At 44.1% G+C, this 71,843-nt stretch overlaps 1 pseudogene; it reads right to left on the reverse strand.

Annotated features, from left to right (window-relative positions):
- Positions 1–29,671: 29,671 nt before the first annotated feature.
- Positions 29,672–30,849, reverse strand: LOC136570977 (uncharacterized; annotated as a pseudogene).
- Between the last annotated feature and the right edge of the window lie 40,994 nt (positions 30,850–71,843).

Genomic DNA, 71,843 nt, shown 5'->3' on the forward strand with positions numbered 1-71,843 from the left:
CTGCCGAAAGAAGCCGTGGACCAGCATTTAGCTTCCGAGATGTCCGTATCTGCGTCTTCTGCGTGTCTTGTCGCTCAACACTCAGCAAAATGCTTTTCCACCATATCTTGCAAAGAGAAACTCTGCCAGTAAATAAAACATCCAAAATCTTGTTCTAAAGCTTGCACGGAGGTCTGCAAAGAGTTTTGCAAGAAGGAACATATAGTTGTCCAAAACTCGTTCTTTTCGAATATAATAACAATGGAAAAGGCAAGAGAGTGGTAAAGTACTGTTTTCTCTAAGTCTGAATGCTGCCCACACTGTGCCTGCGTGATGCGGCTTGCATCTTCGCCTTTGGGAAGCTGCCGCTCGCCCAGTCTCCCGGAGGCGAAGAAGCGGCTTCTTCGCACACAGAGCATTGGGCCAGTCGCGGTGAGCACCTAAGAGCGGCTTCTGTCGAAAGAAGCCGTGGACCGGCATTTAGCTTCCGAGAGCTCTGTATCTGCGTCTTCTGCGTGTCTTGTCGCTCAACACTCAGCAAAAAGCTTTTCCACCATATCTTGCAAAGAGAAACACTGCCAGTAAATAAAAAATCCAAAATCTTGTTCTAAAGCTTGCACGGAGGTCTGCAAAGAGTTTTGCAAGAAGGAACATCTAGTTGCCCAAAACTCGTTCTTTTCGAATATAATAACAATGGAAAAGGCAAGAGAGTGGTAAAGTACTGTTTTCTCTAAGTCTGAATGCGGCCCACACTGTGCCTGCGTGATGCGGCTTGCATCTTCGCCTTTGGGAAGCTGCCGCTCGCCCAGTCTCCCGGAGGCGAAGAAGCGGCTTCTTCGCACACAGAGCATTTGGCCGGTCGCGGTGAGCACCTAAGAGCGGCTTCTGCCGAAAGAAGCCGTGGACCGGCATTTAGCTTCGGAGAGCTCCGTATCTGAGTCTTCTGCGGGTCTTGTCGCTCAACACTAAGCAAACTGCTTTTCCACCATATCTTGCAAAGAGAAACTCTGCCAGTCAATAAAACATCCAAAATCTTGTTCTAAAGCTTGCACGGAGGTCTGCAAAGAGTTTGGCAAGAAGGAACATATAGTTGTCCAAAAAACGTTCTTTTCGAATATAATAACAATGGAAAAGGCAGGAGAGTGGTAAAGTACTGTTTTGTCTAAGTCGGAATGCTGCCCACACTGTGCCTGCGTGGTGCGGATTGCATGTTCGCCTTTGGGAAGCTGCCGCTCGCCCAGTCTCCCGGAGGCGAAGAAGCGGCTTCTTCGCACGCAGAGCATTGGGCCGGTCGCGGTGAGCACCTAAGAGCGGCTTCTGCCGAAAGAAGGCGTGGACCGGCATTTAGCTTCGGAGGGCACTGTATCTGCGTCTTCTGCGTGTCTTGTCGCTCAACACTCAGCAAAAGGCTTTTCCACCATATCTTGCAAAGAGAAACACTGCCAGTAAATAAAACATCCAAAATCTTGTTCTAAAGCTTGCATGGAGGTCTGCAAAAAGTTATGCAAGAAGGAACATATAGTTGTCCAAAACTCGTTCTTTTCCAATATAATAACCATGGAAAAGGCAGGAGAGTGGTAAAGTACTGTTTTCTCTAAGTCTGAATGCTGCCCACACTGTGCCTGCGTGGTGCGGCTTGCATCTTCGCCTTTGGGAAGCTGCCGCTCGCCGAGTCTCCCAGAGGCGAAGAAGCGGCTTCTTTGCGCACACAGAGCATTGGGCCGCTCGCGGTGAGCACCTAAGAGCGGCTTCTGCCGAAAGAAGCCGTGGACCGGCATTTAGCTTCGAAGAGCTCCGTATCTGCGTCTTCTGCGTGTCTTGTCGCTCAACACTCAGCAAAATGCTTTTCCACCATATCTTGCAAAGAGAAACTCTGCCAGTAAATAAAACATCCAAAATCTTGTTCTAAAGCTTGCACGGAGGTCTGCAAAGAGTTTTGCAAGATTGAAAGCTAGTTGACCAAAACTCGTTTTTTTCGAATATAATAACAATGGAAAAGGCAGGAGAGTGGTAAAGTACTGTTTTCTCTAAGTCTGAATGCTGCCCACACTGTGCCTGCGTGGTGCGGCTTGCATCTTCGCCTTTGGGAAGCTGCCTCTCGCCCAGTCTCCCGGAGGTGAAGAAGCGGCTTCTTTGCACACAGAGCATTGGGCCGGTCGCGGTGAGCACCTAAGAGCGGCTTCTGCCGAAAGAAGCTGTGGACCGGCATTTAGCTTCCGAGAGCTCCGTATCTGCGTCTTCTGGGTGTCTTGGCGCTCAACAATCAGCAAAAGGCTTTTCCACCATATCTTGCAAAGAGAAACTCTGCCAGTAAATAAAACATCCAAAATCATGTTCTAAAGCTTGCACGGAGGTCTGCAAAGAGTTTTGCAAGATTGAAAGCTAGTTGACCAAAACTCGATCTTTTCGAATATAATAACAATGGAAAAGGCAGGAGAGTGGTAAAGTACTGTTTTCTCTAAGTCTGAATGCTGCCCACACTGTGCCTGCGTGGTGCGGCTTGCATCTTCGCCTTTGGGACGCGGCCGCTCGCCCAGTCTCCCGGAGGCGAAGAAGCGGCTTCTTCGCGCACAGAGCATTGGGCCGGTTGCGGTGAGCACCTAAGAGCGGCTTCTGCCGAAAGAAGCCGTGGACCGGCATTTAGCTTCCGAGAGCTCCGTATCTGCGTCTTCTGCGTGTCTTGTCGCTCAACACTCAACAAAAGGCTTTTCCACCATATCTTGCAAAGAGAAACACTGCCAGTAAATAAAACATCCAAAATCTTGTTCTAAAGCTTGCACGGAGGTCTGCAAAGAGTTTTGCAAGAAGGAACATCTAGTTGTCCAAAACTCGTTCTTTTCGAATATAATAGCAGTGGAAAAGGCAGGAGAGTGGTAAAGTACTGTTTTCTCTAAGTTTGAATGCTGCCCACACTGTGCCTGCGTGATGCGGCTTGCATCTTCGCCTTTGGGAAGCTGCCGCTCGCCGAGTCTCCCGGAGGCGAAGAAGCGGCTTCTTCGGACACAGAGCATTGGGCCGGTCGCGGTGAGCACCTAAGAGCGGCTTCTGCCGAAAGAAGCCGTGGACCGGCATTTAGCTTCGGAGAGCTCCATATCTGCGTCTTCTGCGTGTCTTGTCGCTCAACACTCAGCAAAAAGCTTTTCCTCATTATCTTGCAAAGAGAAACTCTGCCAGTAAATAAAACATCCAAAATCTTGTTCTAAAGCTTGCACGGAGGTCTGCAAAGAGTTTTTCAAGGAAGAAATCTAGTTGTCCAAAACTCGTTCTTTTCGAATATAATAACAATGGAAAAGGCAGGAGAGTGGTAAAGTACTGTTTTCTCTAAGTCTGAATGCTGCCCACACTGTGCCTGCGTGGTGCGGCTTGCATCTTCGCCTTTGGGACGCTGCCGCTCGCCGAGTCTCCCGGAGGCGAAGAAGCGGCTTCTTCGCACACAGAGCATTGGGCCGGTCGCGGTGAGCACCTAAGAGCGGCTTCTGCCGAAAGAAGCCGTGGACCGGCATTTAGCTTCCGAGAGCTCCGTATCTGCGTCTTCTGCGTGTCTTGTCACTCAACACCCAGCAAAAGGCTTTTCCACCATATCTTGCAAAGAGAAACACTGCCAGTAAATAAAACATCCAAAATCTTGTTCTAAAGCTTGCACGGAGGTCTGCAAGTAGTTTTGCAAGAAGGAACATATAGTTGTCCAAAACTCGTTCTTTTCGAATATAATAACAATGGAAAAGGCAGGAGAGTGGTAAAGTACTGTTTTCTCTAAGTCTGAATGCTGCCAACACTGTGCCTGCGTGATGCGGCTTGCATCTTCGCCTTTGGGAAGCTGCCGCTCGCCGAGTCTCCCGGAGGCGAAGAAGCGGCTTCTTCGCACACAGAGCATTGGGCCGGTCGCGGTGAGCACCTAAGAGCGGCTTCTGCCGAAAGAAGCCGTGTACCGGCATTTAGCTTCCAAGAGCTCTGTATCTGCGTCTTCTGCGTGTCTTGTCGCTCAACACTCAGCAAAATGCTTTTCCACCATATCTTGCAAAGAGAAACTCTGCCAGTAAATAAAACATCCAAAATCTTGTTCTAAAGCTTGCACGGAGGTCTGCAAAGAGTTTTGCAAGAATGAAAGCTAGTTGACCAAAACTCGTTCTTTTCGAATATAATAACAATGGAAAAGGCAGGAGAGTGGTAAAGTACTGTTTTCTCTAAGTCTGAATGCTGCCAACACTGTGCCTGCGTGATGCGGCTTGCATCTTCGCCTTTGGGAAGCTGCCGCTCGCCGAGTCTCCCGGAGGCGAAGAAGCGGCTTCTTCGCACACAGAGCATTGGGCCGGTCGCGGTGAGTACCTAAGAGCGGCTTCTGCCGAAAGAAGCCGTGGACCAGCACTTAGCTTCCGAGAGCTCCGTATCTGCGTCTTCTGCGTGTCTTGTCGCTCAACACTCAGCAAAATGCTTTTCCACCATATCTTGCAAAGAGGAACTCTGCCAGTAAATAAAACATCCAAAATCTTGTTCTAAAGCTTGCACGGAGGTCTGCAAAGAGTTTTGCAAGAAGGAACATATAGTTGTCCAAAACTCGTTCTTTTCGAATATAATAACAATGGAAAAGGCAAGAGAGTGGTAAAGTACTGTTTTCTCTAAGTCTGAATGCTGCCCACACTGTGCCTGCGTGATGCGGCTTGCATCTTCGCCTTTGGGAAGCTGCCGCTCGCCCAGTCACCCGGAGGCGAAGAAGCGGCTTCTTCGCACACAGAGCATTGGGCCAGTCGCGGTGAGCACCTAAGAGCGGCTTCTGTCGAAAGAAGCCGTGGACCGGCATTTAGCTTCCGAGAGCTCTGTATCTGCGTCTTCTGCGTGTCTTGTCGCTCAACACTCAGCAAAAAGCTTTTCCACCATATCTTGCAAAGAGAAACACTGCCAGTAAATAAAACATCCAAAATCTTGTTCTAAAGCTTGCACGGAGGTCTGCAAAGAGTTTTGCAAGAAGGAACATCTAGTTGCCCAAAACTCGTTCTTTTCGAATATAATAACAATGGAAAAGGCAAGAGAGTGGTAAAGTACTGTTTTCTCTAAGTCTGAATGCGGCCCACACTGTGCCTGCGTGATGCGGCTTGCATCTTCGCCTTTGGGAAGCTGCCGCTCGCCCAGTCTCCCGGAGGCGAAGAAGCGGCTTCTTCGCACACAGAGCATTGGGCCGGTCGCGGTGAGCACCTAAGAGCGGCTTCTGCCGAAAGAAGCCGTGGACCGGCATTTAGCTTCGGAGAGCTCCGTATCTGAGTCTTCTGCGGGTCTTGTCGCTCAACACTAAGCAAACTGCTTTTCCACCATATCTTGCAAAGAGAAACTCTGCCAGTCAATAAAACATCCAAAATCTTGTTCTAAAGCTTGCACGGAGGTCTGCAAAGAGTTTGGCAAGAAGGAACATATAGTTGTCCAAAAAACGTTCTTTTCGAATATAATAACAATGGAAAAGGCAGGAGAGTGGTAAAGTACTGTTTTGTCTAAGTCGGAATGCTGCCCACACTGTGCCTGCGTGGTGCGGATTGCATGTTCGCCTTTGGGAAGCTGCCGCTCGCCGAGTCTCCCGGAGGCGAAGAAGCGGCTTCTTCGCACGCAGAGCATTGGGCCGGTCGCGGTGAGCACCTAAGAGCGGCTTCTGCCGAAAGAAGCTGTGGACCGGCATTTAGCTTCGGAGGGCACTGTATCTGCGTCTTCTGCGTGTCTTGTCGCTCAACACTCAGCAAAAGGCTTTTCCACCATATCTTGCAAAGAGAAACACTGCCAGTAAATAAAACATCCAAAATCTTGTTCTAAAGCTTGCATGGAGGTCTGCAAAAAGTTATGCAAGAAGGAACATATAGTTGTCCAAAACTCGTTCTTTTCCAATATAATAACCATGGAAAAGGCAGGAGAGTGGTAAAGTACTGTTTTCTCTAAGTCTGAATGCTGCCCACACTGTGCCTGCGTGGTGCGGCTTGCATCTTCGCCTTTGGGAAGCTGCCGCTCGCCGAGTCTCCCAGAGGCGAAGAAGCGGCTTCTTTGCGCACACAGAGCATTGGGCCGCTCGCGGTGAGCACCTAAGAGCGGCTTCTGCCGAAAGAAGCCGTGGACCGGCATTTAGCTTCGGAGAGCTCCGTATCTGCGTCTTCTGCGTGTCTTGTCGCTCAACACTCAGCAAAATGCTTTTCCACCATATCTTGCAAAGAGAAACTCTGCCAGTAAATAAAACATCCAAAATCTTGTTCTAAAGCTTGCACGGAGGTCTGCAAAGAGTTTTGCAAGATTGAAAGCTAGTTGACCAAAACTCGTTTTTTTCGAATATAATAACAATGGAAAAGGCAGGAGAGTGGTAAAGTACTGTTTTCTCTAAGTCTGAATGCTGCCCACACTGTGCCTGCGTGGTGCGGCTTGCATCTTCGCCTTTGGGAAGCTGCCTCTCGCCCAGTCTCCCGGAGGTGAAGAAGCGGCTTCTTTGCACACAGAGCATTGGGCCGGTCGCGGTGAGCACCTAAGAGCGGCTTCTGCCGAAAGAAGCTGTGGACCGGCATTTAGCTTCCGAGAGCTCCGTATCTGCGTCTTCTGGGTGTCTTGGCGCTCAACAATCAGCAAAAGGCTTTTCCACCATATCTTGCAAAGAGAAACTCTGCCAGTAAATAAAACATCCAAAATCATGTTCTAAAGCTTGCACGGAGGTCTGCAAAGAGTTTTGCAAGATTGAAAGCTAGTTGACCAAAACTCGATCTTTTCGAATATAATAACAATGGAAAAGGCAGGAGAGTGGTAAAGTACTGTTTTCTCTAAGTCTGAATGCTGCCCACACTGTGCCTGCGTGGTGCGGCTTGCATCTTCGCCTTTGGGACGCGGCCGCTCGCCCAGTCTCCCGGAGGCGAAGAAGCGGCTTCTTCGCGCACAGAGCATTGGGCCGGTTGCGGTGAGCACCTAAGAGCGGCTTCTGCCGAAAGAAGCCGTGGACCGGCATTTAGCTTCCGAGAGCTCCGTATCTGCGTCTTCTGCGTGTCTTGTCGCTCAACACTCAACAAAAGGCTTTTCCACCATATCTTGCAAAGAGAAACACTGCCAGTAAATAAAACATCCAAAATCTTGTTCTAAAGCTTGCACGGAGGTCTGCAAAGAGTTTTGCAAGAAGGAACATCTAGTTGTCCAAAACTCGTTCTTTTCGAATATAATAGCAGTGGAAAAGGCAGGAGAGTGGTAAAGTACTGTTTTCTCTAAGTTTGAATGCTGCCCACACTGTGCCTGCGTGATGCGGCTTGCATCTTCGCCTTTGGGAAGCTGCCGCTCGCCGAGTCTCCTGGAGGCGAAGAAGCGGCTTCTTTGCACACAGAGCATTGGGCCGGTCGCGGTGAGCACCTAAGAGCGGCTTCTGCCGAAAGAAGCCGTGGACCGTCATTTAGCTTCCGAGAGCTCCGTATCTGAGTCTTCTGCGTGTCTTGTCGCTCAACACTCAGCAAAAAGCTTTTCCTCATTATCATGCATAAAGAAACACTGCCAGTAAATAAAACATCCAAAATCTTGTTCTAAAGCTTGCACGGAGGTCTGCAAAGAGTTTTTCAAGGAAGAAATCTAGTTGTCCAAAACTCGTTCTTTTCGAATATAATAACAATGGAAAAGGCAGGAGAGTGGTAAAGTACTGTTTTCTCTAAGTCTGAATGCTGCCCACACTATGCCTGCGTGGTGCGGCTTGCATCTTCGCCTTTGGGACGCTGCCGCTCGCCGAGTCTCCCGGAGGCGAAGAAGCGGCTTCTTCGCACACAGAGCATTGGGCCGGTCGCGGTGAGCACCTAAGAGCGGCTTCTGCCGAAAGAAGCCGTGGACCGGCATTTAGCTTCCGAGAGCTCCGTATATGCGTCTTCTGCGTGTCTTGTCACTCAACACCCAGCAAAAGGCTTTTCCACCATATCTTGCAAAGAGAAACACTGCCAGTAAATAAAACATCCAAAATCTTGTTCTAAAGCTTGCACGGAGGTCTGCAAGTAGTTTTTCAAGAAGGAACATATAGTTGTCCAAAACTCGTTCTTTTCGAATATAATAACAATGGAAAAGGCAGGAGAGTGGTAAAGTACTGTTTTCTCTAAGTCTGAATGCTGCCAACACTGTGCCTGCGTGATGCGGCTTGCATCTTCGCCTTTGGGAAGCTGCCGCTCGCCGAGTCTCCCGGGGGCGAAGAAGCGGCTTCTTCGCACACAGAGCATTGGGCCGGTCGCGGTGAGCACCTAAGAGCGGCTTCTGCCGAAAGAAGCCGTGTACCGGCATTTAGCTTCCAAGAGCTCTGTATCTGCGTCTTCTGCGTGTCTTGTCGCTCAACACTCAGCAAAATGCTTTTCCACCATATCTTGCAAAGAGATACTCTGCCAGTAAAGAAAACATCCAAAATCTTGTTCTAAAGCTTGCACGGAGGTCTGCAAAGAGTTTTGCAAGAATGAAAGCTAGTTGACCAAAACTCGTTCTTTTCGAATATAATAACAATGGAAAAGGCAGGAGAGTGGTAAAGTACTGTTTTCTCTAAGTCTGAATGCTGCCAACACTGTGCCTGCGTGATGCGGCTTGCATCTTCGCCTTTGGGAAGCTGCCGCTCGCCGAGTCTCCCGGAGGCGAAGAAGCGGCTTCTTCGCACACAGAGCATTGGGCCGGTCGCGGTGAGTACCTAAGAGCGGCTTCTGCCGAAAGAAGCCGTGGACCGGCATTTAGCTTCCGAGATGTCCGTATCTGCGTCTTCTGCGTGTCTTGTCGCTCAACACTCAGCAAAATGCTTTTCCACCATATCTTGCAAAGAGGAACTCTGCCAGTAAATAAAACATCCAAAATCTTGTTCTAAAGCTTGCACGGAGGTCTGCAAAGAGTTTTGCAAGAAGGAACATATAGTTGTCCAAAACTCGTTCTTTTCGAATATAATAACAATGGAAAAGGCAAGAGAGTGGTAAAGTACTGTTTTCTCTAAGTCTGAATGCGGCCCACACTGTGCCTGCGTGATGCGGCTTGCATCTTCGCCTTTGGGAAGCTGCCGCTCGCCCAGTCTCCCGGAGGCGAAGAAGCGGCTTCTTCGCACACAGAGCATTGGGCCAGTCGCGGTGAGCACCTAAGAGCGGCTTCTGTCGAAAGAAGCCGTGGACCGGCATTTAGCTTCCGAGAGCTCTGTATCTGCGTCTTCTGCGTGTCTTGTCGCTCAACACTCAGCAAAAAGCTTTTCCACCATATCTTGCAAAGAGAAACACTGCCAGTAAATAAAACATCCAAAATCTTGTTCTAAAGCTTGCACGGAGGTCTGCAAAGAGTTTTGCAAGAAGGAACATCTAGTTGCCCAAAACTCGTTCTTTTCGAATATAATAACAATGGAAAAGGCAAGAGAGTGGTAAAGTACTGTTTTCTCTAAGTCTGAATGCGGCCCACACTGTGCCTGCGTGATGCGGCTTGCATCTTCGCCTTTGGGAAGCTGCCGCTCGCCCAGTCTCCCGGAGGCGAAGAAGCGGCTTCTTCGCACACAGAGCATTGGGCCGGTCGCGGTGAGCACCTAAGAGCGGCTTCTGCCGAAAGAAGCCGTGGACCGGCATTTAGCTTCGGAGAGCTCCGTATCTGAGTCTTCTGCGGGTCTTGTCGCTCAACACTAAGCAAACTGCTTTTCCACCATATCTTGCAAAGAGAAACTCTGCCAGTAAATAAAACATCCAAAATCTTGTTCTAAAGCTTGCACGGAGGTCTGCAAAGAGTTTGGCAAGAAGGAACATATAGTTGTCCAAAAAACGTTCTTTTCGAATATAATAACAATGGAAAAGGCAGGAGAGTGGTAAAGTACTGTTTTGTCTAAGTCGGAATGCTGCCCACACTGTGCCTGCGTGGTGCGGATTGCATGTTCGCCTTTGGGAAGCTGCCGCTCGCCGAGTCTCCCGGAGGCGAAGAAGCGGCTTCTTCGCACGCAGAGCATTGGGCCGGTCGCGGTGAGCACCTAAGAGCGGCTTCTGCCGAAAGAAGCTGTGGACCGGCATTTAGCTTCGGAGGGCACTGTATCTGCGTCTTCTGCGTGTCTTGTCGCTCAACACTCAGCAAAAGGCTTTTCCACCATATCTTGCAAAGAGAAACACTGCCAGTAAATAAAACATCCAAAATCTTGTTCTAAAGCTTGCATGGAGGTCTGCAAAAAGTTATGCAAGAAGGAACATATAGTTGTCCAAAACTCGTTCTTTTCCAATATAATAACCATGGAAAAGGCAGGAGAGTGGTAAAGTACTGTTTTCTCTAAGTCTGAATGCTGCCCACACTGTGCCTGCGTGGTGCGGCTTGCATCTTCGCCTTTGGGAAGCTGCCGCTCGCCGAGTCTCCCAGAGGCGAAGAAGCGGCTTCTTTGCGCACACAGAGCATTGGGCCGGTCGCGGTGAGCACCTAAGAGCGGCTTCTGCCGAAAGAACCCGTGGACCGGCATTTAGCTTCGGAGAGCTCCGTATCTGCGTCTTCTGCGTGTCTTGTCGCTCAACACTCAGCAAAATGCTTTTCCACCATATCTTGCAAAGAGAAACTCTGCCAGTAAATAAAACATCCAAAATCTTGTTCTAAAGCTTGCATGGAGGTCTGCAAAAAGTTATGCAAGAAGGAACATATAGTTGTCCAAACCTCGTTCTTCTCGAATATAATAACAATGGAAAAGGCAGGAGAGTGGTAAAGTACTGTTTTCTCTAAGTCTGAATGCTGCCCACACTGTGCCTGCGTGATGCGGCTTGCATCTTCGCCTTTGGGAAGCTGCCGCTCGCCGAGTCTCCCGGAGGCGAAGAAGCGGCTTCTTCGCACACAGAGCATTGGGCCGGTCGCGGTGAGCACCTAAGAGCGGCTTCTGCCGAAAGAAGCCGTGGACCGGCATTTAGCTTCGGAGAGCTCCGTATCTGAGTCTTCTGCGGGTCTTGTCGCTCAACACTAAGCAAACTGCTTTTCCACCATATCTTGCAAAGAGAAACTCTGCCAGTAAATAAAACATCCAAAATCTTGTTCTAAAGCTTGCACGGAGGTCTGCAAAGAGTTTTGCAAGAAGGAACATATAGTTGTCCAAAACTCGTTCTTTTCCAATATAATAACCATGGAAAAGGCAGGAGAGTGGTAAAGTACTGTTTTCTCTAAGTCTGAATGCTGCCCACACTGTGCCTGCGTGATGCGGCTTGCATCTTCGCCTTTGGGAAGCTGCCGCTCGCGGAGTCTCCCGGAGGCGAAGAAGGGGCTTCTTCGCACACAGAGCATTGGGCCGGTCGCGGTGAGCACCTAAGAGCGGCTTCTGCCGAAAGAAGCCGTGGACCGGCATTTAGCTTCGGAGAGCTCCATATCTGCGTCTTCTGCGTGTCTTGTCGCTCAACACTCAGCAAAATGCTTTTCCACCATATCTTGCAAAGAGAAACTCTGCCAGTAAATAAAACATCCAAAATCTTGTTCTAAAGCTTGCACGGAGGTCTGCAAAGAGTTTTGCAAGATTGAAAGCTAGTTGACCAAAACTCGTTTTTTTCGAATATAATAACAATGGAAAAGGCAGGAGAGTGGTAAAGTACTGTTTTCTCTAAGTCTGAATGCTGCCAACACTGTGCCTGCGTGGTGCGGCTTGCATCTTCGCCTTTGGGAAGCTGCCTCTCGCCCAGTCTCCCGGAGGTGAAGAAGCGGCTTCTTTGCACACAGAGCATTGGGCCGGTCGCGGTGAGCACCTAAGAGCGGCTTCTGCCGAAAGAAGCTGTGGACCGGCATTTAGCTTCCGAGAGCTCCGTATCTGCGTCTTCTGGGTGTCTTGGCGCTCAAGAATCAGCAAAAGGCTTTTCCACCATATCTTGCAAAGAGAAACTCTGCCAGTAAATAAAACATCCAAAATCATGTTCTAAAGCTTGCACGGAGGTCTGCAAAGAGTTTTGCAAGATTGAAAGCTAGTTGACCAAAACTCGATCTTTTCGAATATAATAACAATGGAAAAGGCAGGAGAGTGGTAAAGTACTGTTTTCTCTAAGTCTGAATGCTGCCCACACTGTGCCTGCGTGGTGCGGCTTGCATCTTCGCCTTTGGGACGCGGCCGCTCGCCCAGTCTCCCGGAGGCGAAGAAGCGGCTTCTTCGCGCACAGAGCATTGGGCCGGTTGCGGTGAGCACCTAAGAGCGGCTTCTGCCGAAAGAAGCCGTGGACCGGCATTTAGCTTCCGAGAGCTCCGTATCTGCGTCTTCTGCGTGTCTTGTCGCTCAACACTCAACAAAAGGCTTTTCCACCATATCTTGCAAAGAGAAACACTGCCAGTAAATAAAACATCCAAAATCTTGTTCTAAAGCTTGCACGGAGGTCTGCAAAGAGTTTTGCAAGAAGGAACATCTAGTTGTCCAAAACTCGTTCTTTTCGAATATAATAGCAGTGGAAAAGGCAGGAGAGTGGTAAAGTACTGTTTTCTCTAAGTTTGAATGCTGCCCACACTGTGCCTGCGTGATGCGGCTTGCATCTTCGCCTTTGGGAAGCTGCCGCTCGCCAAGTCTCCTGGAGGCGAAGAAGCGGCTTCTTTGCACACAGAGCATTGGGCCGGTCGCGGTGAGCACCTAAGAGCGGCTTCTGCCGAAAGAAGCCGTGGACCGTCATTTAGCTTCCGAGAGCTCCGTATTTGAGTCTTCTGCGGGTCTTGTCGCTCAACACTCAGCAAAAGGCTTTTCCACCATATCTTGCAAAGAGAAACTCTGCCAGTAAATAAAACATCCAAAAACTTGTTCTAAAGCTTGCACGGAGGTCTGCAAAGAGTTTGGCAAGAAGGAACATATAGTTGTCCAAAACTCGTTCTTTTCGAATATAATAACAATGGAAAAGGCAGGAGAGTGGTAAAGTACTGTTTTCTCTAAGTCTGAATGCTGCCCACACTGTGCCTGCGTGATGCGGCTTGCATCTTCGCCTTTGGGAAGCTGCCGCTCGCCGAGTCTCCCGGAGGCGAAGAAGCGGCTTCTTCGCACACAGAGCATTGGGCCGGTCGCGGTGAGCACCTAAGAGCGGCTTCTGCCGAAAGAAGCCGTGGACCGGCATTTAGCTTCCGAGAGCTCCGTATCTGCGTCTTCTGCGTGTCTTTTCGCTCAACACTCAGCAAAAGGCTTTTCCACCATATCTTGCAAAGAGAAACTCTGCCAGTAAATAAAACATCCAAAATCTTGTTCTAAAGCTTGCACGGAGGTCTGCAAAGAGTTTTGCAAGAATGAAAGCTAGTTGTCCAAAACTCGTTCTTTTCGAATATAATAAGAATGGAAAAGGCAGGAGAGTGGTAAAGTACTGTTTTCTCTAAGTCTGAATGCTGCCCACACTGTGCCTGCGTGGTGCGGCTTGCATCTTCGCCTTTGGGAAGCTGCTGCTCGCCGAGTCTTCCGGAGGCGAAGAAGCGGCTTCTTCGCGCACAGAGCATTGTGCCGTTGGCGGTGTTCTCCGGAGAGCGGCTTCTGACGAAAGACGCCCTGGCAGGGGGCTTAGTTTCGGAGAGCTCTTTACTCTGCCTTCTGCCTCTTTGGTCGCATAAAACTTAGTGAAAAGCTTTTTTACTATGTTTTGCAAGGACACACTGTGCCAGTACGGAAAGCATCTCCGCTCTTGTTCTAGAAGTTGCACGGAGGTCTGCAGAGTGTTTAGCAAGAAGGAACATATAGTTGTCCAAAACTCGTTCTTTTTGAATGGTAATGTGAATAGAAAAGGCAGGAGAGTGGTAAGGTACTGTTTTCTTTAGGTTTGAGAGCTGCACACACAATCCCCATCTTGTGATACTTTTTTCTTCGCTTTTAAAGAATCGGCCGCGGTCTCCGTCTCCCGGAGGCGAAGAAGCCGCTTCGTTGCACACAGAGCATTGTGCCGGTCGCGCTGCGCTCCGGAGCACGGCTTCTGCGCAAAGATGCCCGGGAGCGGCCCTTACCTTCGGAGAGCTCCGTATCTCTGAATCTGCATCTCTTGTCGCCTACATCTTAGCAAAAAGCTTTTCTACTAGGTTTTGCAAGGAGAAACTGTGCCGGTACAAAAAGCATCCCGGATCTTTTTCTGCAAGTTGCACGGAGTGTCAGCAGAGCGTTAGGCAAGAAGCAAAAGAAAGTTGTCCAAAACCCCTTTTCTTCCAATGTTAATGTGAATTGAAAAGGCAGGAGAATGAGGAAGTGCTGTTTTCTGTACGTTTGAAAGCTGTCACAAGGAGAAACTCTCAAGTTTTCCTCCATTTTACTCCCGATCTTTCTTTTGCTGTGCAGTCAAGAAGCACCCCACTTTCTTAGTTGTGCTGCAGGTTGTCTTCAAATGGCTTTGCTTTCTGTCCCCTCCTCCCCATTTCTAACAGGCACAAGCACATTCCCTTCCCGGAACAAAATCCTGGTAATAGAGCCAGGAAGACTATGCTTTGACTTTGAGAACCAAAACCTATCTAAGAGAAAATAGTCCATTCTTTGAGACCCAATATCACACATCTGTGTGCAGGAGGAAGAGGGGTGCGTGCGTGCGTGAATGGGAAGTGTACTCGCCAACAAACTAGAGCCAATATTAGTAACCAACATGTAACAAGTGTGGACGTATATAATTCCCGGCTCTTTTTTGGATCTTTTTTCTTCAAGGTTATTTTGCTTTTAAAGATTTTCTAGTCATTTGAAAGATTCTTCTTTGTTTGCGTGAGAATAGAAATCTCCATAAAGCTTACTACGTAAAAGCAGGGTAATCTTTTGGACTTGATGATGACTATTTGGGAGATGATATTTTCATCTGCATAAATCAATTTCCTTGTTTTGGAAATATTTTTGTCACGGAAAGTAGTAAGTTTCAAGATGTGTTTTTAGAAGGTGTAAAAATTGAGATCCTCATTTGTATCAAAGCAATACAAAGAATATCCCTTAAAACCATCCACTCCATCATTTCATTTTTGTATTTTTGTCTTTTCAATAGCTAGTTCTCACTTTCAGATGGCTTTTAAATGCCATGTTTTGACACAATTTTGTTATTCATTTCTAAGCTTCAAAATGATATTTAAGAAGAGTAATTTCCTGTAACTCCTTGACAGTTTGCAAATTAACATCAAAGTGGAGGGAGGGAGGGAAGGAAGTGGCAGAAGGACGTGGCAGAAAGAAGGACATAGTGGAAGGAAGGCAGTGAAGGAAGGAAGTGGGGGAAGGAAAGAAAAGAAAGAAGGAAAGAGAGAAAGAGAAAAAGAAAGAAAGAAAGAAAAAGAAAGAAAGAAAAGGAAGGGAAAAAGAAGGAACGAGGGAAAGAAAGAAAGGAAAAGAAAGAAAGAAAGAAAGAAAGAAAGAAAGAAAGAAAGAAAGAAAGAAAGAAAGAAAGAAAGAAAGAAAGAAAGAAAGAAAGAAAGAAAGAGAAAGAAAGAAAGAAAGAAAGAAAGAAAGAAAGAAAGAAAGAAAGAAAGAAAGAAAGAGAAAGAAAGAAAGAAAGAAAGAAAGAAAGAAAGAAAGAAAGAAAGAAAGAAAGAAAGAAAGAAAGAAAGAAAGAAAGAAAGAAAGAAAGAAAGAAAGAAAGAAAGAAAGAAAGAGGAAGAAAGAAAGAAAGAAAGAAAGAAAGAAGGAAAGAAAGAGAAGGGAAGAAAATTCCCAAATGTCAGAAACGTTAAAGATGATAAAATACTTGCGTGTATGATAAAGAGCGAGGACTAGATATTAGATATAGTATTGCTAAATGGCACTCACAATAAATGTGAGATCCAAACAGTTCAACTCATTGGATAGCAGTTTCTCAGCATGAATATGTTATTTCTAGCTTCAACTTCTTACTGCTACTGTACAGAATGATTACCATAGAATAATGGAATGGTTGGGTTTGGAAGGGACCTTAAATTCACCTACGTCCTCCCCACCATGTCATTGTCAGGGACACCTTCCACTAGACCGCCTTAAGCTCAAAGATCCATTCAAGCTGGCCTTGATCACTTCCAGGAATTGGTCACTCACAATATGTTCTAGTGTCTCACAACCATCTTGGCAAGGAATTTCTTCCCAATAGCCAAAGGAAACCTATACTCTTCAGGTTTTAAAGCCATCCACACTTTTCCTATCGCTCCGTGCCCTTGTGTAGCTCACCTGCCTCCTTCTGGTAGGCTGTCTTCAGCTACTGGAGAGCTGCTCTAACAATTTGCCCGGAGTCTGCTCTTCTCCAGGCTGAGAAAACGCCTGCAGGACTCTGGCTTGATGACAGACTTCATGTGCTGCACTGGGGGCTCAGACCATTCTTCTTCTTGGAATTGTTGTAGGATGCTCAGCCACTGTTGACTGTGGTACAGGTACACTGTTCATTGTGGTACAGGTAATAAATAGATGATTGTTTTAATAAAGACCCAATTGAAATGATAAGAGCTAAATTTTAACGCAAAATTAATTGGAGAAAGATTCCTAAACCTGTGGCCCGTTACCCCAGCCCATCCATTGATTGTAAATGACATTCCTTGCAGATGTTATGATACATGAACCAAAGCCAAGTGATGGATACTGCTTAAGATAGATGTTCTACCTGCTTACTGCAATATGGTCTTATCAGTCTAAAACAATCCCCCGAACATTAAGAACAAGAGATTATATCATGAAGTAATGAAGTGCTTTGGTTGAAAGTAAAAGGCATTTGAAAGAAATGGGTTTGGGGGCTAACACAGCAAGATCTCAGAAATGGAGTGCCAGCTTAGTTCTCTGCTTCAGAGACAAGTGAAGCAATTCAGAAGTGTCCTCCGGGGAAAAAGGTTGACAGATCTTTCTGCACAACAGTTAACAGCCGGCATCAGAAATGTGTGCAAATAACATACTAGCCACTACAAGTTTGTCATCCAGGAGTGGAAGGGCCACTCAGACTCATAGCAGTGGTCTTGCTGCTGTGCCTGTTCGAATAGACAGAAAAGAATGAGGAAAACAAATTTTTCCATCTAGTTTCTTTCAGTATTGGTACAAAGACTATTTTCCCGCCCTCAGGAGACAGCAAAAACAGTCAACAACTGAAATGCTTCAGAAATGGAAATGATCTGAATCACAAATATTTCTTTTCACATCAAATTTAAAGCCTAAGTCATAACTGTCAAACAGATAGAACTATTTAAAGATGAATGTACTATACATACTAAAATATTCCCAGAGATAACTATTGTGTCCTTAGTCCGTTTAAAAGTCTAGACTTCCTGGTAAAAAAACTTGTACAGCGCTGAGGTAGATCCACGACATTCTCTTTTCAGATTAATTAAACTCTTCAGTCTCACCACCGTTACCAATGGATTTCCGTAAGTCCTTGAAAACCAGTAATTTCCCTTTTTTCCTTCTATGAAAAAAATGACAGTGACAAGAGTTATTTGCACTCCCTATTTTCTGAAAAGCCTGAACATCAAGCCTTAAGAACTTTATCATGAGTTTTACTTCAAACTAAATTTTAAGAGAATGGCAGAAAGAATGGGAGCCTCAAGCAAAAGAATTTAGGCTTCTAATTCTTGGGTTGTCTTCTTACTTACCTAAGACAAGAAGTGGAAAGAGAATAGATTAGAGTTAGCAGCTGTTTAAGATTTGCACGTACTCTTCCACTCTTCCAAGAGGTCAAGGATGCTTTTCTGGCCCTCTCTCCCTCCACAAGCTGCAGCTTCCTTCAAGGCACATTCACCTGCTGTGGCATGGAGCTCCCCACGAGCTCCATTGTGTTCCTCCATGGTTCTCCAGGGACTGCTGGGAGACAACCTGCTTGATGATGATGTCCTCCAGGGACTGTGGGGGATTCTTTGCTCTGTCAACTGGAGCACCTTCTCCTCCTTCTTGTCTCACTTTAGTATCATGCAGCTGCTTCTCATACTTCTTTTTTCCCTCACTTGTCACTGCCTATTCATATGTTTTGTACTTTTGACAATATATTTTCACAAAGACTGATGGGCTCAGTTGCAGAAATGTGTCTTGCTAGAAAATTGGATACTATAGAAAACCATGCTTTTACAGAAGAGAATAGTGGAAGTACAAATATACTGCTAAAGAACCGGAAAATTGACAATCATTCATTGTAATACGTCCCCTCATTTTGCCTTCTTTCTCCTTAAGATCTGGAAAGACTACTGGGCAGTGAAAAACACTACAGTGTTGTTTCAAAGAAAAGACTTTTTTAGGATTCTAAGGCGCATGTTCCAATTGCTTGAGAAAATTGAGAAAAGGCACTTTGTCTTTTGTGATAAATATCATTAGCCAGTAGGGACAAAGTCTGACCAACAAGAGCAGATCAAAATCTGATGAGACCAAGCAATATATCTTGAGTGGCCAGGACAGAACCATCGAGTCGTCGAATCTGTTGAATTGGAAGGACCCCATCAGGATCATCATCAGTCCAACTCCTGGCCCTGCCTGGGGCCATCCTTGAGAATCACACCATATGCCTGAGAGCAATGTCCCAAACTCAGACAGGTGTGATGGTGTGACCACTCCCTGGAAAGACTCTTCCAGTGCCCAGCCATTCTCTGGTTAAAAACTTTTTCCTGATACCCGACCTAAACCTCCCCTGACTCAGCTGCATGCCATTTCTTTGAGTCCTGTCTTTGTAGACCTCATTTGAGGACTTTCTAATACCAAGGTGATTCCGCCCCAGAGCAGAGCAGAGCAGAGCAGAGCAGAGCAAGACAATCCCCTCCCTTGCCCAGCTGGTGATACTGTGCCTGATGCACCCCAGGACAGGCTTGGCCCTCCTGGCTGCCAGGGCACTGCTGATGCACATTCAGCTTGCCATTGGCCAGGAGCCTGGGTCCCTTTCTGCAGTGCTTCTCCCAGCCTCTTGCTCCCTCCCCAGTCTATACACCCACCAGGATTGCCCTGTTGCAGGTGCTGAATCCAGCACTTGCCTTTGTTCCACTCCATCTGGTTGGTGATTGCCTGTGGGAATCCTCAAAAACAGAGGGGTTTGGGAAAGCTGCAAAAGGAAGGCCTCAGAGACAGCAGAACTGTCATTGGAGCTAAGCAGTAGTCATAAGGTTTGTCAGCAGAAAAATTAGATGAGAAGTAGAAAAGTAAGCACAAATGGAACAATGGTCTGTGTATTAATGCTTGTCTAGAATAACTCCCTAAGCTACAGCAAAGTATATCTAGCGCGATGTTAGGTAGTTCTAAGCTTAATAATGGAGCTCTGTGCATTGTATCTTAAGGCTTACAAGCAGGTCTTTTATTTGAAAGAAGCGAGCATTGTTCTAAGCCCAGGTACATGTCTTTATAGTGATTGGACAGAAGTACTGTCAATATGCTTTTGCTTTGTGTGATTGGTCAAAAAACTTTTCAAGTAAGTTGTAACATTGAGTTCTTTGTCTGCTGCTGGGGACGTGAGCTGCTGGCAGCTTCCCATTGTCATCACCATGTAATGAGACTGATGCTGGAAAAAAAACCAGCTTGAGACGCCGTCCCCAGCAGTCCCGCCCCTTTTGTGATTTGTGCATAGACTCCCGGCCAGCAAGAATTGCCCATCTCTCCTATTTGGCAAGATCTCTCTGCAAGGTCTCTGTGCCCTCAAGGGAGTTAGTTCACAGCTCCTCCCAATTTAGTGTCTTTGGCAAACTGTCTTAATATTCCTTCAAGTGCTGTGTCCAGGTTGTTCAAAAGATGTTGAAGAGAACTGGCCCAATGATGATACTGTCTTAGCCACTGAAATAAGTGCTTCATACTTCCTCTTGTGCAGAAATCACAACAAATTTCTTTTCTATCCATGCAGATATCTTTTCTTATGCTCATGCTTTTTATCCCAACAGCAGCTGACACGACATTTACAGGCACAGCAACAGCACACTTTTCCTGCTCTTACTAGACTTAACAATTTTGCAACCGGTCAATCAGTGACCTTTGCAACTAAAGTCAGACCTTCAGCATTTCTCATTAAAGGAATGTCTTCAGAAGAAAACTTTGCTGCCTACTCTGTACGACTGAAGAATAGATGATAATGAGTTAGCATCACAATCAGTTAAGTACAGAGCCTATACTTTAGCAGGGAAAAAATTAAAAGAAGAGCTCTTTTATGCAACAACTATCTGAGAAACAAAACAACTAGGGCTCTTTTATGCAACAACTATCTGAGAAACAAAACAACTAGGATCTTCCACAGGGTTCCCTGCAGTAGAAATGTACTTGTATGAATGCAGAAGATAAAAGATGTGGTTTTGAAAGGCTATGTCCTTGCTAAGCTAAATTGGATCTCATCCTGTAGATGAAAGATCAAGGAGCTCAAAGCGGAGCTAGAGAGACATGTCCAGATAATGAGACAGAGCAAAGCATTTTCCAAGATAATTAAGCATTCTGGTGGACTGGACAGTTAGGTTAAATCTGCCACACCCATTCACTTTCGGGGACTGAACTGTGGAGTGCTAAACCGTATCTGCTGCTGTGCAAAGTAAAAGAGATCCATCCAAATTGTATGGTTAGTGTGAACACTCTCACTCTCAATTGTAAAACACTTCATAAGCTAAAAATCAGTCTTAGGAACAAAATGAAATAAAGCTGGTATGCCATCTGGGAATGGGAAAACATGTTCAAAATATTTTTTTCTCTATGTTTTCTTCTTTTTTCTTTTTCTTTTTTTCTTTTTTTTTTTTTTAATCCCACATTATGTGATTGATAATTTCAACCATTCTGGAATGCTTTTAACAGATGAACCCAGCATAGTAGTTTTATTACAGGCTCTTGTCCCTTACATGCTTCAGGACAGGTTTGGAATATACTCCACAGTCAATTAGTGGTTTTTTATCTCTTTTCCCAGAGACAACTTTTAAAGGACTACTTAACCCCTAAAAATCATAATTTCTCTGGTTTCTCCAAGCTTTTTGAGAAAGCTGTTTTGGTTTTGTTTTGGTTTGTTGTTTGTTTTGTTTTATTGCATCATTCCTAATGTCTTCAGACCTACTACAAGAAGAAGTTAAAAATAGATCTTATTTGAAGAGACTGTTAAAGCTAATGAACTGCCAGTCTTGGTATTTGTATCTTTCTAAATCCTTTAAATTCCAAGGTTGCCTTCCTGAATCCTCAGTTACTTAGAAAACATTGTGTTTATAAAACAGACCCAGTTCAATTGCTTCTGCAAACTCACCTTCATTTTATAGGATTGTACTTCAAGAAATCTTGCTTCATTCAAACATTGAAAGTACAGATTTGACATCATCTGTGACCCTTCCATCTGTCTGAACTGTATTTCATTGTGTGAGTTTCTCAGTTGCTTCAAATAAGGACAGAATCTTTTCAATTTGCATAGCATGTTATCTGAAGATCTCCTGTCTGCTTTCTTCACTTGCTTTAATGGGAAGACAAGGGAAATACATTTTGAATGTTATCTTTTAGAGTCTACTTTTACCTACCAGGGTGCTTATATGGACTAGAACCAATGTCAGCTTGAAAGAAGGTATTGTCACGATCCGCTGATACCAAGGGGTTGGTTAACTGGTTGGTTGGTTAACTGATCTCGGAGTGCAACAGACAACCTGGAAAGGGGATTGCAGTATCAATCAAAACAAATGCACCTTTATAGAATGACCACAGCAAATGCCTGAAAGGAATCAGGGAGAGGAAAAGAATAAAAAAGAGGGGGAGAAAGAGAGCGGAGTATAGCTACCAAACATGGAGAGACTAAGTCCTCTTAGTCCAGCCGATAGAGTTTGCCTAGTCACGTTGGGAAGATCTCAAAGTCCTGGTTAACTCAAGGTTCTATTATAGTCCATTGCTGAGGGGGGAAACAGAATCTTGAAATGGCTGAGGGGAAACAGATACAATCAAGAAGAAGAAGTCTATTGAAATTGCTGAGGGGGAAAAAGGTATTGAAGATGGGTACAGACAGTCCATGTTCTCAGCAGGATAAGTCAGTATCAGCAGTGAGTGGGACCCACTGTTTCAGGACTGCTTTCTGGGGGAAACCAGTCTAGGTCCTGTAGGCACATCTGTAGGCAACACTCAGCAGGCATCCTGCTTCAGTCAGGCCAGCACCCCTGCATCAGAATTACAGGTGTCTCAGTCTCAGTCCTTGGTAGGGGGGCTTCAACCTCGCTGCCTCACGCTGGTAGTGGAGCAGATGAAGGATTTTCCATGGGGGGGCTACCAAGTTGCCCCAGCAAGTTCATCTGGCCAAGAGGTGGGAAAATTCCTGGTCTATTGTCGTGAAGCAGGTGCAAGCATATAGGCCGGGTCGCCCTTTGGCAGGCCCTGCTAGAAGCAGTCACTGAAGACACAGCTGTGAACAATCACTTGACAGGCCAGAATTCTGCTCAGGGGCCTCAGGATTTTTGGTGTTCATCCATTACTGGCAGGCCAGAGGTCCCATTGGGGTCCTCAGGGTCCTGATATCGGTCCTGTGGACGGTCGTGAGGCAAATGAGGGGAACCTCAGACCGTCTTTCACAGCACCTGGTGACTCACGACAGGCTTCAAAGGGTCTTCATCAGCAGTGTTCTGTACTATTGTTGTGTACTTGTCGCACATTGGTAGCATATCCCGGAAAGCAGAGACAATACGTCAGACAGAGAGAGAGAAGGGAAGGACAAGAAAAGATAGAAAAAGGCGGGGGTAAGGAAACAAGAAACAAATATAATAACAGTAATTTAAACCATATTATTTTGAAACATTTTTTTCAAATATCTGAAACTAATCACAAATAATCAAAGGCAATAAAGCAATAAACAAATCAACAACAGTTAATTTAAAATATTTTTTTCAAAACAATTCACCAAAAATCAAAAGTAATTTTCTTATAATCATCAAAGAAAATTGAAGACGATTTCAAAACACATCCTCTCATTTATAGTCGCCTTGTGTCAATAGTCTTGGACATGTCCACAGTGAAAAGGACATCAGCCAAGTTGTGTGCATTAATTACAGACATCAATTTTGTTAACTCTTTCATCATTCTCCAATTCATAATGAGTAAGATTGCTGATTAAAAAACCCCAATCAAAACGAAACTCAAAAGGGCAATGATGGGATGACACATACTGTTCAGGACTCTTGTGGCAGTAGGTGACCACCCAAAAAGAGTATCCTACCACCTGTGTTCAGCATCTTTTCTTACTCTCTCTATGACATGGTGTATTTCTTTCACATTGTGATGAACAGTTACCAGTGCTTTCTGTCTATTCTTCTTGATCTTCTCCAATATTTCCATGAAGTCCTGATGAAGCAAAGATTGCTTTACCAAAGTAATGTTCATCCCAATGGGAGTAGGTAAATGTCCTGGTTTAGGGCAAATTTGGGAGAAAACCTCCAAAAGGTGGACCCTCCAGAAAACAAACCCACACGGCCCCTCCCCCCAACCGGGTCGGGAAGGATTCCTTGGAAACAAGTGGAAAGAACCTGTTTCTGTAACAGGCAAAGCACCCCCCAGCACACAAAAGGAACAATACCAGATGGCACCACTCTTTCACCGCTCTGAAAAAGTAGACAACTTCAGAAAGTCTCTCTTGGGAGTGCTCGCTCTGTTATCAGTCTGTCCTGTGCTGGGGTAGCTGCTGCACCTTGGCCGCAAGGTGCAAACTCTCGGTGTTTCCCAGGTCCCAGTCCGGAGCAGGTCCGAGTAGGTCCAAAGAAGGGAAAGGAGAAACAGTCCAGGGAAAATTTGGACTGCTTAGCTAAACTAACTAATGAGCAGGAGCAAAAAAGCAAGAGCAAAGCAGGAGCAAAGCCGAAGCAAGAGCAAAGCGAAAAGCAAAGCAAAAAGCAAAAGCAGCACCCATGTACTGCTCTGTCTCTGTGTCACGCCAGCTGTGGGGGAGCGGCTGATAGCAAAACCAAAACAAAACATTCGCTCTTCACAGCCAGTCTTGAAGGCACAGAACATGATATCCAGCATAAACAGAACACACGGATGGGGATACAAGCATCATAACGTCACCCTAGGACAGTAATAGTTTGTGAATCAGTCTTTAATTGGATTGTAAAAGGTAATGGGAGGTAACTGGAGCTTCTGAAGAAAAATCACATCCCTCAATTTTGTAAAGTTACAAGCGCAAAAATTTGAATGATTTTTACTATCCACTACTGCATTTTCTACAAATACCATATCACAAGCAGTTCTAAAGCACCCACACCCATTGCCTATATATTTAAGGACTGTTTCGAAAGTCTCGTTAGGATGAATTTCAAAATGACAGATATTTTGTTCTGTGTCCAAACAAACATCCTGAGCTGTAATTGCATTACTTTCACAGATGAAGCCTAGTTCTCGGACAATAGAAGATTCCAAATTAACATTTTGCCATTTTTTACCAGTTTGATGGGCCCATTCTCTATGTTCAGAAAGATTGGGAATAGCTCCATCATGATTTAGCCCTAATGCAATAATAGGAAATCTCAAATGCACTGAGGCATTGCGTACGGTTAACACAAGAGCTGTGGCTGTGTTTGTAATGGGGTGATAAGTAAAATTCACCAAGTTCCACCAGGACTGGAATTCTCTTTCAAAATCAGTGGCACTGTCCCAAATTCTTTTCTGAATTTCAGTAGGAAAATTGCCTTCACCTTCTCTTATCATTGAGGCAGCAACTGACTGCATTGACAATTGTGCCTGGATACAGCTAAGAGCCAAAGAAGGGTTGTTTTGTGTAGCACCGAGTGCATCAGTATACCAATTTGTGATCACTTACATTTACCTTTTCCCAAGCTGGTAATATGTTTGATAGCAAGCACTGCTGTGTTCCCAAAGCCAATAAGGATGATTGCAGTGGTTGTTTTAATTTGGTCAAATCTCTAACCATTTTGTGGCAGCCAATTTATCCATTAGTGTACTTCAGAATCAATACTATTTAGAATTCCAAAACCTGTTCCCAAAACACCGGTTATGTCTCTTAGTGTCCGTTTTTAAAGAAAAAACGGACTTTCTGTTTTTGCAGCCAGGTGGTCCAACCCTCAAAGGAAGTCCGCAAAAAAGGCAAACAGGCCGGCTGAATTTCTGAGACATTGTTTTGCATCATCAGCAATTTGAGTTGTTTAAGAGACCGTGCCAGATTGAACAATATGTGTTGTTGACCAGTTTTCGTGATTATATATGGTCCAATTTCAAAACTTCTCAGGCTAAGCATAAGCGGTGGTTGGGCTGGAGTGGTGGTAGTAGAAGGTTGGTTCATACCATTTATTATCAACTTAAAAGAAAAGCCTTCACTAGTTTTGGACCAAAGACAAACTACTTCTGCCGTTTGTGTTAATGTAAAATTGTGCCAACAGTCTTGTACGCTTGGGGGCGTACAAACCTGTTCACGCTTATTTGTCTGATCTGTCAAAACACTGATTGAGATTGCTTTGCTATAAGCAGTTCCACAAATCCTTCGGCTAATTTCTTCTCCCACTACCCCTTGAAGCTGCCAGGCTTTTTGTTTTTCCCATTCCTGCCAAGTGAACAAAAGCTTGGGACCAAGGCCACATTGACTAAGGGGATTCTCAGTCCCTTCTGCCCACTAGGATGTAACTACTGTACTCAATGTCGGCTTTGTGCTCTCAGTCCCTTCTACCCATTGGGGTGTAACTGTGGTGCTCAGTGTGGGCTTCATGCTCTCAGTCCCGTCTATTCCACTGGGATGTAACTACGGTACTCAGCGTGGCTTTTGTTATAGCGTCTATCTTAAATTTATGAGCTAAGCCTTTTCAACCTAACAGGTTGATCAAGTTATTTTGCCAGCGGCATGTCACTTAAGTCGGTTTAGTTAACGTAAAATTATGCCAGCAATCAATTGGTTCATTTTTACAATCCTTTGTACTTGCAACATTGTTCGTTTTGCGACCTAGAATGTAATGACCAACATACTCCGGGCAGCAACACAGAGTAAGGGGAATTTGTTTGGCACACTCCCACTTGTTTGTAGGACACAGTCTCGCTGAAGGGATATCCCAATCATTTTTCCCATCTGGTTCCATAAAATTTCCGGCAACTGTGATGGAGGTGGATTTCTCATAGAGAGATCCTTCCATTTTTCTGCATGCTTCCACAACCGACTCACCAACTGTTCCAGTTAGGGCTCTAGTCCAGTCCTTCTGATCCCATCCCCACTCACTTGGACCATATACCTGGGGGTCATGCAGCACTATAGGCTCTAGGTTCGGGTGGCCACCCTTGGGATACGCTCCTAGAACATTAGTGGGATGGAGGGTAGCTTCAGACCACAACCACTCAGCAGGATCCTGTCCATGGAATTGTGGTAGGATGCAGAAAAGCATCACCAGTGTTATCATGGTTCAGATGATTTTCATGTTCCTCAGGGTTCTTCTGTAAAAGTAAAAACAACAGAAATCCTTCCACTGAGGGCAGAAAAGAGTTAAAATGATAGGATTATCCAGCATGTATTTATCCAATGCTCTTTCCCTAGAGCATCAGAGGCTACCCATGCATATTTCTTCAGAGGGGTTTTCAGCACTAGTGCTACTTCCCCTACAGGAGGGAGGTCCACCAGAACAGGTTGTCCAGGGTAATGTGCTGGACTTTTTGAATCGTCAGGTCGCCGAAGTAAGGGAACGATGCTTGGAGCTGTTGGGCAAAAGGCAGTGATTTTGGGACATCCATTCACCCCCCATCTACTGTTGACTCTTTTAACAGCTTCCCATAACCGAACGTCCCAATTTCCCTCCCGGGGCTTCAGAAGTCCTTTCAAAAAACCCTTGGTCCTTTCTAAGATCCCCTTAGCTTGAGGGTAGTGGAAAGGGGTGTGGAAAGACCGCTTAATTCCTTCACCTTTTGCCCAATGCTGTACACCTCTAGCAGTGAAGTGGGACCTGTTATCAGATTGAATTTCCTGTGGCTTTGGGAAAGTTCCAAACCACCCCTGCAAAGCTTTAACTGCATTATCACCTGTAGCTCTTTTCAAAGCATCAGCTTGAACCAACCCAGATACAATTTCTACTCCTACTAGCACAAAGTGTTTACCTCCTGACTTCTTAAAGGGGCCGATATGGTCTGCCTGCCACGCGTCCCATAAGCCTTTACCCTTTCTTAAATGCAGAGGGTCATCTTCTAAAGGATGTCTCTCCAGTCACCTGTGACATTGCTCGCAGCCTGATACGCATGTTTTACACATTTCCCTGGTAACCAGCCAACCACAAGCATGAGCTTCTTTGTACAAATCTTTCGCACCTGTGTGCTGTCTTTTTCCATGCAGCCATTCTAATAGTTGATCCCAGTCCTCAGTAATGAGTTCCTTTTTCAGGGGGCTGAGCCTTGCTAGTTCATCAGCTCTATTCTTCCACTCTCCTGCTGGATTTCCATCTGTTTGCTGAGAAGCTACCCAACCAATAGCAACATTTCCTTGGCTTGCAACATCTAAAATTTCTTGCCCCTTTTCCTTTTGCCACACTGGAATTCTGTGAACTTCCCAATCATTTTGCTGCCAGAAAGGAAGCCACTCGGTACAACCTTTGTACACTGCGTAAGAGTCAGTATAAATGCAGACAAGAGAAATGTTCTGTGCCTCACATCAGAAAACACTCCAAACAGCTATGAGTTCCCCAGCCTGAGCGCTGCCTTCCCCTTCGGTAATGATTCTTTCACCAGATGAAATGTGTAAGACAGCTGTTCTATATCTCCATAGCTTCCCTTCCCGTTTTGCAGAGGCATCTGTGAACCAAGAACTTGCTGCTTGTTCGGGGGAGAAAGGAAGGGCAGCTTTGATTACAGAGGCAGATTTATCTTGGCTGCTAACCAGGCTCTCAGTGCCTTGGATTGTTAGATTTTTAGCAGCATCTTCCGTTATTGAGACGGTATTACAATAGCCTTCCATCTGAGCATACCATTTCCTAACTGAGGCCCTTTGGGCTACCCTGTCAGGTTGGGGGGGGGGGGGTGGGGCTCCCATTATTGACGATTTTGATAACTTTGAAAGGGCTTCTTAATACAATATGCTCTTGTCATGCAATTTTTTCCTCTTCTAGGAGAGCTAAGCTAACTACAAACAACCCCTTTTCCCAGGTAGTGTATCTTTTCTCAGCATCTTTGAAACCACAGGAATTAAAACCAAGAGGCCCCGTTGGACCCTCGGGACCCCACTGCCAAATGTGTACTGATAGCCCTGAGGAGGCAAATCCCCATTCCACCTGAAAGGGATCTGTGGGATGGATAGGGCCTAGTGCTTGGTGAGCTGTTGCCTCAAAAATCAGTAATTGCAATGCTTCTTCCTGAGAAGGAGTCCAATCCCACTTCATCCTTTTCCTCAGCAAGTCAAAAAGCGGCCTAGCAATTATTGAGAAATCTGGGATGTGTTTTCTCCAGAACACTAATAGTCCTAGAGCTTGCTGGAGATCTTTCCTCAATTCAGGCCTTTGATCTAAAGAGGTTAGGGTATCGGATGGAATACATGTCATGCCTCCTTTCCACCAAATTCTCAAAATCTTCACTTCCTGAGAAGGTTTCTGAATTTTCTCTGCGGGTATCTGCAAATCAAGACTTTTTAAGTGAGAGATTATTTTCTGCTGATGTTTCCCTACTACCTCTATTTCATCCTTCCCCCCCTCCCCACCACCCCCCCCCCGCCCCCCCCCCCCCCAGAGTGTCTTAAATGTATTGATTATCAGCTACAGGATCAGCAGGATCAGGTTTGGGTATTTTTTCTAATTCCTGAACTAAAGCATGGTGGGCCAAATAGAGGAGTGTTTGTTGCCTTGGGGAAGCCTAGTGCAAGTGTATTGCTGTCCTTTCCCATGTGAAGGCAAAACGGTCCCTATCTTCTGGCTGTATAGGTATCATAAGGAAGATGTCTTTGACATCCATAGTTGCCATTGCCATGATTGAGTGAGCCTTTTCTTGAATTGATGTTATTAATTCAGCTAAGTTTGGGACCAGTGCTGTAAGAGGGTCTGTGTTGGCATTAAGCCTGCGAAAATCTACTGTTAATCTCCACTTTCCACTGGCTTTTCAGACTGGCCATACCGGTGAATTAAAAGGAGAATGTGTGTGAATTATTACCCCTTGGTTTCTCAAGTCCTGTAGAACCGCTTTGATACCTTCTCTGGCACCAGAAGGTAGAGGGTATTGTTTTACATTAGTTGTTTGATTATAGGGTAGGGAGGGTGCGGTTTGAAGCAGCCTAATGTTAAGTGGCAGTGTGCCAAAAGACCACAGAAATCCCTCAGAGTCTTCCCACTGCCTCCCAGCAAGGACACCCATTCCTAATCAATTATTTGGAATGTTCCCACTTACCATTTTGATGACTAGTTGATGCTCATTTCCAGGGCGCGTCAGTTAGGCTAAGGCAACATTCATAGATTCTGTAGTTCCCAGAGCATTAAGAACACAGCATTGTCTCTTAGTTGGAACAATTCCACACCTCTGGGCATCCTTTTTTGTTAGTGCAGAGATTTGAGCCCCAATGTCAATCAAAAAGGCTACTAGTAGCCTGTGGAGGCCCGTGATAGCTGGGCTTAATATATATCCTGATTTATTTTTAGTGGGCATTCTTAAATAAACCCACGCTCGCCCCTTTGCCCACCTGTAAGCGGCAGAGAGATTTGTTTCCCGAAAACCCTGTTGGTTTTGGTTCACTGCCTGTGTTCTGTGGGAGAGGCTGGGGAGGGTTAGTTTTTGTCCCTGAGAAGGGAGGGGTGCACTGGGTTGAGCCAATGGATTCTGTTTTCGCTGGTGCCAATTATTTATTATTTTCTGCAATTTATCAAGGGGCAAACCATCCATCACCTCTTTGGGGACCCACTTTTGAATTCCCAACAACCACCAACGGTGGCAGTTAGAGATCTGTTTTCCTTCCTCTATATTTTCACTGTGAGGAGCCCCAATAAACCAAACACCTTTGTTATTTTCTGATTTCTACGCCGGGGTTTTTATAGGTCCATATTGTCTACAATAATTAATCAGATCTACTGCAACTTCAGCTCATGTCCAAACTTTATGGCTACTGGCAGGTGAATCAGATTGAGAAGCTGAGGGCTGTGAGGGGGAAGAGTAGGGAGTGAAGCCAGGATCTCTAGGTCCACTTTGGTCAGGGGAATTCCTGAGGAATCTTATCTAGTCTTTCTACAGGATTCAAAGCCATTATGGTTTTCTGTAGAGTCATTGCTGTATGTTTAAGTGTTTCTGGAAGCCCACGAGTTCAATTGGTCATTAGTTCTGGCTTCACAGGTAATTGCATTGGGCATTCAAAACCAGGAACTAATTTCTTTTCATGAATCATTTGCAGGCAGGTGGCTTTGTGGACACTTTCTAAGAGCTGGTCGGTGGTGTCAACGATTGCCAGGGGGTCACCCCTTTCCAAAGGATTCATTCTCCTGGCCCAGAAAGACGCACCCTGTGTCAGGGACCATGCATCACGCTTACCTCCTTATCTCCTGTTGTGAAGAAGGCTCCATGTCCCCAGTACCCACTGGTCTCCGGTTAATTTAATTTGATCTCCACCATCGAGGGACACTCGGAAGACATATTCTGTCTCTGATTCTTGTGGGAGGCGCCCGAATTCTTTTTACAGCTTAGCTAATTCGGTAGCACTGAACGGTATTTGTTTAGTTGTGATATGTGGGTCAAGATCCTCTTTCGGCAATGCAGAGAGACAGGGAGACCCACTTGGTAATCAGAATCCAATTTTATTGTGGGATACAAGCACTTATATACCATTTCAGGGAGACTAGTAATGTGTACTACAATGATTAGGTTAAAATCACATACACAAACTTACGCATATAACAACATCTCTTGCTTGCAGAGTTTAATGCGATTTTCTTTTGCCAGTAAACCCGTTTGATTTAATCTTCTTGCAATCCAGGTCTAATTTTCAAAGTTCCGTTTGTTTATGCCAAGGCATCCTGTTATCAAATCTCTTATGTTAACCAGGTCCAAAGTGCATCATCTGTCTTATGTCCCCCAACATTCCAACAATCCTCATCATTAATATAGTTCTATTCTGTTGGAACCAAGGGTCTCAAGCGAGGACAGCAGTATTCTCTCCAATTTTTTACTGCCTCAAGTTCCTGACGGGGATAGATTTGTTTCATGTCAGGAGTTTCCTTTTCCTCTGGCTCTGTAGAGGAATCAGTATGATGTGAATTCTTAGCAAGTTCCTCTCTAAGGGCAGCTCGCAACATATAGATCTCATTTCTATCTTCCTTTAATTCTTTCTGCAAAATTTCAACTAGGTTTTAAAGGGAATCTATTCTTGCTATTTCCTCATTTCTTTGCTTAAAAAGGGTTTCTATGGCTGCTGTGAGACAAGCTGCCAAAACTGAGCAGAGGATGGTTTTATTTTTGCCCAGTTTAACTTCTGTTTCCTGTTGTAAAGAACAAATTCTATCTATGACATTTTCTAAATTAAACCAGTTGTTCTCTGCCCAAACCTCCCCCCTTGGAGAAGGCTTGGCATTCTATTTAGCAAGCAGAGTAGAAAATTCAGCTTTAACTTTTGTGCTAGAGTTTTCCGTCATTTTATGAAGGGACCAAAACCATGACAGGGAGGTGCAAACTTAAGTTAGACAATCTCACAGCCTTTGCTGTGCTCCCCTTTGCTTCCCTGGCTGGGTGAAGAGACCAAATCTCCCTGGGAGGCCCTGCTTAGTTCCTTCAAGTTGTCCCTTCCTTCCCAGACAGTCCAAATTCACACATAAACAAAAACAGTTTCCCCTTTTGCGCTAAGAGATTTTTTGGGAAATTCTAAAGACAGAATCCTCAATAGAGTATGGGGGCGTATTTCACCTGGGCGTGCGCAGTTTGTGGGAAATTCAAAGAGCTTTCCTTGCTTTCCAGCTTCGTTCAACCCTTTCGCAATGAGGGGCTAGGTGTGGCTGAAGCAAATCGTCCTTCCCTTGTTATAGACTACAAACAGCCTTGCAGACCCTTCTGTCTATCAGAATCCTGTCCATGATGCCAATTTAATGTCACGATCCGCTCATACCAATGGGGGTGGTGATGGTTGGTTAACTGATCTCGGAGTGCAACAGACAACACGGAAAGGGGATTGCAGTATCAATCCAAACAAATGCACCTTTATAGAATGACCACAGCAAATGCCTGAAAGGAATTAGGGAGAGGAAAAGAATAGAAAAGAGGGGGAGAAAGAGAGAGGGAGTTGTCCTAAGCTGATTATATGATGCTTTTAACCCCAATCATCTTGTTCTGTTTATGCTGCATAATAAGTTTTGCACCTTTAAGACTTGTTGCAGAGAGTGAAGGGGGGAGAGAAGAAGCAGCAGTTTGTTTTCAGACACTGCACTCACTCCTCCACATTCCTGCTCCTGGACTGTGTTGTCTGTGGATGAACAGACAGTGGGACAGAGCTCTCCTTTGCTTTTAGTTAGTTTTAGCTTGCTGAGGCAAGGAAGTTCCCTGGACTGTGGTTTCTTTTCTTTTTTCCCTTTTCTTTGGACCTCTTGAAACCTGCTCTGGACTGAACACCCAGAAGAGAACCGGCAGCTAGCACCTGTGGCCCACCAGGCCGGGCCCGGCCCGCAACATTTCCAGCACCGGAGGGACTGATAAGAGCCTGTGTGAGCTGAACTGCAACCGAGGGAGGGGACTTTCTCAGTTTGTCATCTCTTTGGGAGTAACAAGGGGTTTTATTGTTCAATATTGTTTAGGTTTTATTGTTTAATAAACAGGTTTTTTCCACCTCTTTCCAAGGAGCTATTTTCTCCTGGACCGGTTGGGGGGAGTGTTGCAGTGTGACGCCATTTCCTGTTTCAGGAAACAGGAAAATCCCTTAGGTGTTGGGATAGGTGAAATCTGTCCTTTCCCCTCCCCCTTTGCCCTCCTGCTAAGTGCTGTCCATCAATCTTAACATTCCAGCAGGGTCATGGTGTGGTTGGCAGAAGTTCAAAAGATGCCCCTCAGGTCCGGGCTCATTGGCCTGTCCAAGTGTCTTTATCCTTTGAGCCTTCCCCTCCTACCACCTGGTTGGTGGCTCACCTGTGCCTTCCCCTCCCCCTGTCCCCGGCCTGAAAAGGAGACGGGACCATGCGGTCTGGATTCTGTTGGGAGCTGTTACAAGATTCAGAGGTCTGTCATCCTGGAATAAACTCTGGATTAAAACTCTACAGCAGAATCCTCTCCTTTTTCTCTTCACCGTCCCCTGAACCTTTTCCACCAGAGGTAAACTGAGTTTCTACTATGCCTGGATTTGTTGCGAGTGCCTAGCTGCACGATCCAGCCGGCCAAATGTATCTCTGAGGTGAAACATCACAGCTGCCGCCTTTGGCCCAGCAGCAAGGGTCAGACGAGCCCAGGCACGTCCCACCCGGTAATATTGGGATTAATATTTCATAGGGGAGGGGCCAAATGAATCTGCTTTCCTAGAGGAGCCCCTTTGGGGGTTCTCCCCAAAATTTGCCCTGAACCAAGACAGGAGTATAGCTACCAAATGTGGAGAGACTAAATCCTCATAGTCCAGCCGACAGAGTTTGCCCAGTCACGTTGGGAAGAAAATGGCCCTGCCTGGTTAACTCAAGGTTAAGTCCTGGTTAACTCAAGGTTCTATTATAGTCCATTGCTGAGGGGGGAAACAGAATCTTGAAATGGCTGAGGGGAAACAGATACAATCAAGAAGAAGAAGAAGTCTATTGAAATTGCTGAGGGGGAAAAAGGTATTGAAGACGGGTACAGACAGTCCATGTTCTCAGCAGGATAAGTCAGTATCAGCAGTGAGTGGGACCCACTGTTTCAGGACTGCTTTCTGGGGGAAACCAGCCTAGGTCCGGTGAACACATCTGTAGGCAACACTCAGCAGGCATCCTGCTTCAGTCAGGCCAGCACCCCTGCATCAGAATTACAGGTGTCTCAGTCTCAGTCCTTGGTAGGGGGGCTTCAACCTCGGTGCCTCACACTGGTAGTGGAGCAGATGAAGGATTTTCCATGGGGGGGCTACCAAGTTGCCCCAGCAAGTTCATCTGGCCAAGAGGTGGGAAAATTCCTGGTCTATTGTCGTGAAGCAGGTGCAAGCATATAGGCCGGGTCGCCCTTTGGCAGGCCCTGCTAGAAGCAGTCACTGAAGACACAGCTGTGAACAATCACTTGGCAGGCCAGAATTCTGCTCAGGGGCCTCAGGATTTTTGGTGTCCATCCATTACTGGCAGGCCAGAATTCCCATCGGTTTCTTTAGGGTCCCAGTGTCTGTCCTGGGAATGGTCGTGAGGCAAATGAGGGGAACTTTAGACTGTCTTTCACACGTATCAGAAAATCTATTTACTGAAATGGCCAAAAAGAATGCATAAAATTTACAATTGAGGGGGAAAACGAAAACCAAACTCAAACCGTTGGAGCAATATCATTCTAGAGAATGCCATGTCTCTATGAAAAATACAAAAAAATTTCTGTTTTCAAACGCACCCACAAATCACCATTTTGCATCTTTTTTGTTGTTGTTGTTGTTTGTTTTAAAGCTCTGGCACTTATCTGATCCCTTTTTGAGTTAGTTCAGCTCATTAATCTAGTAAGAAAGCTGCTAAAATTAAACGGAAAAACCTATGGGGAACAGGATGCCACTTCAGCCATGTTGTAGGGAAGCATTAGGTCAGCCTTCTGTCTTGTAGAAATATGTCTGTCATATAGGAAAATCAATGCGTAGCACTATCTTATTTTGAACTTTCTCATTGCTACTGGGTTCCTGAATGATCAACATGGTTTAAACCAAACAACAGGCAGCCCTCTAAGATATTCCCCAAACTATTGCAATGGAATAACTTGATCAGGTGAAGAGCTCACTATGCAAAAGCTGAATATGATGTCAAGAATGCTTTGTTGTGGATTACCATTGTTTGGGATCATTTATCCCTTACCCTCCCATGTAGGTATAGGAAAAAATTAAGAAACCACAAGGCTTTTACAGCTGTTCTTGTATTTTGGGATCGTAAGGACTTGGGTTGGTAAACAAAACTGTGGTGAGTTTTACTATTGACTTGATCGCTGTTTCACTTTGAATTAACTGCTTTGCATTTCAGCTTACCCATCAGTATAATGAGAAGAAGAATATCTTCCTTCCTGCCCAAAAGATGTTGAATTATGCCTGTGATGTCATGGACTTAAAGACGAAAACCATTGTGATTGAAAGGAAGTATTGGCATGCCACAAGGTAACTGGAGTGAGCTGTGTTTCCTCCTCAGCTTCACTGTGATAGTAGAATTTTAATTAGCAGTTCCAAAACTTTGTCTTAGCATAGTCTGGTGACATATCTCAGTAGAGCAGTGTCCTAGGGTGACTTTATGATGCTTGTATCCCCAGCCATCTGTTCTGTTAATGCTGGATATTCTATTCTCTGCCTTCAAGACTGGTTCTGAGAGCAAAGGTGGGGAGAAGAAGAAGTACGGAGTTTGTTATCACAGGCTGCACTCACTCTTCTAAAAGCAACACTGCTCCACATTCTGTGCTGCACTGTGTTGTCTGGGCACTGATGGAGCAGAACAGAGTGTTCTTTGCTTTTCAGTTGGTTTAGCTGGCTGAGGCAGAGTTTTCCCTGGACTGTCTTTTTTTCTTTCCCTTTTCTTGGAACTGTTCAAACCTGCTCCAGACTGGGACCTGGAGAGCACTGAGAGCTTGCACTTTGTGGCCTATGGGGGCCTACTCTGGGCAGCAGCCTTTCCCAGTGCCGGAGGGATTGATAACAGAGCAAGCAAGCATCCACAGGAGAGACTTTCTGAATTTGTTGTCTCTTCAGAGCGGCGATTGAGTTTTGTCATCTGGTATTGTTCGTTTTTTGTGCTGGGGGGTGCTTTTCCTGGTAAATAAACAGATTTTTTCCACTTCTCTCAGAGGAAATGTTTCCCAGACCAGTTGAGGGGAGGGGCCGTGTAGGTGGGCTTTCTCGGGGGGGGCCCCTGAGACATAAACTTTAAAGAAATTTAGGGTTTTTAGAGGAGCTGAGGTTTTAGTTAGAGATAAGCCTTATTAGAGTTTATCAAAATAAATAGGTAGGCCTTGATGAAGTTAAGAGTTAGTAGTTAACTAATAACTGATTGCTTGTCAACATCATGTTTGCTTAGCTGGGTTTATCATGAAGAATATAGAAACTCATAAATAGCTTTTAGGAACCTAAGACAATTGTAGGCCACCTCTGTTCTGAAACCAATTGAAGATGGGGAATGGGAGTTCTACCAATGGGTTCATTTGTCATATTTGCATTGAAAATGTAGAAAGTTCAGAACCAGGAAGACTTCATTTATTTCCTCATTTTGGAACCCCTCCCCATGAAAGGGACCACCGATTCATTTTGAGGAACAAACTACACGTGCTTAATAGCTTTTGGACTAATTACCATACGAAGTGAGGAATGATGGGATGTACCTAAATTATGAATATGTATTTGTCTTTTGGGTATTCAATCCTTGTATAGATAAAAAGACTCTGTTATCACCTCTAAATCACAGTGTGTATTTGGGAGCTATCCCGCACGCTGCCCAGCGTTGCAATAAACATACACTTTCTAATTTTGAACTGTTAGAGAGCCTTGGTCCGTCACAGTTGGATATCAGTACTAGATCAATATTTTTAATAAATCACCCCTTCTTGAGGATTGCTGCCAAATTTGCCCTAAACCAAGACAAGCAGGATCTGCGATTTAGAGAATGATGGAATCACTTTGGTTGGAAAAGACCTTTAAGAACATTGAGTCTAAATGTAATTAGCAAACACAACCATCAAGCAATGTTTTGCTGTCTGAAGTGAACATGGTTTATCTGGTAAGCTTTGCAAGTATTTGTGTCATCACAAGCATGCATGTCCAATGCATTAGATGGGTATATAATAAGAAACCTGTGCAAATCAACAGAATGATTCTCAGGGTAGGATATTGGCATGTTTCATCCTTCTTCCCGACTTCTTCCAATGAATTATTTTTACAAAGTAATGATTGGAATTGTTACTCTTTTGACGGTTCTTGTTGTATTACTGACATTTTTGGCATAGGAACGCCAAATAGGTTAATTCACCTAGTTTTTCAGATAAAGACCAAGATTTAGTGTTGCTTAAGCTGGAGGCAGAAATATTTAAATCTTCCAGCCTCCTTCTTAGTACCTAATTTCTATTACAATATCAGTGCACGATCTTGTCCCTTAAGGTCCAGCTAGCTCAGTTTATACCAACAGGGTGACATTAGTAGGGCTCACGTGATGCTGCACACAGAAGCCCTCAGGGTGCACCTCTAGCAGACAGTAATTCATGCAGTTGGACCATCCCAGTGCTGACTTTGGATCACCAGAAGAGTAGAACTAGAGAGATTTGATGGAGAGCTCTCTGGAGGAAGTGGCCTGAAGAAGACAGCAGAAATCCCATCTGTGTGTTTGTACAAATAACGTGAATACCATTTACAGAAAAAGATCTTCAAATGGATCTAGCTTTTTCTGCAGATTATTTGTCAACTATATGCATTACATGGACAGTTCCACTGAGCATCTGAAATACAGCTGCGTTTAAGTGGATTGATTCAGGGTTGGAAAGCAGTGAAATAAAGCTTTTCAGGAATAGCTGACATCCAAGTCCCGCAGAAATTTACCTATTTTTAATGTCCAGATGCTTTTTAAAATCATGGGTGACCATTTAGCTACCTAATAGCTTTAATCAGAAATACAAAGAAAATTTTAAACTCCCATCTTTTATAGCTTGAATATTTTTCTTCGTTTATTTCCTGGTTTCCAATTCAGGTCTACAAATCATATGATTAGGTAATGAGAACTCATGCTGTATAAAAATATTTCGTGCTATACTTCCAAGTCAAGGCCATGTTTTTCCCGGAACTGTTTAAAAAAATAAAATTCTATCTGGATTCTCTCTAGCCCACACTCATCATTATATAAAATCATTTAAATATTATATTTTGACTTTACATGGTGCAATTATATTCAGAAATCCAAGGCTCTATTGTTAGATTGTTTGTATGGTTTTCTGGCAATTCTAACTTCCCACAACCACTCTTGGCAGCTATCTATTTTTGCAGCAAGGCATCACAGGGGTCTGTGAGAAGTTTGAATGTGAAGCAGAGCTAACATTAAAATACACGTGACATACTCGAAATATTTCACTTCAGAAAGTTACAGTTTGCTTAGATGGAATGAAATATGAAATAAATAAACCTCACACAACATTTCTAAATCTTGGAAATCTATTACCTGAACTTTGAGTCAGTTTTCAGGACAGGACTCTGTAGAAATGCAAATGTGAAGTCCAAGGAATAGAGCAGAAGGTGTATTGGGCAGGGGTACAGAAGATTGCATCCTATAAAGATAGCAGCTGCTTCTGCTGGTGCCAACATAGAGAATTTGTGCCACCGGCCTAGTTTTCTGGGGACATTTGACCTGTACACTCTTGAGGGCTTGTAGATGTGAATGAATCTGTCCTTTGATCTGTTTTTTCTTTTGAATGTCTATGACCTGACTTGCTATTGTGTACTGTACTGTATCGTTTTATAAACAGACATGTTTCATCTGTTTGAAAGCTGTAGTTGAAAGTGAGCTTGCAATCATGAGTTGGCTGTCAAAAGAATTAATTTTCTGCTTTAAGCAAAATATCAATAGAAACATTCCATCCACTCCTATGATACAGATTCCTTTTGAATTTACAGGGTAATTTGCATCAGTGAGTACACTGCATGTGCAATAAATACACCTTGCTTGGTTTCTAATGATGATAATAGTCCTCTTTGTATTACTCTAAGGATTGAACTCACCATCATTATTTTCCTGTTCTCATTGAACTGTAAAGGAAAAATAGTTTTGCATTAACCAAGGAGTAAAATGCATGGATTTAGCATCATTCTTGAAAGTAGTCCTCGATTCTGAAAATACCTCTCAGAAGCTGCATCAAATGGGAAAGCTAGACAGATGGCAGAATGCAGAACCTGCCATTTAGGATCAGGTACAAAATAACACCCAAGAAATTCTTCATGGATGCTGCATAAGTACAAAGACGCCGTTATTTAAAAGAGAAAAATAGTCAATGGGAAACGTGTTTGATGAATAAAAAGCTATGCTAATCAAGAGACTACAGTGCCAAGTGTGCTACAAGGCTTTTTTGTAATTCACATCATTCCCAGCATGAAAAAATACTATTTTTATTGTAGATTGCTTAAGAGTGCACAACAGTTTGGAAAAAAGTGCTTTGCTTTTTCTATTCATAGGAACTGTGTATCATGGTAAGAGATACTGTAAACAGGTTTTGGAAAACAATGTTATTTTGAAGATTCCTTCTATTCAGAAATACTTCACATGAAAAAATTTGCTCTGCCTTCCATCCTGAAGACTCTTAAAGGAAAATGTCTTTGTTGCATTCTCTTCACACTAGTTCAGGAGCTCAGTCTTACCTGCATTCTAATGCTTTTTTATGTTCCTGATGGCATGGCTTAGACATCCTTGTCTCCATTACCATCATGATTTCCAGATCAAGTGATGAGAATTTTTCTTCAGGATTGGTGAAGTTAAGTGTCATAACATTTTTGTCAAGTCAATTTGAAGGGTTTTTTTTTTGCCAAAGGAATCTCTTCCTTCCTAATGAAAACCATTGGCAATAGCAAACCTACTCAGTTTTTCAGGAAGTCAAATAATACATCTCCACTGTACAAGGTCCTCCGTTTGTTTTTTTTTCACCAGAAGAAAACTGCTGTTTTCTTCTTCTTCTATCACCTTAGACTTACTTTCTTCCAAAATCTTTTTAAACCTTTAGATTTCTCTTTATAGCTAATTACTTTCACAGTGTGCTATAGCATATGTATTTGAAAAGACCATTTGTACATATTCAAATGGCTTACTTCTATTCTATTAAGAAATGGCTGTACTTCTATTAAGGAAACATAAAGGTGCAGTAATATTTTTTCTTATACAAAATTTAAAAAACCCCAACTATTAAAAATGATACCAGCAAATGATGTCTCTAAGACTGAGGCAGGAGGCTTTTTCCAGAACAATGTGCAGTTCTTCCCAATTCTATTTTTCCCTCCGATTACTTTGTACAAAAATAGTTTTACACAGTCTTCTAATAGTGGCATGTTACTAGTGGGGTAGAGTATTGCCCTGCCAGCATTGGAATTGACTCGACTGTAGTTGTGTTCAAATTTGCTGATGAGACAAGGTTTTTTTGCTGAACGCACTTCAGCAAGCAAGAGAGCTTCTTAGTCTTAAGATGCTATGAGTCCCAGAAGAAGATGAATGAGGTGATGACATGCCTTGTGTTCTGAAGAGAGATCAAAACTTATTTCTGGGGTCACCCCCCCTCTTGGTACAGAAAGCGCACAGAGGGCTTTGAAGCAGCACTTTCCCCCTCTTTGCATTCACTAGTAAATCGGAGACAGAGCTTGCCCCAAGGTTTGTGCAAAAATACTCTTTTGATGCAACTCTTAACCAGACAAAATCTCTGGGAAAATTTGCAGTGGCAGAAAGCAATTTTCCCTTCCTGGGAAATCTACTGAAACGGTTCAGAAGTTATTCCCATTCCCTGTTGCTAACCTCTGCTGTCTAGCTGTCCGATATGTTTGGGACCATGTTGAAATCATTCTAAACAATGTACTGATGCTGCACTGTTGAGTAAACATAGGTCTTTTCCATCGGTGTCAGGGAAAAAGATTTCTGTTGGTAAAAATGATAGAAAACAATACCAGCATGGCAGAAAAACAATTACATGAATAGAATGAAGATGCCCAGAATTCTTCTTTTGAAGTTACACACAGTCAATATTTTCTAAAGAAGGTTGTGAAACTTAATAAGGAGTACATTCCACGTGACTGGTGCACAAGTTCATGTTTCCACCTTACAAAATACATATTATTAAAAGAAAAATGTTCTGCCTTGTAGAAAAGTAACCCATTTGCAATTTGATCAAAGATAGGATTAGATCAAGTATTCCTACAAGACAGTAGTAGTACTAGGAAAAGCCTTTTGGCGTCTATTTAACTACAGGAAACTTGAGAAAGCAGAAGAGTGTCCTTCCCTGCTGCAAGCTGTACTTCCTATTTGCTAGTGCTGCTTCAACATTGTCTAAAGAAAACTTGCCAAAATAAGACTATTGTATACAAGCAACTGTAACTATCCATTCCGTTCCAGCTAATTTTAACTAGCAAGTATGAGTCACACACTCTAATGCAATATTCTAATGCATAGATATAGTATACCTTCACTAATAAATGGGGACTCTGGAAAAAGGACCAAATGCAGATGAATTTCAGGGAAGGAAATTATTGGAGTGCTAACTGCAGTCCCTCGACTTCACAAGAAATGATGTCTGGTAATCCCAACCAGAAACATATAGAAATCCATTTTCAAATGGGTTGCATCTATGGTCCTCTGTTCTTCCTATATGAAGAAACTGTGTTTGGAATCAATCTTCAAAATAATATGCCTAAAGACCTTAGATGCCTCCAATTCTTTTCTTTTTTTTTTTTTCCAGAAGCAACTGTCTCAAAACCTTTTTAAAGCTGACATTTTCCCTTAAGATGCCATATTTTAAAAGAGCACCTTGTCATTTAACAGGGTATTCCAAACATCATTTACAAGTTTAGACTGAAAGTAACACTTTTCCTAGTAATCTTTCATTTTTTGCAGCTCAGTGCTAACATAGGCAGCAAAGAAGAGAACAGACCACAGCTCTTTCTGGAGCATCTTGAACAAATGCCCTTGCTTATGTTCTAATCATTCACTTCACCAAAAGACCTAATGATGAAGAAAAGGTTGTGAAAGCATTACTAGTAGTGCTACATGGCAATCCACGGGTGTGATTTCTCAAGTAGAATTTGTATCACATAGATGATACTTGGCAAACAGCAAATGAAGGGGTTTTCTTCAGCTCTCAGACTGATGTTACATGTCAGTAATTTAATAAAAAGATTATTTAGAAGAAGGTTATTTTTTAACATGTGAATTTAATTACACCCCTGCCATGGACATCTGAATCTTATGAATAGACAGTGTCTGATTTAGAAAAAAATAAAGAATTATCACCGTTTAAAGAAACATAGGATCATAAACCCTTTGCTGATGGAACGTAGCCTATTCATTGGTTGAAATGAAGCAGGTAGACAGGACATATGAAATATTTTTTTGTGGATCAAACATTTATTTTCTAAAGTGATGCTGACAGATAGTGAACTCACCAACTTAGATATTGCATGGTAGATAAGGGTACATAACTTGCTCCATCGAGTAATCCCTTGGAACCATCATCCAAGGGGATTTTCCCCTGCATCTGTGAAAATATGCCTACCTTTTTCACAATACTTCTGCAGCAGCATTGTTAGGCCTGATCAGCTGGTATGGAGAGTGAATTATCGGCAGCAAGGTGACTGGCCAGGGCAATTTGCTTCAATGGATTTTGATCTCCCGGATATTTTGCAGACCTGCTTCAGCCCTGCTTGTCAAACACAGCTTTTAAAGGGTGCCAAACAATTGTTAGTCTGTACTGGGCCATATGCTCTTTATTCTCTCCCTCAACTTCTCCATCGCCTCTCATCTGTTTCACATGAGCTATGTTCAAGGTCCACAGGCTACTTTTCACAGAATCTTCAGGCCTGATGCAGTAAGAATGATGACTAGAACACAGCTGGGATCAATTTTCCAGTTTGGATAAAATGCATTCTGCACACAAATCCAATGAGAAGGTGTTCCCCCTATGCCCAGAAAAACCTTCACTAGTACTAGTGTTCTACGTAAACTGCAACTTAGTCTGAAAGAAAAGCTTTTTTCTGAGAGTGTCTAAGAGCTTTGTGTGAAGCACAGATATTTGATATATGCAATTTTGAATACCAGAGGAAAAAGAAAACAGCACGAAGCTTTTAATGGTACTGGTTTTAATTTTAAATTCCATGCACCTTTTCAAAAAGTGTCAGCTCAAATGCCCATCAACATATTTTAGTCATCTGTAAGTCAGTATTCATATAAAATGTGATTCAAATCAAAAGAATTTCAAACCTTTCCTCAAAGTTTATATGCCTAGATTTAATACTTCTGACACATATTAGATGAAAGGAAGACATTTTTTACTGTGGGGGTGCTGGAACACTGGAACAGGTTGCCCAGAGAAGTAGTGGGTGTCCCATCCCTGAAAGTATTCAAGGTCAGGTTGGATGGGGCTTTGAGCAGCAACACAGGAGACTCTTGATGGTAGAGAAACCAAGTTTGAATCTAGAAGAAACTTAGATTGAAGTATAGGAGCAAGTTTTCCCTCAGCTCTTGGGGTAAAATCAAAGTGTTACAAAATTACCTTGATCTGTGATTTTCACTACTGTAACAGGTTAATGAAAACTATGCAGAAGATAGCAAATTTTAAAAGAGAGAAGAATTACAGCATAAAATACATGGGATGGGTTTCTACATGGGACAAAATCTCTGTATTTCCACACTTCCTCATGTTAGGATTTCATGAAGTGCCAAAGAAGGCGGCAAAATATCATTCAGGACATTATTTACTGGAGTTCAGCCTGGCCTTTAGTAGGAATTGGGTTTGAACATAATGCAGATATACCACACACTTTCCCTTCACTGAAAAATTACTGTTTACAATGAATAAGCAATGAGGATATAAAATTGACTGAAAGCATCTTAAAAAGGTAAAGTATTTCATTGTAAATGATCTGTGATCCAAATAGTTCTTCCACCTTAGTGAGGGACAAAAGAATTCTTCCATATCATGATGGTTTAAAATTGTATAAACCAATGTTTTCTTCTGAAAAGATATTATCTATTTTTTTCTATTTTTAGAAGAAAATATTCCTAGACATACAACACATGAGAACAAAGTAATTGTAAAGAAACAAATAATATGAAAATATTCCCTACATATAATTAAATGAAAAGCTGTGTTTTAAATAGGAAGTAGATATTAAACAGAATTTTTACACCAGATATTTGAATTGTTGCACCAGCTATTTTGCCCCCAAAGAGAGGTATTTAGCATTTCGGTCTTTTCCAAGGTGTTCATCATCTGCTATGCTGACCTCTGTGTGGGCCTAGGTGTGTGTGGAAGGGGGGCATGTGAAGGGGAGTGTGCATGTTTGCTTAACCCTTGTTGTGGCAGATTCATGCCTCAGCTCCATCATTTGTTTTAGAAACTTCACAGAGAGTGGATATGAAGTTTAATATCAACAAGAGATCAATTCCCAAATCATCCATTTTACCCTACCTTATAAATCATATGCTTTGTTGCATATTTTATCAAATATACTTTCAAGCCACATGGAGAAATGAGAATGTGGAGAATCCCTCCAATGTCTTGCAACTTTTATGCAAACAGAGTTTCAAGAAAGGATAATTTCTTTTAAAATACATCTGGGACAGGCATGATGGTGGTGTCAAGCTGTTGGAGTTTTTGTTGCTGGGAGAAGTTGTACAAAAGGATTGGTTTTTACATTGACTAGTTACTGAATCAAGTGCATGAATACATTGGAAATTCAACTGGGGGTTCCTTTTTCTAGCAGATTACTTCTAGAACGAGCTTGCAGACTGAAGCTGACTCTTTTGCTCTCTTTTTGTTTCTTACCTATTTTCTTGGCTTCTTTACCACTATCTACACAATTTTGGAACTTTTTTCCCAACTAAAATTGTTTCATAGTCTGATAATTAGGATACATTTTTTACAAGGAATTTTTAAAAATCTTTGTTTGAGCTAAGAAGGTTAAGGACTAAGGTCTTTTTCTTACCTTATCAATATTGCGATGAAATTGATAAATAAAGACTAACTCTTTCTTTTTATTTTCAACCCAAGTAGATAGTTCCCATACATTAATACATTTTGTGGACCAATATTTGCCATTCTGATGTAAGTTGTCCCTTCTTAACAATATACATTCTGTGACTATGTTGACAACACTATTGGTGAAGATCCTAACTGGTCTTAAACACACATAGGGAGAAATTTGCTCAGCCAGTGTCAGTCTTAAGCATGCCTATCAGAAGATCTTTCTATAGCTGGGGAATTTTCCCATGAAAGGGATTCAGTTATGGAAGAGACACTTATCCCAGAGTTTTGCATTCTTCTTGAGCACTACTTAAGGAACTTAGATCCCATGTCCATTTGGATCTCTCTCTGCACAGATCTTTGTCATGCCAGTGCTTGAAATGCATCTCTAAGAGAATTCACTAGCACAGAATGAACGAGAGTGGAAGGCGTCAGTGGGGCTCACCAGGTCCAACCCCCCTGCTTAAACCAGGCTACCTAGAGCCTCTTGCCCAGGATTATATCTGGGTGTACTTTTCATGTCTTCAAAGATCCAGGCTCCACAATCTTTCTGGGCAGTCTGTGCCGTGGTTCAGTCGCCCTCACAGTAAAAAATCATTTGCTGATGTGCAGAGGCAATCTCCTGTATTTCAGTGTGTGCCTACTGCCTCTTGTCTTTTCACTGAGCATCCTTGAAAAGACACTGGTTCCCTCCTCTTTGCACTATTCCTTCTGGGATGTATGTGTGCTGCCACCTAGAGAAATGTCAAAAACCTTCCTGAAGCCCAGGCAGACAATATTCCCTTCATCTACCGGGCAAGTTGATTCATCAGAGGAGTTTAAAAAGTTGTTCAGCATGAAGCTCCCCTGGTAAATCCATGCTGACTATGTTATTTTGTCCTCCTTCATGTGCCTGGCAATGCTTTCCAGCAATAGCTGCTCCATCAACTTCCTGGGGATAAAAATGACGCTGGCTGGCTGGCTTGTACTTTTCCAAGTCCTCCTAGTTGCCTTTTTCCAAGATGGGTGACATTTGCTTTCATCCAGTCTTTGGGCACTTTCCTCAGTCACTACGATCCATCAAACATCATTAGGAGTGGCCTCAGAATAACATCTGCTAACACCCTTGAGACCTGTGGCTGCATCTCAACAGGGCCCGTGGACTTCATGGAATACGTACCAATTCAGTGACTATGCCCATAAAAGTTTGCAAGGGATAACAGAACATATTAACAGGTACCTGAAGAGTGAGTGAAAAACTATGGAAGCAATCCAAAAGGACAAAGACTTGAGTTCCCTTTTCAGACAAAGCATCCTATCGTGGAGCTGAGCAGCTTTAGATCTAGGGAAGCTTCCCCTCTGAAAGGATGCAGAAGACATTCTTTTACCCGTATCCACTAATAAAATGTATTGACCATTCACTTGCAATACAAAAAACTAAATTATTTCCAAAATTGTTGCCGCCTAACTAGACAATCATGTACTGGCTGGGTATTCCCCTAACAGATGACAGCACCTGCTTGATGCCTCTTATGCCTACAGACTATTTGAATTAGGTCATCTGAGTGGGGATTACTGGTCTGGGAACTTTCTTTCTGATGAATTTGGAAGATTTACTGAAGCAAGGAGCTGAAGATGAAAACTTCATTTCCCATCAGTGCACTTTAACATCCACGGCTGTAATGCCATTGTTTCTCACCAACTGAGTCAAGAATTTATGACTACAGAGTGAATCAGCTCCAAAAGGAAAGAGAAAGGCTGGAAAACATTCTCTCTTGGTAAAGCAAATGAAGTGACTAAATTCTAATCACTCGCTGGCCTAAAGCTTCAAGGAGGGGGAGGTGGACCAGGTTTCCTTCCACTGCCGTTCTCTTTGTCACCTCAGTGTTTTATAGGGGTATGCAGACATTCAAAAAGAGAGCTTTGCTGAATTCATAAAATTCAGTCTTAAAAAATAACTTGAGAGCAGCTGAAATGAAAAGAACAAATAAAATGCAATTAATTCCACGGAAGCTTGAAATGATTATTTCTTCATTTTGCATTTGAGGATGTATATTGTGTGAGTTTGTCTTGTATTGTTCTACAGGTTTTCTAACTGGCACACCTTTCTTTATGAATGGACTGTCCTTTCCTAAATGCTCTCATATGGAGGAACATGCTTCTGATAAGAAGAGCACTAGGGTGTCTTTACTTGACCTTTTATTTTTACTGATGTTTGGTCCTTGGAAATGAATGGGGTTTTTCAATTGAAATGTCTTACTATTGTTCCCACAGGATAAGCCACAGGCTCTTCTGCTCAGAGCTGTCACTAGTCAGCTATTCTCCTATCTGCCTTTAAGTAGTTGAATGTTCTGGTCTAAAAGTAGCACCTTCTACGTAGCCATGCTCTTAGCTGCCAGTGTCATCTTGAATCCAAACACCCTCCCGCAAGGGACCGCTGGTTCCGTAGTCAACTAAGGGGAAAAAAACGGTCCATCCATGCTTCCTGATTTAAAATATAAAGGTATATAAAGGTATGGTGTCCCTAAACGATTCTCTGCAGTTGAACACTACTTATCTTTGCCGTGTTTCTTCAACTCACTTGCAAGTCATTCATGCGCTACCTTATTGTGAGAATTGCTTGGTTTGAAGATGATTTAAAAGGGTATGAGAATACTTTTGTGCCTCTGCTATAAGGATGCTTTTCAAATCCACACAAACTTCCTGCAAATGCAAAAGCATTCATCCTGTATTGTCCTAGGCTACAATATAAAAATGTATTCTGCTCCCAACCTCAAGAGCTGCTGAAACCGGGAGGGGCATCGTTTTTTCCTTATCTCCTTATCTCTTAACGGGGCCATCCATGTCTTGCCACATGATTCAGAGATGACTCCCTCCAGGAGCCATTTCTGTTTAAAGGGTAATCAAGGAACCACTGCATGACTCAGAACAATTTGAGCCCATTGCAAGATGCTCTGCCCAGGGGGCAGGAGCTAAGCATCCCCAGCTGGATAGAATCTGAGTTTTGGGACACCACAAGCAGTCTTTCCACTGGCTTCCTAGAAGAACGGCCACCCTCACCCACTGGTCTTCAGAGGACAAGAGCTACCAGATGGTTTCTACAGGATCACCACTTCAACAAGACCATTTCATCCGGACTGCTGCCACCACCCTAACTAGCAGGGTGACAGGTTGTATTCTGTCCGTGGTTTTTCTTTTGTATTATTGCATGTATTTGGTTTTTTGCCTTTTCCTAATAAATTGTATTTCTGACTTGGAGTCTTGCTGCCATGCTGGATTTCTTCAGACCGACTAGCTCCTGACACCAACAGCCAGAGTGGGCTGCCCCCAGAAAGCTGTCGAATCCAGGGTGCAGCTGTAGGGCACAGCTGCTCTATGGCACAGGTGGACTGCATTGGGGATAGGACTGCGCCGAGGGCAGGGACAAGGAACAGGGAGAGGTCTTCTGTATGTTTTCCAAAGGAGTTTCTTCCCTGGAGGGTCAGGGACAGAAAGACACTGACTCAAATGCATACATCAACTTAGAAATGGGGAAAGGTCCCAGAGGAGGATACAATCTTTAACACACTGGGAGCAACTGGGGGTGGACCACAAGGCGGGGAATACAATGTTTAAACCAATAGGGGACTACAGGGGAGGAGAATAACTTAAACAAACCAATGGGGTTTTGAAGACTATAAAATTGATAGGGAAGTTTCTAGAGAAAGGGGCAGGCTTGGGGAGGGATTGACATTCAGTGGGAGGAGGAAAAGGGAACAAAAGGGCAGGTCTTTGGGGAGATGGACAACTAGGGCAAAAACTAACACCACGGGGGGAAAGGAACAATCCATTAATAATAAAATATGCTACAACAGCACAAAACAGGAAGTATTATAAAACTGACTACTCAAACTGCATTACAATCAAAAACACACGCTGCAACAGCGACAGCATCTCTTGCTGCTTTTGCTTTCAAACCAGAAGAGGTGCCAACCAAAAAATTAGCAAACTTAAAAGTTAACTGGCTGCAGTTTTGATTTCCTTCTTAAATATATTACTGCTTGTCTAATTGGCTTAGCAGCATGTCTGTTCTTAGTGCCAAGCAGGGATTCACTTTGCCAGGCATGGAGGAAGCTTCTAGGAGCTTTTCACAAAAGATTCACTTCTGTGGCTGGCTTCTTCCCTCCCCACCAAAAACCAAGCCATGCAAAACCAGCACCTTAACTAATCCCTAGTACTTAGAACGCATCCAATAATTCCTTTTAAACTATACTTTACATTTTTTACCAAATGCCCTGAAAAGAAATGGATCCATAATATTGATCAAAATAGTTCCAGTTCAATAGAAATATTGGGTCATGCAACTCTGGTTTACATCACTATTTTTTGTACAATCAACAGGAGCTTTTTTCGCCTCTAAAGAAATGTTTCCTGATGGTTTGGATCAGAAGATCCAGTATTGCCATGGTGAGATTTTTGTTTTGAAGGCCATAAGCTGTGCTCAGTGTTTTGGGTATATTCTTTGTTGTGCCTTGCATATATTTTGGATAGAAAGCCAGTAGAGATGATGTCCTTGCTGCAGTAGCCATGCTAAATAAGGCAGAGCGTCTGGCTGATGTACTGGAGCTGTAGACTATCCACCAGTCGCCCAGGGCGGTGAGGATCTCTAAAGGAATATAATCTTGGCTATGCTCTGGAAGTTTTACAGAGCGAAAGAGCCTCGTAGCTCTAATGATTTGTCTCCTGGAGTTCGGAAGAATATGTTGTAAAGAAGAAGGCTGCTGTCTTTCGCAACAATCTTCCGCACATTCAAGAGGATAATTTAACTTCTTGTCTGAGAATGAAAGAAATATTAGTAGTAATTAGTTCTTTTTTCTCTGTCGGTGCATCACTGATTGAGTTTGGGTAGGTTACATTTTATTTCTTTTTTTTCTTTAAATATTACATCGTAAGGTGTTCCAAATTCCCAAATTCTGCTTCACTTTATTTTGTAGGCCAGACTGGTTCATCTTCTCTCGGCTGTATTATTGCAGACCATATCTGAAGGAATTTTTTTTTTTTTTCATTTTGAACATTATTAGATTTAAACTGTATGAACAGAACACTTGATTTATCATTATTTTACCAGTTTGGAAGGAAATAGAGAATTTTTAAGAAAATGACGCAACTCCACTTGTGGTTTTCAATGGAAGAGAAGAATAACAATGTCCTACATTCACAGCATTGTTTGCAGTAATATTGCAGCTAGTTTCCAGCAACTTAGGTCAGGTTCTGGAAGCAGGCACCCATGATAGTATAGAAGTCTAAGCAGTTTCATTTTGGCGGCTTTTCTTGAAAAATAGCTAATATGTCTCATCGTTGTGCTGAATCTTGTTGTACAGACTCTTCTTTTGAGGTCTGAACTCCTTGCTGGACTACTGTATCTCAGAATCAGCTACAGTAAACCTGTGTTTCCTTATAGCTTTAAGAATTTGGTTCTAATCTATAAAAGCAAGAAAAGGTTGCCATATTAATACAAGAGAAAGAAAATGTTAGGAAAGCAGTTAATGGCATGGGGATTTTTCCTACAAATTGGAGCAGAGATTTAGTTGTTTGATGGGGTTATTTTGCTTCTCAATGGAATTTTAGAAGTGGTTGGGAAAGAAAGTGTGGATTTTTCCAGGTTTGCCTTTAAAGAAGAATAACAGGGGAAACTGTTAAGAATAACAGGGGAAACTGAAAAGAATTAATCCAGAACTCTATGCCTTTCATACAGAGTTTCAGAAGTGAAAAGCAGGAAGAGACAGTCCAGACAAGATGATTGAATAGAATGAATTCAAAATAGCTTTCTTTTCCCTCTGAATTCCAGCTCTAAACCTTATTAATATTAAGGTATTAATAGGAAATACATCTGTCCTAGGGTGACGTTATGATGCTTGTATCCCCATTCATGTGTTCTGTGAATGTTGGATATTATGTTCTGTACCTTTAAGACTGGCTCTGAAGAGGGAATGTTTTGTTTTGGTTTTCTTATCAACCTGGCGGGACACAGAGACTGCAGCTTTTGCTTTTTCTGCTTTTGCTTTTCGCTTTGCTCTCTCTCACTCTTGCTTGCTTCGCTTCTGCTTGCTTTTGCTCATTAGGCTAGTTTAGCTAAACTGTCCAAATTTCTTCCTGGACCATTTCTCCTTCAGGTCTTCCTGACCATTTTGAACCTGCTCCGGACTGGGACCTGGGAAACACCGAGAGTTTGCACCTTGTGGCCTGCAGCAGCTGGCCCAGCCCTGGAGGGACTGAGAACAAAGTGACCACCCCCCCAAGAGAGACTTTCTGAATTTGTCATCTTTTTCAGAGTGCTGTCATCCAGAATTGTTCCTTTTGCGTGCTGGGGGGTGCTGTGCCTATTAAATAAACAGGTTCGTTCCACTTCTCTCTGAGGAATCCTTCCCGAACCAGCTGGGGGGAGGGGCCCTAATTTGGAAATTCTCCTCCAAATTTGCCCTAAACCAGGACAACATCGCAATCTCTAAGATTTAAAAATGGACGATGAAGTTTTATATCCAGTAAAGTGTAAGGCTTCACATTTTAATCTGATTTGCATTTTGGTGAAAGCCGGGCATCCTTTGCAATTTACCAGATAACAAGGGATTTAGAACAGTAAGTATGCAAGTAATCTTTTGGACCCTTCATCTCCCTTCTTATGACAATGAATACATTTATTAAGCTTGTTGTCCTGGCATGTTTTTATTCCATCAGGGGATTTGATCATAGAAATGTCTAGTCATTCTTTCCTTGTTTTCAACCACTCTAAGAGCATTAATCAGAACTATTCAGTAGTTCTTGATCTGCAACAGTGACAAGCACTAGACTGCTAAGAGTCAGTGGGCATCAGCAGATCCCCTATGACAGCACGTGGCGGGCTGTTCTGGCAGGACTGAAGTTTGAGGGGCTCGAATTCTGTGAAATAGAACATTCGAGGGATGGGAAACATGGAAACAGATTCTGAGCTTTCAACCCAACACATGAAGAAGTAATAAGGCAGGTAATTTTCTGTGGAAATTTCTTTAGCCCCAGTGTTGTGGATGATGATTACTCTTCCTACCTCCTTTGGCCAGCTACCAGCTTTCCCCTCCATTACTCTGCTTATGGACAGAAAACCAGAAGAAGGGATTTTTGACCAAAACACCTATCAGGACCTTAGAGTGTTTTTTGCTCCAAAATGTTTCAAGGCAGATAGGGAAACAATTCCATTTTCGAGAGTGTGTTGAGAAGACAAGGTTGAAAGTTAAAAACCATGGGTTCTGTTTCTATATATGTTACTGATTGTGCTTATTATCTTAGTCATGATATATATATATATTTGGTAGGGTTTGTTCTTTTTTATTTTTCTTGGGTTTTTTTTTCCTTTTTGTTTTTTTTGATTCATCCTTGAGATAAAAGGCCAAAAGTACAGAAAAGTTCTGTACGGTTAAAACACTTTTGAGATGCCTCATGCTGAAAAACTTGTAGCTACTGCTAAGGCCCATTGGCCAATTCCTGCTTCATTTCTGAGAAGGCCCATTGGCCAATTCCTGCTTCATTTCTGAGAAGCTATAAAATTCCCATCTGTATTTTAGTTCTAACAATTTGTTGTTACGGTGGAGATGCAAATTAAGAACAACCATTTTTGAATCTGTAGGGATGTATTTACCATTTTGTAGCTGCCTTTTCCGTTTCTGAGCCACTATTGAAAAAAAGGAGAAGTATCTACACTGTTTTCAACCTGTAGACCATCCACTACTGTCCACATGCTCAGATTCAAAGGCAAACAAGCCTGTCTGGCCTCATTGGGAGGAATTATTTGCATTCAAAATACTAGACTAGTATTTGATTTCCACCAGCAGAGTCCATTGGGCAGCTCCTGTCATCTGCATTTCAATATTTAATCCTCCTCTATGTTTACTGTGCAAAGCTCTTTCAGAATGATGGTGTGCCCACTGTCTCACCAGCTGTGACGTTTGCAGCGAGTCTCCCACGGAAAGGAGCTGTAAAAAGGGCAAGCCAGGGCAGTGATTTCTGTTGCTCAATACCCACAAATCAAAGCTATTTAGTCTAATTTAAGGCTGAAAAAGAATTCAAAATTCAAAATGCCTTCAAAGGATTCAAAAAATCATCAGACAATACTGCAGTTCAGTATTCAGGACAAGAGCATATCCCACAGTGTGGTGGTTTGACAGGAAATGTGTTTTCTGGGATGCTGTGGTTAGGCCAATGGATGTTCAGATTTTAATATTGGCACCTAAGGTGGCCATTGGGACATTGGATGCGCCTCTGAGAACACGGGGTTAAAAGCAGGGCTCTCCCCTGGGAGGCTCTCTTGGGTTCCGGTCAGGGAAAGGTTCAGATCTCCCCTGCCTGGCTGTGGGCTGGGCGGGGGAGGGGAAGCCACCCGGCCAGGTGAGGTAGGCTGGGTCCCTGGCCAGAAGGGAGGTGAAGGCCCCTGCAGGATGGAAGGGTGGAGGAGCACTGAGAGGCATTGGGCAGCCCCCCCCTCCCCACCGCAGGAGAGACAGAGAGAGAGCTGGTGCCTGTTCTTGGCCGGCCGAGAAGGAGAAGAGGGGAGTGCAAGAAGGTGCCTGGCAGGGCAGCCATGGGAGTTCTGGACAGACAGAGCCTCAGATTTTTAACCCTTTTCTTGGATGATGGAAACCTTACAAATGCTAATCCTCCTGGAGTTGAATGAGAAGAGAGATATAGAGGAGATAAGAGGAAATGGGCCACGAGAGAAATAGAGAAGAACGCAGGTGGAAGAGATGATGGAGTAGCTTATGCTGGACTCTTTGTGTGTAGCCATGGACAGAGCCATGTTTCCTTGTGATACAGGGACTGCATTCTAGGGGGAGGCAATGTCTCAGGACCAAGAGGGTTCGGTGTGGGTACCCCTCGGCCCCAGGGGGTGAAAAATATGGGGGGACAGATGTCCCAAAGTTGAGACTGTGCCTTTTTGCAGTGGGACGAAGCATCCTTAAAAGTCGACCCTAGAAGCAGCTCTGGTCTGTGTTCAGTGGTGAGAGCACTGGACATGAAAGGAAGAGGTCACCATTGGCACAAGAAGGACTCCTTGTCCTCTTGATGAACTGAGGATTGAGTATTCTGAAGGGTGGTGCTGGACCGAGAGTCGATGATTTGGGGGATGTATTGTATTGGGAATTTGGGGAGGAGGAGGAGGAGGAGATGTATTTGTGAAGTTTTCATTTTCCTTGTGTGTTTCTTTTTTTTTTTTCCTTTCCCTTGTAGTTTAGTTAATAATTTTTTTTTTTTTTCCTAAGTGGGAGCCTGCTTTGCTTATTCCTGGTCACATCTCACAGCAGAAACCAGGGAGAGAGTATACTCATGGGGGCACTGGCATTGTCCCAGTGTCAAGCCATGACACACAGGCTGAGAGAATGAGGGCTGTTTAGCCTGGTGAAGAGAAGGTTGCATGGAGACCTCACAACACCTTCCAATATCTGAAGGGAAGCAGGAGAGGGACTCTTCATTAGCAACTCTGGAGACAGGACAATGGGCAATGGCTTCAAAATGAAAGAGGGCAGGTTGAAATTAGATACTCGGAAGAAATTCTTCCCTGTGAGGGTGGTGAAGCACTGGCACAGACAGCCTGGAGAAGTTATGGACACCCCAACCTGGTGTTCAAGGCCAGGCTGGATGGGGCTCTGAGCAACCTGAGCAAGTAAAAGGTGTCCCCGCCCATGTCAGAGAACTAGATGGCCTTTAAGGTCTTTGTCTACCCCGGCCATTCTATGATCCTGTGATTCTGCTGTGGTAGCGTTCAGGATGGAGCATGTTCTGCATGTCGGCCGTTTCCAATACACCATTGGTTCCAGGTGCCTTACACTAGCTTGCTCCCTGAAAATTCTGTCAGAATGGAGAACATCTCTATATATATTAGACACATAATAAATGAAGAAATGGGTTTGCACATTTGTCCACTAAGTTGTGGATGAGATTGCTGTGAAGTTTCATTTGGTTTTCTTGTTTGCTCATGAGGCCGACGGTCCTTGTGTCAGCTGCCTCAAAGGCAGCATTTGCCTCCTCCGCCTCCCTTCTCCCTCCTCCCTCTTTCAATTTCTTTCCCTTGACAATTTAATGTCGTTTTCCCTTTCATACCTGAAAATCCCTGCATGCTTCTGGGCTTTCTCCCTTTTCATGCAGATCTTCTTCCACCCTTGACAATCCATACTTTTCATACCATAAGGGCCTGCTTGCAGGCATAAAAGACTTTGATTCCTTATTATATCTATGGGAATTTAATTAATAGCTTCATGCCTTTTCATAGAAAGAGTAGGGAATTGATAGCTTGTTCCCTGAAGTACAGAAGGAAGAGAATGAAACATGAATCATGTGGAGTGGAAAAGTTGCTATCTATTTTCTTCCAAGAACTACCCCAAAAGATGCAGGGGGTGATGAAGCCTGGCTAGATGAGTTTCCCTTCTAATGGAAGGAAACAACCACGCCACTTCCTACAAGTCAGTCCTATAGAAGAGAAAAATTCACTTCTGGGAACATTGCAGGATTTGAATGCAGAGTCACACTCATCCTTTGTTGCTTTGTTGTCTGCTTGGCATGGAACACGCTGCTTTGAAGAGGGAAGTGACTAACAGACAGTCCACTTTACAAACACATATGCTTCCCTCTTCTTCTGAGACCTCAGCACAGAGCCCTCTTTGGCATGGTACTTCAAGGTAAGAAGGAGCGGGCAGAGGGCACTGCGAACAGACAGCAGTTTGCAGGTTGTATAGGAAAGAGGACTGCCCCTTGAATGTGGTGCAAATACAAACTTCCACCAGTTTCAGGGGTACACTTCAGCCAAGCTTGTTGTCCTGGCACATTTTTTCTCTGTGAAACGCTTTGCGGTATGATCTGGACGACAAGAGACGCAGAATACGGGGCTACGTAGTGCTGAGAAGGTAAGTGCCTGGCCCCAGTGTCTTTTGGCAGAAGCAGTGCACTAGAGCCGTTGGCTGCTGCCACAATGATCTGTGTGAGAAACAGATGCCTAATCCCCTCCGGGAGAGTAAAAGCAGGATTGGTTACAAGAGTCGAAGAGCACTGGGCTGGTGGCTGCCGCATACCAGCTGTAAAAGGAGCATGACTCCTACTGGCCTACCAACCAAACTCATGGTGGCAGTGGTAAAGATTAAAGTTCAGTGAGAGCTATTTGTGCTGCTACCTATGGCCCTTCTGTGGAAACAAATGTGCCTACCTTTAGGTTCCGAGATCCAGAGAACACAATGGTAGTTGCAGCGGAAAAGGGAAGGACAGAGTGCACTGGTGAGTTTGATGTGGCTTACACAGGGCAGGCAGAAGGTGCAGCCCAAGTCTCGCTTTTATTTCTAGAGCCTTTTTCTACGCAAACAGCTGCTGGATGTTTGCAACAAAGATGTGAGTGTGAAAAAGTGAGGGCAGGTCTATGCGGGAAAGAAGATACAAAGCATTGTGCGCAGTTTAAAAGCTGTTTAGAAAAAAAAGGAGTTACTTTGAGAACATCTTCTGTCTTGACACTTCCACCTGTGTGATCTTTAGCTGCTTTGGACATGGCCACAATGAAAGAATGTGAAAATATTTGCGCTGCCAATGTCAGGTTGCACAGGAAAGAGGGTAGGTTGGCAAATGCCTTCTGTCCTGGCACATCTGTCAGTCAGAAGTGCAGCTGAAAACGCTTGGCTGTAGCGATAGCCTCTGTCACTTTGAGAGAATGTGCTGATGCACATGTATATATCATTGACAAAGTACGTGAGAATCGCTAGTAAGTTTCGTTTGGTTGACAGACTGCAAAGGGACCGTTATGGCCAGCACTGCCTTTTTGTTGTAGGACTTTTTCTTTGAGAACAGCTGCCGCTGGACATTTTGAAGCGGTTTGGGATCTTCAAGCGTTAGAGTGCAAGATGGTACCTAGATCTTGAGGGAAAGTGCATATCTCCAGGAAGCTGAATGCAGTTCAGTGGGTGCAAGTTACATGTTGAGCAGCTGATGGCCCAGAAAACTTTCTAAAATGAAGAGGCCATGCTGCAATTGCCTTTTATTTTGAAGCTTCTAAACTGTGCAGCCAACAATGAAATGATTCTTCTTCCTTCTGGGCTACATGCAGGATCCCATTCTGTCAGTACCCGAGAGCCAGGATCCACAGCGGAGCTCTTGTCCCTACACTGCTCCCACACGAACGGGGCTGGCCTAGAAAAGTGCTTGTCTTTTTCCTGGGCACTGTCAGCGCTCTTCTAAATAACCACACCACAGCATTGTCAACTCACAAAACCAGGACACGCACCGAGCCCAGCTCACAACCACCCCCAGGACCCAGCCAAGTCAGAAACGTCCCTGCTCTCCAATCAACTGTGTCAGGACAAAAAGATTTCACCGATCTTCCCCTTCCAAGTGGATACTCTTCTTTGCCCCACACTCAAAGGCCGACACCAGATCTTCTGCCCTAACAAACTTTTTCTCTCTCACAGAGCCTGGTAACAAACTTGAAAATGTCGGCCGAGCTCGCAAAACTGTTGGTGGAGAAAGCTCTTTGCTGCCTACAATTTCAATTGCACCCATCAAACTATAAACGCGCACCCTGCTATCGCCACTTTCCTTCTCAGCTCTAGGTACCACCGTAAGCCTTCAATCTCTCAGAGTCAGGATCCAAATGGGATGGCACCAGGGACTGCTCACACAGTCCCTAAAGCTACAAGGGACAAAAACCTGTCCTGCAGAGGCCTGGCCTGGCCTCTGCATTCCCACTGACAGTTCAACAACTCGAACCCAGAGAACTGCCTATTGGGAAAAGCCTTTCAATTCACTGAGACCACCCAAAGTGGCCACCCAAACTTTGCCAAAGGGAGGAGGAACTAGAAGCCCATCTCAAAAGAAATGGCATCCCCTCCTCCAAAATCCAAAGCATCCAGGGCCTGATCCTCTACAAAGGTGTCAGACCACTGTGTTTGGGCATTACCTGTGCGGGGCACTAGCTAGGCTGCACACCAAGACCCAGCGCAGCTCTTTACCTTGTCCAAAAGAAGTGTGCTGGCGGAATTTCAAGAAGGCTGCCTTGAGAAAGTGGAAAACACATGCCAAATGGATTCTTGCAGGAAGGAGACTGCCTTCCAAAGATGGATACCGACTCCATGATTGTACAAATTGAGTCAGTGCTTCCAAACCAAATATGCCAGGATAGAAAGTTGCTGCCGCCCTTAAGCTGCACGACACAGCTTCTTATCTGCACCTCCAACACTGGGGCTAAGTTCTTTCCTTCCCATGAGAAAGCATTGCTGTTCTCCTTCAGGAACTTACCGAGCAAAAGTTGCATACCACGTCCGGTACTGACTCTGTCCAACAATGGCTCCTACACAGAAAGGACCAGGACAGAAATGTCTTGCTGTACTATACCTTCCCACGATACCTTATCATCAGCCCTACCAACATTGCCACCATATCTTTTACTTCCCAAGCAAGGAAAGGCACTCCAAGTCACTTGGCTTTGCCTTGCCTCCAGTACCATGCCTAGTTTTCCTAGCCTACCCTACCCTAGCTTTGCTTGCTTGCCTATGTCTGCCTTGCCTAGCCCTTCAAATAACTTCCTGGCTTTGCTTTGCCTTGTCTACCACTCTTTGCCTCGCCTTCCATGCAGGTAAGGCAATGCAAAGCAAGTGTAGGCAATTGTAGGCAAGTCAAGGGACAGGTTGGCAAGACTGAAGCCGTGAGGGGAAAGCAAATGGAGTGGTAGGTGAGACAAGTCCCAGAAGTTAGAGGCAAGGCTGGGCATAGGAGGTGATGGTAACCGGAAGGGCTAGGCAAGGCCAAGCCCTGTAGGAAAACTGCAGGCAGGTCAAATGTGAGGCATGGGTATGCAAGGGAATGCAAAGCAATGGAGAATTAGCAGGGCATGGCAAGGAAACTGGTTGGTTGCCCAAAGCAAGGCAAGTGGCAGGTCCATTCAAAGACTGCTGGTACACAAAAGCGGCCCGGACCGACCGCTCTGTCTAGCCTTGATCTTGCATGGGTCATGTTTAATCTGCACCTAAGACACTTGAGTTGCCTGCTTTCCTTCGTATGCAAAAGAACTGTCATTCTGCCCCTGAAGCCCAAGGGTGAAAGATGAACTTTGTGTCCAAAATTCAAGACATGTAAGCATAGATGTCAGAAGAAAGCTGTCAGGACAGATAGGTGTGCTTGCACGTGGCCTCCTCCAGGCTTCCTCTCACAAGCTCCTGAAACGCTGGGGCCTTGAGAAAAAAAAGCCAGTGGAAGCCTGGAGAATCCTAGGAGAAGCAGGCAGGGCAATGCATGTGGAAGAGATTCCACAAAAAGAGAGGTGGTGAATTCCAGGTGGGGCACTGGTGAGCAAGGTAATGCAAGGCAAGGAAGGGGTTCAAGGACAAGGCCAGACAAGTGGTGGCTTTGCCAGGCAACACAAAAGAGAGGGAGACAAGGCAATAAGAGTCCTAGAAGGAGAAGGAAATGAAAGATTGGAGCTGGACAAATGGGAAGGAAAAGAAGGATAGGTGAGCAAGTCAATACAAGGCACTGGGTTGCTATGAAGGGCAAGGGAAGGACGTGCATGGGTCAGGAAGGCAAGGGAAAAGAAAGGAATTGTCAGCAATGACAAGGAAATGCAAGATTGGGTAGGAAAGGCAAGGCAATGTGGGGGAGGGATAGGCAACACAATGGGTATCTTAACAGGAAATGTCCATGCACAGCAAGGCCGAAGGAGAAGTGGTAGAGAGGTCAAGGTGGGAAATAGGTGAGTGTGTGCAGCTAAGAAAGAAAGAAAGAAAGTGCGTAGCTCTCGTGTGTGTGTGTGTGTGTGTGTGTGTGTGTGTGTGTGAAGTTTGCAGGATGTAAAGCAAAGAAAGGTGTCTCTTGATTGTGGAGTGAATGGATGTTTTCGAATGTAAGTGGCAAGGTCCAAGCAACCTTTCCATCCTGGTACATCTGTGTCTGTGAGACATAGTCAAAAACGTCTCCTTTTAGATTCAGACTGCAAGCAGGACATAGAATGTGACTGTGTGAATAGCTGAGCAGGAAAGCACATCACATCAGCATGTTTCAACAGAAGCAGTTAGTGCGAGAAGGAGATGGACGTGTGGGACTCCAGCAATATGGCAATGCACTCAGCTGAGAAGCAAAGTGCAATGCCTCGGTGTATGCTCTGAAAATAAAAGGCTGCAAGGAAAAAGCAAGGGGACAGGCCAGTGAAATCTTTCTGTCCTGGCACACTGAGCTGTTTGAAGGTGAACCGCTGTTTGGTTTCACTAAGGACTCGGAGACATGGAGAGGATGTGCTTGTCCATGTAGCTGAGAAGGAAAGTGAGAATCACCGGTACGTTTGGCAGAGTTTGTAGGCTGCGAGGAGAAGGTGACGGCCAGGCCTGGCTTTTGGCTGTGGCACTTGTTGCAAGGAAGAAGCTGCTGGATGGTTAAGCTTTTGGGGATCTGCAAGAGTGATAGACTACGCTGGTACCTCATAAAACTAATGCTTGTTGATCATCTGGCTGAATCTATGACATAAACCAGAAGTGAAATTTCCCCCCATTTCCCTCAGTTTTTTCACCTTTTCATCCAACAGCCTGGGCCTTTTTGAAGCTGCTGTCAAACGCCTTGCCTTGGAAGCTAGAAGTATCTCAGTTCACCTGCTAAGAAACAGGGAAAAGAGCTCAAGTCAATTTCAGAATTGCCCTGAGCAGAGCTGGTGTTTCGGTACCGTAAATTTCCATTGCGAATATGTGCAAAAATCACCATTTTATTAGGCAAACATTTGAAATACACTAGCAGCTTCATCTTCTTGTCGCTGCAGTCCTTGGAAGTTTTGCTATTTACTGAAACAGGAAACAGGTCAAACACGAGAAGCTTAAGAATCCAAGCTCACTGCCATTGTACAAATAGCGCAAACTTGATGAATTCAAGTTACCATTGTAACATACAGAATGGCTCTATTCAAGAAAATGGATGTGTCGTCCTTCACGGGGGCAGAAAACCTTTCTACCACGTGAACTCTGGGAGTAATTCATCATGCCTCAGTGTGCTGTGGCTGGTCAGAGAGCTACACGATGGGTCTCTTTGCCTATGGCACTCTCAGGGCTCAAAGCTGCACATAAACTCCCTCTCCTTACAGACACGCTAGTAAAGCCCACCGAAAATGCCGTTCTCCAGACAGCTTACTGAAAACAGCTAGGAGTTCCCAGCATCACGCTGGGCACTTCTGTCCACAGATGGCTTTGCTTTTAATGAACCAGAACAGAGCTGCGTTTTTCTAGTCTTTAGCTCTACTAAGGTATTTGATGTAACATGGCGTGAAAAAATCTGTTTCGACAATGATAATAACAGAGGGGATAATGTACCTTTTGCTGCTCCATTCTTCTTTTGCTGCTCCATTTTGCTTGCTTTGTTATTGCTTTCTGTCAAAGAAACGCCAGCAAAATCCCTCATCAAGTCCTGCTGTGAAGACAGACTGCCAGAAAGGTAGAGAAACTTTGAACCTTTCCAAGACCCTTGTAGCACATGTCTTGGTCAATTTGTATGCAGATCCTTTCTTTCAGCAGGACTTTTTTGCACCGTTAGCGCACATTGAACTGAATCCAGTACAAAAGCAGTGAATAGGGGAACTTTTCATTGGAATGGTGATAAAAATGCATATCAAATAAAAGCATTTTAGAGCAGCAGGAAGATTTTCTATGTAGCTAGCAAATCATAAAAAGATGCATATTTACCGGTGGGGTTCCTCTCGGAATTTCAAAGAATTCCAGACAGAAAACACAGCTTAGTAAACTGCAAATCTAAATCACAGTATCTAGAAAGGTGACATGAAAAAGAGCAAGAGGAAGAAAACCAAAAAGAAAACCAAAGGAAGCCAGAAATAAGGCACAACCTCTCCTCCTTCTCCGCTTACTACAGTACCTTAGAAGTACCTACGAGTGTCCTAACAGTCACATAAGTAGAAAACTGTGCCAAGAACAATTGTGGAAACTGGAAATCCGTGCTATCCCAACAGAAACATAGGGTTTGCTTTCACGACGATTAAATCTGCATGCAATGCATACAGTAAGGGTATGTTTTGTATATTCAAAAACAATTCAAAAATATTTCCAAATTGAAGGGGCTGCTTTTTATTTCTTTTGAATTACTTGGCTAAATATGGTGCACGTTAAAATACTGCAGAGATGTGGTTCATTTTCCAGATGCCAACTGCAAAGGAGGGAAGCATTTTGTGTGCTTAAGAAAGTCAAGTATTGGAGAGTGTTTTTGTTACTTCTTTAGAAGGTTAGAATATGCGTAAAAGATGCTAGCTGGGGACTTACAATTAATGAATTATTTACTGTCACTAGGTCAAATGACATTAGCTTTCAAAAAGGAAAAGTAGTCTTATTCCACGTGCCAATTTTAAAGCAGATTAATAAGCCTTCCGCAGAATATGGATATGAAGAGGGATATGACATGAAAGGGTAAGCAACACTGGTGACAGCAAAAGGCTTACCTGCTTCACACAAATACAGGAGATAAACTACTATTTTTACACAAACATTGCTATCCAGAGCTTTCCTTGAAAAGTTCCAATGCCAATCATGACAGTAAAATTCTGAGTGACAGTAAAATTCACTCTATCATGAATAAAATTTACTCAATCATGACAGCAAAATTTGCTCAATGATGAGTAAAATTCTTGGTGTAAGCGAAGTACCTTAAGCAAAGGGTAGCTCAAGCATAACTGGCATTTGATGTCAACAAAGGCAACTTGGCCTGCACGTGTCACATCTACTGCATTAAAAAGCTTACTCTGTCTCAGATTCCTTTTGAGGGATACCAACGCAAGCCGTTAAACTGCATGAAAATGATGACTTAAAGGAGGACATATTAGAAGAATGGAATAATGGTTAATGTTCTTTTCCTTCCAACTTCTTTGTTTGCCCTTCTAAATTTTTTAAGTCCTTCCTGGTATCACCGTGATAGCAGTGCAGCAAGTGTTTGGTTGTAAGCTGTCCATATTGCCAGCTTCTGGACTGCCTTCAGAAAACTTCCCACTGGTTTTGTAGAGAAATCACAAGCAGTAGAGATGACAAAGACTGCAGAAACCTTCTCATCTCCTTCTAGAGCAGGAGCGTGTCTTTGACCCACTCTTAACTAGACAACTTTCATCAGTCATGAGAGAGTCTCATGTTCAAGAGCTAAGCAATGACAGCTGTAAATGACAAAAAGCACACTGATATTTTCTTGGGACTCCAGCACAGAGCAATGAAGGAGCTTGAATTCACCTTCTTGGAAAGTTTGAAAATGCACATGAAGTTTAGGAGAGGAGCTAAGCCATGGTAACTTTTGTTGAGTATGTCTGCGTAGACAGAGTTTCCATCACCGCAGAAGGAAGGAATGTCATTTAACCCACATAATCATCTCTAGCTGCTAAGCTGCGCTTACTGCAGATTATCCGCAACATATTTTACAGGGTGAGCTTTTATGTGTAATCCCTGAGTAACATTCCAGAGAGAAGTATTTTGGAGGGGGAGAAAGCCCAACTCTTAACTTTTTCAAATAATGGTTACATTTGAAAGTCAAAAAAGATGTAAAACCTTTCTTTCCTAGACGTATTACCAGCACAAACTGTACCAGAATTTACGACGCTTTTATTATGGCAGCATAAATCTACCGTGGACGCTCTGGCTCTGGACTATTCCTTAAGAAACAAAGTCCCCGAGAGAAATAAAACAAAATTAGCCAAAAATATTGGGCTGGATGATTTCAAAGGCTATGTACTAAAGGCCAAACACTTGTAATAATAGTAATGAGTGGACTAAAAGTTAAAGCATTACTCAGTTCAAAGAGATCTTGTTCTCACAGAAGACTGTAAAAAAACTCTATTTTTCTGGGTCTGTTTTGTGCATTTAGATGTACCTTCTACTCCTTTCCACTGTATGCGAATGTTTATGACAAGGTTGGAGGACCTCATGTAACCTTCTATAAGTAAAGAAAGAGAAGCCAGTAAAGAAAGGCAAAATTGTTAATGGCAGGTGGAAAGAGGGAGGCCAAGAATAGAAAACAAAAGAACAATAATAATTAAACGCCCTCCCTGTCTTCTGTGAAAAGTAAAGGCACAGACAAGAAAGAACAACTGCAAAATTCTCACGAGAAAAACGCACTTTATCTGGCTCAAGTATTTTGTGCTACATTTCTTGCTGTTTTCTCATGCCAAACATCTTAACCATTGAAGGTGTCCCTTTTCTCTTTCTGGAATACAGCTAGGAAGATGGCTGTGTCATTGCTGTCAAGCTGTTATTCTCAGAGGTGTCCAGTTGAAAGTCCTAGATGAACTGATTTGCTCTGTCTCTTTAATATGGCATGACTTAACCACTTCCAGTTTCAGCAGCTGAACTTGCCCAGCCCTACAATTCTTTAATCTTTGAATGGTTATATAAGCTCCTTGGCACCTGGCATTTGTAAGTCCATGAAACTGTGCAGAATTTGCACTATGAGATGATGCCAAATGAGTCATGGCAGTAGATTAACTAGGACATGCAAAGCAGAGAGGAGGGAATGAGAGCACAAGAAGAGGGTACAATCTCCTTTTTTTCTGCAACAGGGCTAACACCGTAGAAATCAAAATGAACACAAATCCTCCTAGGGGTAGTTCTTGCAAAAAACAAAGACTTCTTTTTGTGTTCACAGATCACAGCAAAATGCGGGTGACAAAACCAGGCCATTAAGTCACATACAGTATGAAGCAGTATGAAAGAGGAAAGCAGCTGAGAGCGTCAACCCTGCTGAGTAGTCTCAGTATTCTTCTCGACATTAGCAGAAATTTGAAATGAGGCTCTGAAAATTACAAAGGAGGCAGAAGAAAAGGGAGCAATGACTCCTCTGGCATAGTGTTTCCTAACAGGGATCTTCAAAATGTAAAGATTGTATCATCCTTTCAACTGAAGGAAGGTATTAAAACAACAGGAAGGAAATGGCATCACATGCTAGAAAGACTGGGCAGTGTACTTCTAGACAGAAAGGCCACTGATGGAAAACCGACTAAACTGGCACCAATGCAGCAGCATTGTATTAAAGCCCAAAAATACCCACCGCTTCACTCTTTGCCATTCCGTTCATATGGACACAGCAGCTCTGCAACATTCCTACTGATCATCTCCTTGGCAAACTGGGAGTGAGGGTCCCTAGTGATGCAGAGTCCCCAGGCAGGTGCAGAGGAGAGCTGCTTTTTTGCAAAAACCAGGCTTTTGAAGCACTCAGGCCTTTATCAGTTCCATAGCTTTAAGCCATAACAAAATTCATTCAACCAACCATCATACACCACGCTGTGAACACGTGACGATTCTAGAACTTGTTGATCTACCTCTGATTCAGCGGCCTCACCTTCCCATAGTCCTTTTCTGCTTAGCCAAAGTATCGGGCCTCAGCCCAAGGCCTTCCTTTTGTAAGCTTCTACCTATATGCAGCAGCAAACCACTACTTTTTTCCGTGCCAAGAGTTTAAGTAGATGATTTGCATCTGCCCTTCCGGTGAAACATAATGGGGAGAGAAAATCCTGTTGGAAATGTTCAGTCATTCAGTTTTCTAGACAGGCCAAATCAAAAGAAAAGCAAGCTATAGGATTGTGTACTTGCTCTTACAAAGCACCTGCTGCCCTCTGACAATGAACTAGCAGAAAACCAGCAAAAATAAGACTTGAGGCAAACAAGCCTTTGAAGGGAATTATGACATGATAAAGAAAGACAACACAGCTTGTCGAGATACTTGAAATGTGCTTGAGGGCAAAGGCTGAACGAATGGGGAAAGGTTACAAGAATCCCAAGAAAAACATGACCATGGATTAAAAGAATCCCAACAGGTCAACTGACCTGTTGAAGTTTTCAGGAAATCAGTGGCTGCTGATTTAGATAGGCCATTCAAGTTAATTTACCCGCGCACCTTCCACTCCTTTTTCACCTGTCACCATCACAGGGTGAATTGTGACCATGGAATCACAATTCTTTGGATTCTGTTCTTAGCTTTAGGAGACAACTACAGCAGCTGAAGTAGCTGTTACTGATGTGATACCCAGGAACACAGAGTTGACATATTTCATTCATGTCCAATCACAACTGGCAATACTAAGAGGATAGGATTGGCCTCTTTTCATGATGCTTTTCTTATTTTACAGCCTGCTATGATTCTGGTGAAACTTTTTCATTAGTTTCTCTCTAAAAAGGAGAAAGTCCAATGTCCCTCCCAACTGGTGCAGGTTTACCATTCGGTTTGTCGAGTCTAAAAATGGAATTGGAACTAGCAGGAATTACTGTGTTTAAAGCGTCCCGTCCGTTCAGACAATCTCAGGTCGATAAAAGCCTAGATGTTATTGGCTAAATACTGTTTCCCCCAAGAGCGGACGCACGCAATTTATTCCAACTTTTTATAACAAACTCCAATAATACAGAATCCAGTCATACAAAAGAGTCACAAAGAAGCAGGAAGAATTATCGGACCATTTAGGGTAGCAAACTTCTCACCTTCTTTTGGAGTGAGCATTATCTGCTAGCTGAAGTAAAAAACTTGAGGACAGAAATCGCCCTACTATTGAGAAGTTGTTGACAAGAGAACCACCTAAGCTGTGTGACTTTCCCTTTTCTATTCATTGGTCAAGCCTAGTAGCCTAAAATTTACAGGCTCAATCAAAGACAAATGCAATCTAGTCAGAGGTCTATGAAAAGTCCAAAACTAATCAGAATTCTTCTTAGACAATGGAAATGGAAGCAGAGCTACCAATTTCCTTGCAACATATCCCTAAAACTCATTCCTTTCTAGTCATAACTAATGTATAGCCACCAGTACAATCAGGAAAAGATGAAGCTTACAGATGTCAGCGAGGGAAGGATTTGAAAGAACTCTTCCCATTATTCATCGTCTAGACAGCAACTATCATTAAAATCAGAGCCCTTTTAGTAGGGCTTTCCTTGTGGGAAATTCAGGACTCCAGGACAACGGAGCAAGAGGATTAAGCAGAAGCCGTTGATTGTTGACATGATGCACTTACACATTCTAAATCTCTGCACACGCTAGGCCCACATTTTTATCTTGGTGCCTTTGTTATGTCCACGCACTCTGTGTGCACCTCTCAGAAGATACGTTTGGTTACAGTCCAGGCGCTTTGCTGCCCCCCATTATCGAGTTCTTGTAGTCTTGGAATTTGGTTTCTCAGCTTCTCTTTCTTATTTTAGCATGGCTTATGTCTTAGTAACCTTGATGAATTCCAGAGGGCTCTGAGAAAATTCTGATAAGAACATATTCCAGCTGGATGGCTGGTGCACCCTTTAGTCTAAGAGGTTCAGATACATTGCTACAATTTCCCCCTTCTTCGTCTTGCACCAGCTAAACCCTTTCCACCCTATTTTCTTCCAAGACGCTCACCAGTTTCATGATGCATGGAATAACGAGAAGCAATATAATAATGACTACTAGTAACAACAAAGTTCCCTTTACAAGATCTTTCAACCATCGAGTTGTTTCCCATCTCTCAAACCATTCAGGCGTAACCCTCTCATTCCCAATCAATTTCTTCATGTTATCTTGTCCTTGTTTGAGTTTCCAGTGAATGACTGCAGGATGGTTAGAGAGGTTCAAAAAACACATTCCTTCAAAATCCTCACACTCTTGCCCATGTGCTAACAAGAAAGCTAGAGCAGCATTATTTTGCAGTGTGCAATGACTAACGGTATCTACACCAGTGAGAACCTGATTTAAAATCGCTGATCTTACCTTGAGATGTTTGACCACCCAGCATCGCAACTTATTAAGCAAACTCAAAGCTTGACCAACAGCGACGCCTGCTGTCAGGAGTGGCGCAATTAATCGAGAGGAGCGCCCAAACCTGTACACAAAGGAGGCAAAGGCGTTTTAAGCTTAGGCTTCTTCTTTCAGTTCCCGGGAGGCGAAGAAGGGAGTTCTTCGCGCACAATGCATTGTGCCGGTGGCGGTACGTTCCGGTGGGGCGCTTGTGCCGAAAGACGCCCAGGACACAATGCCGGTGTTGTTAATATTTGTTTGTCGCGTTTCGGAAGCTGCTACTAGCCGAGTCCCCCGGAGGCGAAAAAGCGGCTTCTTCGCACACAGAGCATTGGGCCGGTCGCGGTGAGCACCTAAGAGCGGCTTCTGCCGAAAGAAGCCGTGGACCGGCACTTAGCTCCGAGAGCTCCCTATCTGTGTCTTCTGCGTGTCTTGTCGCTCAACACTCAGCAAAAGGCTTTTCCACCATATCTTGCAAAGACAAACACTGCCAGTAAATAAAACATCCAAAATCATGTTCTAAAGCTTGCACGGAGGTCTGCAAAGAGTTTTGCAAGAAGGAACATATAGTTGTCCAAAACTCGTTCTTTTCGAATATAATAACAATGGAAAAGGCAGGAGAGTGGTAAAGTACTGTTTTCTCAAAGTCTGAATGCTGCCAACAATGTGCCTGCGTGGTGCGGCTTGCATCTTCGCCTTGGGGAAGCTGCCGCTCGCCGAGTCTCCCGGAGGCGAAGAAGCGGCTTCTTCGCACACAGAGCATTGGGCCGGTCGCGGTGAGCGCTGCAGAGCGGCTTCTGTCGAAAGAAGCCGTGGACCGGCATTTAGCTTCCGAGAGCTCCGTATCTGCGTCTTCTGCGTGTCGTGTCGCTCAACACTCAGCAAAAAGCTTTTCCACCATATCTTGCAAAGAGAAACTCTGCCAGTAAATAAAACATCCAAAATCTTGTTCTAAAGCTTGCACGGAGGTCTGCAAAGAGTTTTGCAAGAAGGAACATATAGTTGTCCAAAACTCGTTCTTTTTGAATATAATAACAATGGAAAAGGCAGGATAGTGGTAAAGTACTGTTTTCTCTATGTCTGAATGCTGCCCACACTGTGCCTGCGTGGTGCGGCTTGCATCTTCGCCTTTGGGAAGATGCCGCTCGCCGAGTCTCCCGGAGGCGAAGAAGCGGCTTCTTCGCACACAGAGCATTGGGCCGGTCGCGGTGAGCACCTAAGAGCGGCTTCTGCCGAAAGAAGCTGTAGACCGGCACTTAGCTTCCGAGAGCTCCGTATCTGCGTCTTCTGCGTGTCTTGCCGCTCATCACTCAGCAAAAAGCTTTTCCACCATATCTTGCAAGGAGAAACACTGCCAGTAAATAAAACATCCAAACTCTTGTTCTAAAGCTTGCATGGAGGTCTGCAAAGAGTTTTGCAAGAAGGAACATATAGTTGTCCAAAACTCGTTCTTTTCGAATATAATAACAATGGAAAAGGCAGGAGAGTGGTAAAGTACTGTTTTCTCAAAGTCTGAATGCTGCCCACACTGTGCCTGCGTGATGCGGCTTGCATCTTCGCCTTTGGGAAGCTGCCGCCCGCCGAGTCTCCCGGAGGCGAAGAAGCGGCTTCTTCGCACACAGAGCATTGGGCCGTTGGCGGTGTTCTCTGGAGAGTGGCTTCTGCCGAAAGAAGCCGTGGACCGGCATTTAGCTTCGGAGAGCTCTGTATCTGCCTCTTCTGCGTGTCTTGTCGCTCAACACTCAGCAAAAAGCTTTTCCACCATATCTTGCAAAGAGAAACACTGCCGGTAAATAAAACATCCAAAATCTTGTTCTAAAGCTTGCACGGAGGTCTGCAAAGAGTTTTGCAAGAAGGAACATATAGTTGTCCAAAACTCGTTCTTTTCGAATATAATAACAATGGAAAAGGCAGGAGAGTGGTAAAGTACTGTTTTCTCTATGTCTGAATGCTGCCCACACTGTGCCTGCGTGGTGCGGCTTGCATCTTCGCCTTTGGGAAGCTGCCGCTCGCCGAGTCTCCCGGAGGCGAAGAAGCGGCTTCTTCGCACACAGAGCATTGGGCCGGTCGCGGTGAGCACCTAAGAGCGGCTTCTGCCGAAAGAAGCCGTGGACCGGCACTTAGCTCCGAGAGCTCCCTATCTGTGTCTTCTGCGTGTCTTGTCGCTCAACACTCAGCAAAAGGCTTTTCCACCATATCTTGCAAAGACAAACACTGCCAGTAAATAAAACATCCAAAATCATGTTCTAAAGCTTGCACGGAGGTCTGCAAAGAGTTTTGCATAAAGGAACATATAGTTGTCCAAAACTCGTTCTTTTCGAATATAATAACAATGGAAAAGGCAGGAGAGTGGTAAAGTACTGTTTTCTCTATGTCTGAATGCTGCCCACACTGTGCCTGCGTGGTGCGGCTTGCATCTTCGCCTTTGGGAAGCTGCCGCCCGCCGAGTCTCCCGGAGGCGAAGAAGCGGCTTCTTCGCACACAGAGCATTGGGCCGGTCGCGGTGAGCACCTAAGAGCGGCTTCTGTCGAAAGAAGCCGTGGACCGGCATTTAGCTTCCGAGAGCTCCGTATCTGCGTCTTCTGCGTGTCGTGTCGCTCAACACTCAGCAAAAAGCTTTTCCAACATATCTTGCAAAGAGAAACACTGCCAGTAAATAAAACATCCAAACTCTTGTTCTAAAGCTTGCACGGAGGTCTGCAAAGAGTTTTGCAAGAATGAAAGCTAGTTGTCCAAAACTCGTTCTTTTCGAATATAATAACAATGGAAAAGGCAGGAGAGTGGTAAAGTACTGTTTTCTCTATGTCTGAATGCTGCCCACACTGTGCCTGCGTGGTGCGGCTTGCATCTTCGCCTTTGGGAAGCTGCCGCTCGCCGAGTCTCCCGGAGGCGAAGAAGCGGCTTCTTCGCACACAGAGCATTGGGCCGGTCGCGGTGAGCACCTAAGAGCGGCTTCTGCCGAAAGAAGCCGTGGACCGGCTCTTAGCTCCGAGAGCTCCCTATCTGTGTCTTCTGCGTGTCTTGTCGCTCAACACTCAGCAAAAGGCTTTTCCAACATATCTTGCAAAGAGAAACTCTGCCAATAAATAAAACATCCAAAATCTTGTTCTAAAGCTTGCACGGAGGTCTGCAAAGAGTTTTGCAAGAAGGAACATATAGTTGTCCAAAACTGGTTCTTTTCGAATATAATAACAATGGAAAAGGCAGGAGAGTGGTAAAGTACTGTTTTCTCTAAGTCTGAATGCTGCCAACACTGTGCCTCCGTGGTGCGGCTTGCATCTTCGCCTTTGGGAAGCTGCCGCTCGCCGAGTCTCCCGGAGGCGAAGAAGCGGCTTCTTCGCACACAGAGCATTGGGCCGGTCGCGGTGAGCGCTGCAGAGCAGCTTCTGCCGAAAGAAGCCGTAGACCTGTATTAGCTTCCGAGAGCTGCGTATCTGCGTCTTCTGCGTGTCTTGTCGCTCAACACTCAGCAAAAAGCTTTTCCACCATATCTTGCAAAGAGAAACTCTGCCAGTAAATAAAACATCCAAAATCTTGTTCTAAAGCTTGCACGGAGGTCTGCAAAGAGTTTTGCAAGAAGGAACATTTAGTTGTCCAAAACTCGTTCTTTTTGAATATAAAAACAATGGAAAAGGCAGGAGAGTGGTAAAGTACTGGTTTCTCTAAGTCTGAATGCTGCCCACACTGTGCCTGCGTGGTGCGGCTTGCATCTTCGCCTTTGGGAATCTGCCGCTCGCCGAGTCTCCTGGAGGCGAAGAAGCGGCTTCTTCGCACACAGAGCATTGGGCCGGTCGCGGTGAGCACCTAAGAGCGGCTTCTGCCGAAAGAAGCTGTAGACCGGCACTTAGCTTCCGAGAGCTCCGTATCTGCGTCTTCTGTGTGTCTTGCCGCTCATCGCTCAGCAAAAAGCTTTTCCACCATATCTTGCAAGGAGAAACACTGCCAGTAAATAAAACATCCAAACTCTTGTTCTAAAGCTTGCATGGAGGTCTGCAAAGAGTTTTGCAAGAAGGAACATATAGTTGTCCAAAACTCGTCCTTTTCAAACATAATAACAATGGAAAAGGCAGGAGAGTGGTAAAGTACTGTTTTCTCTAAGTCTGAATGCTGCCCACACTGTGCGTGCGTGGTGCAGCTTGCATCTTCGCCTTTGGGAAGCTGCCGCTCGCCGAGTCTCCCGGAGGCGAAGAAGCGGCTTCTTCGCACACAGAGCATTGGGCCGGTCGCGGTGAGCACCTAAGAGCGGCTTCTGCCGAAAGAAGCCGTGGACCGGCACTTAGCTCCGAGAGCTCCCTATCTGTGTCTTCTGCGTGTCTTGTCGCTCAACACTCAGCAAAAGGCTTTTCCACCATATCTTGCAAAGACAAACACTGCCAGTAAATAAAACATCCAAAATCATGTTCTAAAGCTTGCACGGAGGTCTGCAAAGAGTTTTGCAAGAAGGAACATATAGTTGTCCAAAACTCGTCCTTTTCGAATATAATAACAATGGAAAAGGCAGGAGAGTGGTAAAGTACTGTTTTCTCTATGTCTGAATGCTGCCCACACTGTGCCTGCGTGGTGCGGCTTGCATCTTCGCCTTTGGGAAGCTGCCGCCCGCCGAGTCTCCCGGAGGCGAAGAAGCGGCTTCTTCGCACACAGAGCATTG

The sequence above is a fragment of the Molothrus aeneus genome, unplaced genomic scaffold (assembly GCF_037042795.1).
Source record: "Molothrus aeneus isolate 106 unplaced genomic scaffold, BPBGC_Maene_1.0 scaffold_47, whole genome shotgun sequence".
Lineage (NCBI taxonomy): Eukaryota > Metazoa > Chordata > Aves > Passeriformes > Icteridae > Molothrus > Molothrus aeneus.